Source organism: Ambystoma mexicanum, chromosome 6p (genome assembly GCF_040938575.1).
Source record: "Ambystoma mexicanum isolate Mex_15411 chromosome 6p, UKY_AmexF1_1, whole genome shotgun sequence".
Classification (NCBI taxonomy): Eukaryota; Metazoa; Chordata; class Amphibia; order Caudata; family Ambystomatidae; genus Ambystoma; species Ambystoma mexicanum.
The window spans coordinates 277,446,281-277,518,369 of record NC_090935.1 but is presented as its reverse complement, the minus strand read 5'-3'; positions in this window follow the sequence as shown (position 1 = coordinate 277,518,369).

Here is a 72,089-nt window from a genome sequence, read left to right as displayed (position 1 = left end):
AAATCCAGTGGCTAGCATTTGCCGACGATATTGTTTTCTTTGACCAAACTCCATCAGGACTGCAAACGAAGCTTTCACTATTCACGGAATATTGCTTATCTCATAACCTGCAGTTCAATGCAGCCAAATCAAACATCTTTTTATTTAACAATTTAAAGAAACAGATCTGTTCAAGGATCTGGACTATTGGCTCAATTTCTATTTCACGGACCTCCACAATTCGCTACTTAGGTTATTTAATATCTGATTCAAACGCAATATCAATGTGGAAGAATACATTAAACCTAAAAGCAAAAACTTTATCAACACAAATGCGCATGATTCTAGTTAAGTGCTTCCATTACGTAAATTCTACATACTTAAAGTATAGGCAATCTTACTTTTCACGCTTGACATGTGCTTGGCTAACATAAATCCCTTCCTGGACCAATTACAGGGCCGCATTTGGAAGGGTGTGCCACGATTAGCTAATTCACTACCAAATGCGGTTTTAAGACAGGAATTGGGACTGATATCATTGTCTACTCGTTACAACTGGCGACAGCTTTCAAACTTTGCAAAAATGCTTTATCCATGCCAAAATTCACTATATGAAGACCTGGGGAGGATGAACACTAACCTTAATCCTCCTTCCATTGAAAAATATCATAGAAAAATGGAAGCTCTTTTGGATGAGATAGAAGTAATGCCTTCCGATCTTGAATTTCGCCTAGCATATGTTAAGATCTGTCTATTCGCCCACGATTGGTGTAAAACCCTAAATGCTATGGAAAAATTCAAGTCCTACAAGGAAGCTGCTAAATTTGTTACTTTTCGATTTCCTTGCAAACAATATCTTCAGCAATTCCCTTGCCCTATAGCCAGGGACTAAGGTTCAAACTCAATCAATTGCCAACTCTAGAGAAGACAATAAACTGGAGAAAATCAAATGAAATCGAATTTGGGGATACTAGCAGATTCTGCAAAATACCTGATTCCCATGAAACACTCAAGCATTTGACCATTTATTGTACTTACTTTGAAGTGCAACGTAATGAAATATTCAAGACCAACATGTGAATTAATCTGTCGAAAGTAGGGAATGGTTATGGTTGGCTTGTATGTGGGGCTCTACAACTAAAGCTATTTTAAGGCTCACGCGCTTTCTAACTTTAGTGAACGCCGAATTAGAAAAATATACAGCAATACAAGTCAGTGATTAAATGTCTATTCGGAAGGGAAATATTTGAAGAGCATTTGATGCTAGTACTCCAACGGCAAAAATCCCAATCTACTGTGAAACTGAAAATTAACAATGTGCTCAAATGTATGGGGCTTCCTTGGAAAATCAAAACCGAAGGGGCAAGAATGGGGAACAGTCATAGTATATTGTATATATTTTTATATACTGGGATGTATTTAAAGTGTCCTTTTTATTTTTTACTGTACAGTATCAGAATAATTGAAGTCTATTTTTAATATTGAAATCATTTGCATGTAAAATCACATGAAAATTGAAAAGGAAACATGTGTATTGTAAAAGTATGTTGTAAATGTTTGCTCAACAAACTATAAACAACGGTTTGAATAAAAAAAAAAAAAGAAAAGGTGAACGTGAGAAGCTGAATTATCCCTCATCAAGGTACAAGGAAAGAACACCATGAGTGCCAAGTTTATTAAATCAAGACAATTAAATGCTATAAAATGGGCCGAATAGTGGTCTCCTGTCACGTAAACTGAGGGTGAGAATAAAGTTGGGCACGCAGTTTGGAACTCTGATAAGCATGTGCCCATACTCCCTTATATTCCCAGAGACAAGAATACTTTGCAAGGCCAAGTTCATAGACAGTCTGCATGGTGAGAGATGGTGGGCTAAATGGAGGGGGAGATACGGTCCAGTCTATCCCATGGTACCTGGATCTGAGCTCACATGCTGCTAAGTGAACTGAATGTTCCAGAAGGGCACAAGCGTGCCAACCAATTGTAGAGGGCCATATAACGAAAGGCCTTATAGTTTGTGAACCAATAGAGTACCATGTTTCTAGTAACTAAAAAGATGACTTGCACTAGGGGTGGGCATGGGTTGTCCACCTGACTGTAGAGACCCAATAACAATCCCAGTCCCTATAAAAGTATACTTATATATTCCATTTGAGCCAATCACAATCCCTCATAGGTTTTTGCTTATTTGCCACAAAGTATGACATCACGTATAAATAGTTTTTACAATAAAAGTGAAATTTTTTAGGAAATGCTTTAAGAGAATGCTGTGCGCTGTCCGTTGATGTCTGTTGTAACTCCCTGTTAAGATAATTGATATTAAAACAGTCACAAGACTTTGCCTTCTTCCTGAGTTGGTCTGATTATTGGAGTACATAATTATTCACCTGTATGACACGCTATCTAAATTAAGGCCCATATGGTCACTTGGTAGCAGTGGTAGGATGGTTCAGACCCATCAACCTGTTGGCTCTAGATTTTTGTACTATCGGACATCCTCCACCATCTAGTCGGAACACTGCAGGGTTTCCTGTGGAGAGCAGCCGAATAGAAAACTTGCAAGAAAATCGATACGGTTGGTAGGGTCCCTCTTTGATGAAATCCCTACTTGGTTTGCACAGGCGCTTTGCGGACAGAAGGTGAAAGTCGTTGGTTGGAGGAGGAGACGATACCGAGGGCCTCGAGCCAAATGACCAAATTAAGGGGAAGGGATTGTGGTGATTTAAAAGTACCGGGAAATACTGAGCAGAGATAGAGAAAAAAAAGTGTCCAGAAACCTGACCCAAGGGGTTCTAGAAGAGGTTGTCTCACACTCCAGTCGAAGTCCCTAGGCTGCGTGTAAACAGGTTTACATAAGGAGACAAGCTAAATCATGTGACAGGATATTGATTAGGGGCGAGGAGGAAAAAAGTGAGTATTTTTTAGTAAATGTGGAAATTCAGCTATTCTGTCTGTATTTCTGTTGCGTTAAGGTGTTGAAAAGAGGTATATGTTGAGTGGCAATTTTTGGAGCGTGCTCACATTTGTTGTTTTAAGAATATTAAAAGCAGTGAGAATATTTTATAAAACCTGGTAAGTATTGACAGTCAATTGAGACTCGTCAAAATGGGAGATATTCCTCTGATGCATTTATGTAAAACATTGCCAAAGCACATGCCCAAGCTCAAACAGTTTAGTGTGGAATGGGTGAAAGGCACTGCAACATGTTCATGCCATGGCCACAAGGGGAATAATTGTCAAAAGCTGCATGGCAACACATGACCACATGCTTGCACGCTGCGTACAAAGGGAAAATATTTGAGAAAAGGTTAGCTATTTTAGAGCTTTGGAAGATGTACCGGGAAGGAAAGGACTATCCACCACCTGAGGAGTGGATGCTTTATCAGTGTAAGGAGGAAGGTGTTTAGCCCGCAGATCCCCTTGCCTCGTCTGAAGTGAAAGGCACTAATACGGAAAAAGTAGGGTTGTATCTTCTAAAGGAACTGAAAGCAGTGACGGGGTATAGAACCGCCTGCTTATAGCAGTGATGATAGTCCAGATGAGAGTAAGAGGAAAGAAGAAATCTTTACGATCATACACGGTAAAGAAGACAAGAGTGAGCAGTAGAACATAACGACATAAATAGAAAGAGAGATTAAGAGATTGAAAAGGGAAAAGGACAAAGCTGATGAGGTAACACTTGTGAATACCAAATGGATGGGAGGAGAGATATTACTCAAGCTAGATGGGAAAAGCATCAAGGAAGTAAGACAAAGGGAAGATAAGGACGAACAAGTTAGAAAAGACAGAGAACAAGAGCAAAGAATGAAAGAAGATGAGCACAAAAGAAAGAGTAAGGAATGTTGAGAACAGTTGTATCAGGCAGAGGAATAGGAAAAAACAGGAACGGGCAGAGGAGCAAAGAAAGTATGATAATAGGCAGAAATTCTGATAGAAGATAGGGATAGAAATGAAAGGAGAGAGAGGAGGAGGAGCACAGAAATTACGAGATAAAAGGACACAAAGACGAAGAGAAGAAGAGGAAAGAATTAGAAGGGAAATGAGAAAACTAAGAGAATTAGAGGAAGAGTTAGAACGAAGAAGGAGACATCAGGACTTTGAGATTAGCCTTGTTCGTAAGGAACAAGTAGAGTCAAGCCCAGCAATTCAATGGGACAGAATAGAAGAGTTTATTCGATTAAAGGGAGCAATGTCAGGGGCATCTGGAGTAGCATTAGAAGAGAATTTTGATATAGGAAATATCAGAGATAAGATCAATAAGGCCTATCAAGATTTGAAGCAAGGTAGCAAATTTGGAACCCGAGGAAAGGGAGATCATTCCCTAGTATTACAATCATGAAGCAAAGAAGAAAATCCATTCAGTCTCGAGCACAGGACCTTATCCTTAAGCAGACTGGACTTAGATAAGGGTAAAGGGGATGCGAGTCACACTAGTTGGGAATTAGACATGTCAAATGAGGAAAGAGAATCCTTCCTTGGGGAAGAGGGAGGGAGCACGTGTGCCACCGAAGAAAGTGTGCAAACAGACAAGGAAGTAAGATGATCTGATCTAGACCAACCTAAGCATATGACGCCAGTTTCCATAGCATATCCAGAGGGTCCCAGAAGATGATCAAATAGTGAGAAGGGAGAATCACCGCCATATGTGAGCAGGTTAAGATCACTACCAGCGAGGAGACAGGCGGGGACGATTGATGAATAGGCAGACAGTGGGAGCTGATTGCGGGTTAGGGTTTCCTTTTATTGAAAAAAGAGGGAACAAGACCACAGTATATTCCATGGCCACAGATGAATAAGGATAATTTAAGGTGCAAACTCATGAATTAGGAAAGATGGTGGCGAGGAGGAAACACGCTGGCTATAGGGGACATTAAGGATCTCTTAGCAGCTATTCTTGGGGAACGAGCTGATGACATATGGAGGAGAGGAGGCTATTCAAGTGTGACAGCACAAAACACAGTGCATGATGGGGTGCCATTCAATAATTGTAGAGCAGATGTATGGAGGGCTCTCAGGGTGCAGGATCCTGTCACATCAGATATGGGTGCAATTATGACACGTAAAATGAAGATGATGACCCTCTTGCTTACATTCAGGATATTCAAGAGCATTAGCAACCTGAAATGCAGGAATCATGGGGAAAAACAGTGGGAGTATTTCACCACAATTTATGTCAGGGATTTCCAGAGCCAATACAGCGGCAAGTGAAGAAGCAAGTGGGAATGGAAGTGAAGTCATGGGCTGAAATACAATTGACGATAGTGCATCACTATAGTGCTGAGAAAAACAAGAAGAAATATGAGGCTAGGAAAATAGAGGAAGCCAAATTAGTTTGGAAAAATCTGTCAAAAAAATTGCCATAGAAGGGGCGGTATTGACCAGTGGAAAAGAAATGGGGATGCAGCAAGCAGTGGGTGCATCACAGGCGAATAATCAGTGCCAGATGGACCAAGGAGGGAATGAGTTCATGCCATGAGGCAGAGGTATGGGATATAGAGGAAGGGGTGGATTCCAAAACAATCAAGGTGGGTTTCCGAATGCACAGAATGAGAATCAGAATGTGCAAGGAGGATTAAACCAAGGAGGACTAGTTAGGCGGCTTCCCCCTGTATGTTGGACTTGTGGGATGACAGGACACATTGCACGCGTATGTGGGAGCCAAGGGAATGTACAGAATGGCCAATTCTCAAGAGGGGGGACAGCTTATCCTCCATCATTTACCACAGAAACTAGGGAAAGGTTTGTCCAAGATCAGACAGTGTATCAGACACAAGTGCCGTGGATGCAACAGACACAGCAACCAGAGCAAGTGCAAATGAATCCACCACAAGGGCAGTCACAACATGCTCCAATTCAGACAGAGCAGTATGCAAACATGGGACAATTACTGACACCTAGAATAGGAGGTGCTACTATGGTGGGGGGAATCCTTTCACAGGTACAGGGGTATGCATGTACCCACAATAGGACAGCTCACAGGGTGACTTGATGTGCTCAGTACTATCTGTGACACCAGATCCACAAGAGGAACCAAGGGTCGATGTGACTATAGGAAGAACATCTTTTTCTTTTCTAATAGATACTGGGGCTACTTGTTCATGTATACCAGAAGAAAAATACCCAATGTCAGGAATTGCCATGTATGCTCAAGGATTCTCTGGAGCTACGAGTCGAGTTCCTTTTACTGACGAATTACCAGTTTCTATAGGAGAATGTGACTAGTCTGTTCCATTGTTGTATTCACGACAGACACCAGTTAACATTTTGGTGAAGAGACTTAATGATGAAACTTAATATGGTGATTCCATTCACTGGCGAAGAAATAGTGTGTTCAACTCCGGGAATACACTACTTAAATGTGGGCAAATTTATACTGGCCTTCACCGGGCAAATGGCTCTGTGAGGTATTCCAGTAGAACCAGAGGTTTTACATTATGGGTTGACCATCCTACTGACATGGCTACCTGTGTTAGTGGGGAAGAATGTGACAATAACTGACAAATTTATGTTTAGATCTAGATAGACGAAGAGAGGGACAGACTATCCCTCTAGAATTAGAAACAGCCATAGTACGAAGAGAAAATATGATGCATGAAGGAACGGATGATGAGGGTAGACCATGGAGAACAGTAATAGCTCTCGAGGAAGGGTATAGGTTGACTGACATTACTGATGATGATATGTTTTAGCAATTGCCAGATGGAAATCAATATCCTTCTATCGGAAATGCATAGAGGAAAGTCCGAAGGGTCCCCTGTATGTGTTGAAAAAGGCTATTAAAGATCCAAAAGAAAAGCTTCTCAAGGAATGGCAAAGTATTTGCCAGTTAACAGTGACAGATTTGAATGAATCGGAAGAAACACTGTTGCGAGCACCAGGGAAGGTGAAGATAAAACTATATATTAATGACTGGAGATTTATAAATATAAACATAAAGAAGATTTCTGGTCCGGAGGACATAAATTGAATGAAACACCCAAATATTTACAAACCTTCCCGAACTGTTTCCTGAGAATGCAATACATGAGATTCCGGCTAAATATCTTATCACCATCCAGATGGTTAGAAAGAGGAAAGGATATTCAAAAAACCTGCACATGCAGACTGTGTCAACATCCGGATGAGGCTGACTCATTAAAACATTTAGTAATCAGCTGCCCTGTATTGCATAGGGAAAGAATCCAAGAAATGGGTCCCTTCATCGCAAAGCATGGATCGCGCTCAGCAAATGCATGGTGGCAGATTTTAATTGAAGTGGACAAAACTTATATTATATTGGCACTGGCAAAATTTCTCTTATTAATTGCAGCAAAATTAGAAGTGGCTGAAACTAATGATCAGGAAGGAGAATAGGACACAAAATTGTAAAAATGCAAGAAAGTGACTGTAGAGAATTGGTGCCATTTAATAATATAAGATCAGAAGAAGAGCTCTGGAGTAATTCGATCTATTCAATGGAACATTTGCTGTTGCACGTGTATGTCAATACTGATACACGTTTTAAATTGTTTTGTATTGTCAGATTCGTTTAGTTATATTAAGTTTTAATTGTTTAGCTGTGTGTAGTGTGCGTTCATTTCTGACTAAAGGTTTTCTATGTTGCAAACCATTTTAAGTCTTAATATAAAAAATAAAAAAAATTAAAAGATATGTTTAAAGAAGACCCAACAGACAATGAAGTAGTGTTCTTTATGAGCATTACATACTGGAATAGAATAGAGAAAAGGGAAATCCCACAACGAATGGCAATAATGCCGCAGTGTCCAGATTTTATTGAAGAGGACTTGGAGAAAGTACCCAGTGTCCTATGTACTACAGGCCCTTATGATGTAGGATTATTAAATAGAATAGTGGAAGTTAAAATAAAGTTGAAGCCAGGAGCAATTTTACCTCAAGCAAGACAGTACTCCATGTCTCGAGAGGCTGATGAGGGTATATTTCAGACTATTTCAGCACTGATGAAACAAGCTATTCTGGTGCCATCAGAATCATTGTGCAATAGGGCTGTGTATCCTATCAAGAAATTAAAGGGATGGTCATGGACATTCATACAAGACATGAGACTGATTAACCAGATTGTAGAAGCAGAGTTTCCTCTAGTTCCTAACCCAGCAACAATACTTTGCATTAACCTGGTGGAAGCATGATATTTCACAGTGATGGATTTGAAAAATCTGTTTTTCTCAATCCCGTTGCACAAGGACTCACAAGACTTGACTTCATTTACATTTTGCAAACTCATCTAAAACAGGGGTACTGTGAGTCTCCATTGATCTTTAACAGGGTCCTCCAGATGGACCTAGGCAATGTCAATTTGAAAAGTGTGGTGATAGAGTATGTAGATATTTTAATTTGTAGCACTACAGAAGATGAGTGCAGGGAGGACTCGATTCAATTGAAGACTATCTTAGCAGACAAAGGATACAAGGTATCCAAGGGGAAGCTACAATATTCTAAAGAAGAGGTGTTATACATAGGACAGTTGATTTCACATGAGGGAAAAAAAGGTGACACCTGAAAGATTGCGGCGACTATGAAAACTGCAAAACCGTACACAGTAAAACAAATGCAACAATTTGTGGGACTATGAAATTATGTTAGAGCCTGGGTGTTTTGACTACAGTTCATACCCAAGACCCCTTTAACAGGATTTAAAGAAAGCACAGGTGAATGAGGTTAAAATAGAATGGACCGAGGAAATGGAGGAATGATTTCAGGAATTGAAGAAAGCGATTCGTACAGCCCCAGTTTTAGGAATTCCCAATTATACTGAAGATTTCTATTTATTTTCACACACAAATGGGACAGTCATGACAGCAGTGATTACACAGAAGACTACATTGGGACACACGCTTCTAGCGTATTAAAGTGGGATTTTATATCCAGTTATGAAAGGACACTTTCCTTGCGAACAGTCATTGGCAGCCGCCATGTTCGCAATTGAGAAGTCTACAAGTATTCTTATGGGCTGCTCTATGGCTCTCTTTGTGGAGCATGCTCTGCTTCCCATTTTAGAGAAACCTAAAGGTACATTGACATCTCAGAAAGCCTCAGCTTATAAAGTAATGATTTTGAAGCCAACGATCATAATTGTCAGATGTAAAATAGTGACTCCTGCAACATTTCTTACTGAGCCAATATCTGACGGCGATCATGAGCATGAATGTGCAAATTATGTTGAATTTTATGATGGTATACCTTGTGTGAAAGAAAATGCTTTACCAGGAGGTGAAATTCTCTTTATTGATGGTTCTTCAAAAATTGATCAGACTAGTGGAGAAAGGCATTCTGGCACAGCTGTAATGAGGCACAGAGCAAATGGTCAGTTTGAAAATGTAGCAAGTGCTAGACTACTGTCTCACTTTTCAGTGCAAGCAGCAGAATTGGTAGTGCTTAATGTAACGCTCGAGAAACACGAAGGGCAGGAAGTGATGGTGTGCAGTGACTCTGCCTATATGACGTCAACCATACATAAAGGGCTGGCACGTTGGGCAGGCTTATTAAGGCACAACTCCCAGTAGCCATAGCCATCATTAAATGCGCCGCTCACACTAAACAAACACATTCTATTTCTTGCAGGAACGAAGCCACAGATGCACAAGCCAAAAGAGTTGTGTATTCCCAAGATATCTCAAGCTTTGACACTCCAAAATATCACAGAGAAAATAGTCACGATTATGGTGATACAAGAAGGGTTTAATAATTTGCCGAAAATCCAACTAATGGAGATCCAAGGTAGTGCACCACAGCAAGAGCAAGAGTTATGGAAATGAACAGGGTGTTCTTTATCCCCCAAAGAAGCATTATGGCGACAGGATAGCACTGCAAAGCCGGTGATGCCAGTAGTATTTTTAAAGGTAGCGCTTGAACAGCTGTACTATCCCACACAAATAACTAGGGAAAACCTTGCCGCAAAGATTGCAGAAGACTGGTTTGTTCCAAATTTGTTAGAACATGTTGCATTCTTTGTTGGGAATTGCATTGTGTGTCAAAAGTGTACTGCTGGGCATACACTGAGAATGATTAGAGGATTAATACTTGAACCAAATGGTCCTTTTCAGCATTTAAATATTGATTATGTTGATATGCTGCAGGTGTGTAATTTAAACAGGTATCTAATAGTGGTGTTGTGTCCATTCTCCATGTGGATCGAAGCAGGTGCGTGTACACACTTTGATGCCACTTGTGCAGAGAAATTTTTAGTACACAAAGTATTTCCAAGATGGGGTGTGAGTGAAGTGCTGATATCCGATAATGGACTACATTTTGTTGAAGTTGTTCCGGGGGAGAGGAATTCACTGACAGGCCCATAGGTCAGCGCTCACCCTCTAGAACTTGTAAGACAAGATAGCTGCACCATGTGAGGGAAGGGGTGCAGGATTCACTTACTCCAACACGACTCAATAATGAGGACTCAGTAAGTTGGCAAAGGGAAGTCCGTTTAATGACAAGTACATCAAACAGAGAAACAAATGGAAATCAGCAGCATTGCGATCACCTGTCTCGCTCCGACTTCCTTGAACTTCAGTCGAACAGTCATTGTTATAGGAAAAGCTCGTCATCACTGACGTCTAATTCTATAAAAAAAATCATCATGCAATATAATTGGTTAGGAAAGGTAACTTAAGTATAGGTGTTATATCTGTATCTGATAATAGGGCATGCGGATTGGATAACTCTGATCGGGTGGGCATCTACGCCCATTTCTCTACATCACGCGTGATAGACGTCACTACAACTACAACGTCCTATTGGTTACAGTATCCATAGGACTCCAGATAACTTGGTCCATTGTGATTGGGCAGGTTACATCCCTAGACATACATTTCCACTTTTAATTAGCAGCATGCAGAATGGACACCCCTGTGCCTGGTATCCCACGTTTCACCCTGCCTCCCTTCCATCAATCAATGTTTTAGAGTGATGTGTCAATAAGTTGGATAAGGATGGCCTCGAAACTGTAGCCTCTTATCGGGAAAGGTTATGGCATCCTAGGATCCTGGATGACATCAGGCGATGGTACTTCTTCGCGCCTGGCTAGTCACGTGTTAGTTCACCATGAATCTGCTTCCGTTTCCAGCTTTTAGTGCATTTAATTCTGTTTCAGCCTCACCACCTGCATGGGCCCCCCTTATCTTGACCTTCATGAGGCAGGCTGGAATGCCCTGAAGTTTGAGCCTTGTTAGCTGATGCTCTCCTCCCCTTCTCTGGTTGACCTCGATTTCCTAGGCATGAGCCGCTCTTTGTTGAGTTTCAATTCCGCTCCTTCTCTTGCCTTTGGCTGGGTTACGAAACTTGGCCTGTCAGGCCTCTGGCCGCATGGGTTCATTTCTGTTGTTACAACATGGAGTCGCACTTGAATAATGTGCCTTATTTAGGTAGATATATATGGTTGGCGCTTGCTGCTCTATCTTCTACTAAGCATTGCAAGCAGTATTGATTTCTTAGCATCTTGCGTTTCGACCCTATTTACACACGTTTAACAAGTCGGTTGCTTCCATCTTGTCTCGTAGCACCGTTTCTTTATGTTTTAACATTGTCTCTTCTCTGTGTCCATTACATTTATTTTTGTAATTACTCGCACTGGCGTGTTATCTTCGATAGCTGCTTTTGTTCAAGTCTGTTCAGGCCTATAAGTCATTTCCACTGCCTTCCATTAGGGCTCTTTGGATCTCTTCATGGACGGTCTGTAGGTACTCCTCGTTTCGTATCAGCGGCTGGTATGGCTGTCTGATAGGGTACCATGCTGCCCAGGGTTGTCTGGTTATGGGTGCTTCAACCAGTATGGATCTTCTGATGTATACTGGACAGAGTCCCAGTGCAGCTCTTTGTAGGTTCATTTGCTCTTCATACGTCACATACCTTGGTGTGTACGCTCCTGGTACCTCGAAATGAGGGGAAGGGGTGCAGGCCATGTCTGGGACCTCGTCTACACTACCCCCTCTGGTCGGTTCATCGACCACTTCTGCAACCTCCTTTGCATTCATTTCTTTTGATTCTTCTGTGTCATGCTCATCGTCTTCAGCATTTGTACATGATGGTGTGAATGTGTGAGCCTTTGGAGTCCATATTTTTATCACTCCTTTCAAACTCCCTGCAGTTTTCACATGTTCGTCTTTGTTCCATGTCATTAACTGACATTGTCCATTTGGGCTGCAGTAGATCCATTTTCCTTCATACCTTCTTCGTTTCTTAGAGTATGTGAATCTTGTTCCCTCTGGTGCAAATTTGCTGGATTTCACAAAGTCTTTTATTTCTTTATCAGTCAGATCTCTGGGTTTCCACCCTGGCTCGACATCAACTATTATTGTCATCCCTATGGCTTTCTTCGCAGTTTTCTGGCACTGTGTAATGATTATCTTGAAAACACAGAATCCTAGCAATACCATTGCTAGTAGAGCTCGCAGAAACTTGAATGTATCTGCCATCCATTGTGGGACCCACGAGAATAGGTCTCCAAACCAGCTGTCATCGTCCACTTCATCATTTTCATCGATCATCTGGTTTTTCAGGCTTGTCAACATGCTTATGGTCTCTTTTAGGGTTCCGTTTTCTTCATCGTGTGATGGCACAAATGTGCAACATGATTCTCCGATTTATGCACAAACACCTCCATCCATTGCAGTGATCATGTCAAGCACATATCTATTTTGGAGGGTCATCAGTCTGATTGCTCTCAGCTCTTCTTTGATCGCGTTGAATCCTTGTATAGTGGTATTGATGGTCTGCAATAACTCCCATCTGGTTATCTGCAACCATTTAGCATTCACTCCAACTTGGATGTGGGGCAAGAGTAGTGTTGTGAATACTGTTGAGGTGAGGCTGAACAGCCTGTGTTCATTTCATATAGGATTGCATGGAATGTCTCTTCTGATTTCGGAGAAAAGTAATTTTCCCTCTTCATCCTGGATACCAGTCCCATAGTTCTCCTTCTTCTTAGATGAGCATCTGCTTTCGGGAAACTGTCCAACTTCGGATCATTCTTAGGGATCACTAGCACGGGAACGTGAACGTTCACTAGTGTGCATATGCCTCCCCAGTTTTTCGGCAGCCTTATGTATGTCTTGGATCCACACGCCCAGTAATGGTCCATAATAACTGCGGTTCCTTGTGTCATTCCTGGAGCTTCAAAGATTCGTCCGCAGTTTTGGTTCTCTCCCATCTTCCTTGTGCCATTGTTTCTGAAACATAGTTTCAGGCTCTCCAGTGGCACTATCTGCAGGGGTCCCCCTCTACCTTCGACCCATGTTAGTAGCTTTACTAGCTTTGGCCACAGGGGTTTGCATAACCTCTGCGAATTCTCTATTGCTTCCTTGCAGGCTCCAAGGACCATCCATGCTCGGCAGATTACTACTCCATCCTCCCATCCATCTGGGGAGACCACTGACCCCGAGATCTGCATTTGTCCTCTGTTCTTCCACAGTTGAGCCTCTTCTGCAGTCTTCCCTTGAACATTCAGTCTCGGGTTAATTTCCCATATTATCCCTGATCCTTTGATGCCAGGGTTCTCGTACCTGATCACATGATTTCTGGTGTGTGCTCGGTTTCTTGTTTTATTGTCCTGAACGAAGCCATCTTCCGGGTAATCCTTTTTGTTGGCCCATATCAACGAGGCGTCTTTTCCCATAAATTGTCCTCTGGTGTTACACATTGCTACATGTGACATACAGTGTGCTGTAGGGACATCAATTTCTACAGCCACGAAGATCTTGGATTTTCCCATGCTGTATGGTAGGAGAGCACAGACGAAGCATTCTCCTTTCGACTGCTTTTGTCCTACTTCCTTCATGTGCTGGTACCATATGTTGTTTCCGAGATGGGCTGTGCTGTCCAGGTAATCATTAAGTTCATTGTTATCTTCGTGTGGGCTTCTCTTGATTCTCAGCGTTCTTCTGTAGTTTGCTATGACTATGGGCCTCATTACGACCCAGGCGGTAAGTTACCGCCTGGGCCGTGACTTTACCACCATGGCGTAACCTACGTTTACGCCATGGTGGTTGGCGGACTTACCGCACCATTCCGACCTTGGCGGGGCGGTAAGTCCCCAATCCCCATTTACCCTTCCCCATTCCCATTTTTGCCCCATAGGGCATAATGGGAGTGGGGAAGGCGTTAATTACGCCACCGTAAATTACGGTGGCGTAATTAACTCCATGGTCCCTTAGCGCCATGGATTTTAACACCTGCTAAAAGCAGGTGTTAAGTCCGCCATGGCGCTAAGGGACCTCGTACTCAGGCGGTAAGGGTCGGCGCTGTTTACGCCGCCGTAAAACCCTTACCGCCTGAGTCGTAATGAGGCCCTATGTCTCTAAATGCGTCTGTGCTGCCTTTCCTCTCTGGGTGTCTCAGTGGAGCAGGCTGCCTCGACTGCATCGCTGTGGTAGGAGAAGAGTTTGTGTTTCCTTTCCTTCCCTTTTGTATGTTGTCATAGACTTCCTCTAACCGCCATTGGCTCCCCAGTCTCCCAACGCGTGGTCGTGTTGTAGGCCTGAGGCTTGTTCCTTGCGTTGGAGCAGGTGTGCTTGCTGTTATAGGCCCTCATTACGACCCTGGCGGAGGACCATGGTGCAATTTGCACCATGGTCCATGGCGCTAAACTGCCAACTCCGCCATGGGGGTTGGCGGACTTACCGCCCCATTCCGACCTTGGCGGGGCGGTAAGTCCCCAATCCCCATTTACCCTTCCCCATTCCCATTTTTGCCCCATAGGGTATAATGGGAGTGGGGAAGGCGTTAATTACGCCACCGTAAATTACGGTGGCGTAATTAACAACAAGTCCCGTAGCGCCATGGATTTTTCCGCCTGCAAAAAGCAGGCGTAAAAATCACCATGGCGCTACGGGAACTCGTAGTCAGGCGGAAAGGTGCGCCATGGTTTACGCTGGCGTAAACACCTTTCCGCCAGGGTCGTAATGAGGGCCATAGTCTCTATAGTCCTGCCTTTCAGCTCCTCGTGCAGTTTCTTTGCTCTGACTATGAAAGGGAACAAATAGTCTATCAGCATTTGTGTTTTCTCTGTGAATTCCTTTGTGGCTACTTCTGTTCTTTTGAGGGATTTTGCTATGCCCTCTCTCTCTAGTGGTTCACTTGGCTCCTCTTGGGTACTTCCACAGTTTTCTGGAACTGATTGTTCGGTAGGCAGTCTCCCCTTCTCTTCTGCCTTTGTTGGAGCCCTGTAGCCATTGACACTTGCCCTTGTCTGTGTGCCTCCTGTATGTGGGTGTGTGCAGTGGTCATTGCAGTGCTTTCATTCATTCCGTGCTGACCCTGTCTCCAGCTTTTCTCTTCATTTGTTACCTCAAATGTGTCTAAATCATTGCTCAATACATTTAAATTTAGTTCGCTACTTTTATCATCAGGTTTTCTTGGGACTGGGATGACTATATAGGGTCTGGGTGCTTTCGTAGGCCCCAGATGTTCATTATCTGGTGGGTGCACTGAGATTGGGACACTTCGTGCACCAATAAAGAAAGCAGTTCTGATTGTTAACGACAGAAAAACAATAATAATAACTATACATATACACATAATCGTTCGGAACAACAATTTGCAGTATTTTCTTCCAGGGAAGTGGGGGCGCCCTTCTGTTGGGGGTAAAACCAAGGTACTGTTCTGGGCCCCCATTTTGAATGAGTTCATAGTCAGTTATTTATTCCTTCTCTTGTTCTGGTCTCGTAGTTCGAGAGTTCTTACTATTAAATGATGAGTGCTTCTCCAACTGTCCCCCCTCATGTGTAGACGACGGTAGTCTCTGGGTACTCAGTACAGTTCCTGTGCTAGACTATGGAAAAGGGTTAGGCTAGCAATTTTGGTACATCACAATCATTATGCATATCGATAATAGATGAGGTCCCAATGCACGCCTCGAATTTGCCTTGGTCCTGAGGACATGCTGGAACTTGCTCAATGCGAAAGAATGAAAAGAGGGATCTGCTAAAAATCACACAAAATTAAAAAGTTGTAAAAATAAAACCAAAAAATATAAAATAAAAGTGAACATATGAAAAAATATTAAAAAATGAGAAAAATAAAGAAAAATGAAAATAAAATGGTGAAGTTCTTGTGTCCTCTCCTTTCACTCAGTCTCTCAGCGACAAGTTGAAGAACAGTGTCTCTCTCCTCGATCTGCTCCACAGCGGAAGTATGACGAAAGGGAAAATAATAAAAATAGAAGAAAAAAATAAAAATAACTAGGATCAAGATGTCGTAATCCTCGTTTCTGCTCTTCTCGATCTGTCCTCGGCGGAAAGTTTATTGGGATCTCCTCTTCACAAGGCTCTCCTCAGCAGTTGATGAACATAATTAATTCTCAGTTGCGCTATGATGGCTCTCAGGAGCTTGTTTAATTGTGCGTTCTTTACTGGGTCTCTGAAGAATGCGGGTACGTCAACATTGTTTGGTCTACCCACTAGTTCTGGAAAGTTCTCAATGAGGTGAAAGAAGACATGGTATGCATATATGCGGTCTTCTGGTGACAACGACATTCGTTCTGATTTTCTGGTCTCTAGATCATCGGCCTTTTTTGTGACGTGAACAGTCTTTACACGTTCCTGCTGCATGGATTGCGACCACGTAATTCAGTTTGTACCACACTCGGTTTAGGAATTCGTTGCTTCTTGGATCTCTGATAAAGGATAAGGTATCTGTGGTTCTCCGGACGAGTCCTGGGCATTCCTCTATGATGCGAAAGAAAAGCGTGTATGTTAGCTCATCAATGATCACTTGTGGTGGAAGCATCTGTACCCTTATCACCATACTCCGGCAGTAGAATGAAGGCTTCCGTGATGACAGTCAATAGTTGCCAGATTATTTTTTTGTTGTCCGGATCTTGAATAAAGTCTGTGACACTGGCTCCTCTCCCTATGAGTGATGGGTATGATAGCACCACGAGTTTAAAATAGGTTAACACATCCTACTTGAGACTTCTGCTAGAATGTACCATAAGTTCTGTGAACTAAGTCTCAATGCTGATTGCTTCAGGATACTGTGTTACACTCTCAGGCAATGTCTTATTTGCAGTCTATCAGAGTCTTGATTCTTTGTACTACTTGGGCATGTCGTGCTTTCAAAAGTTCATTTTATCAATGTTGTTGTGGCTTTGGATGTGCTTCTCTTTACCCTGCAACTGGAATGTACAGAGTGTTCGTTATGTCCTTATTCCCCTTTGCTTGGGGAACCTGTCCAGTTTTATGCCACAACTTGCATCCGGGTTCTTTGTTTTGGTTTTCTGCTCATGCGTCCTTATTCCTCACCATGGATCTTGTCTGCATGTGCTGAGGTTCTTCCCCGTTGTCTGTGGTTTCTTTGCAGTTGGATGCAGCAGGAGGGCTCTCTTCTATATAGGGTTTAATGTCATTTAGGAAGATCCATGCCCTTCTGCCCTGGAACTTGACGGCGGAGGGGGTGCAGTCCTCTACGATAAAAGGGCCATTAAATCTTGGCTCGTCCCGGCTTTTCCTGGTAAGGTCCTTCACAAGCACAGTGTCACCAGGGAAGACGAGGGGCGCATGTACACCTTGCTTGGTGTCTGCTTCAGCACTTCCTGCTGTGTTTCGTGCTGCGCCGTGCCCTTTTCGCCGTCGCTGCAGCTGGCCTGTAATGACAGAGGCACCGGATGTCATACAGTTAAGGTACTTTTGCATCTCTGTTCCCAGAACCTCTCTAGTCGGCCGGGCATCACAACTAGCTCTATCTCGGGGGGTAAGAGGGGTCCTCATGCTTCTGCCTGTAACTATCTCGTGCGGCGTGAGATGATGGTCGGAGCCTGGTTGGTTCCGAAGTTCATACAATGCCAATGGTAGACAGTGCAGCCATCCCTTCTTTAATGTGAGCTTCAACTTGGCTATCCTCTCATTAAGCAAGCCGTTGATCCGCTCACATATCCCATTCCCCTCAGGATGATACGCCGACGAGAACTTGTGCTTTATACCAAGCAACAAGCTAATCTGTTTGAACACTGCATTAACAAAGTGAGCCCCGTTATCTAATCTCATTACTTTGCACACCCCCCATCTAGGGAATACCCCCCTCACTAGGAACTTGGCAGCAAAGGTGGCGTCGGGGTGTGTACAGGGACCTGCTTCTATCCATCTAGAGCATGGACACACCACCACAATTAAATACCTGTACCCGTTGCACACTTGAATCATGTCGACATAATCGATATGCAAGTGCTGGAATGGTCCATTCGGTCTGGGGATGATTCCTCTCATTACTTTTAATGTGTGCCCAGCGGTGAATTGCTGGCAGATAATGCAGTTCACCATGAAAAATGCAAAATGCTCTGCTAAATTTGGTGTGAACCAGTCTTCTGCGAGCGTTGCAGCAAGATTTTCTTTTGTCATATGGATTGGGTAGTGTAGTTGTTCTAATGCTACCTTTAGAAGGGTGACAGGCATTACTGGTTTACCAGTGCTGTCTTGTGCCCACAACCTGTCAGATGTGTTTCAAGAACACCCTCAACGCCTCGACACATTTTTCTTCTCCTGAGGTGCCCCCCCCCTGGAGCTCCATTAGCTGAGTCTGCCCCATATTGCTATAGGCTTCTGGTGTGGCTCGCGCTACCAGCATCCGCTCATGGGTAAGTGCCACCTCCACGTCCATGATTTTTTAATTCTTGGATGCCATGCGCTTGGCTTCCGTGTCCGCTTCATGATTTCCACGTGACACGAAATCTGTCCCCTTGGTATGAGCGGTGCATTTCACGACCGCTATGCCCACTGGGAGCTGTAGTGCTATTATCAGCCTGTCCAATAAGGCTGCATGTTGCACTGGCGTGCCGTCTGCTCGGAGGTGGCCCCTCCTTTTGCAGCGCGCTAGACCTGCATGTACTGTGGGCACATAGGCTGAGTCACTGTAGACAGTTACTTCCTGGTCTGCATGATTCTCAATGGCGAGTATCAGTGCCAGCAGTTCTGCAGCTTGCGCAGAATAGTGAGAGGGTATTCGCGCACTGATGAGTACTCTGAACTCTCCATTCACTAGGTGTTTTACCACGGCCATGCCTGTATACCTTTGTCCGTCTTCTTGGTCGATTCTCGAAGAACCGTCAATAAAGACGATCTCTCCACTTGCCAGGGCGTTTTCCTATGCCCTGGGGATCTCATCATAGTTCACACAGTGATGTATAGGTTCTCCCTCTGTGACTGGCTCAGCTATGAACGTAGCAGGGTTTACAGTTTTACATCGCACTATTTTGATCGAGGGGTTAGAGATAATCACCTCATAGGCGGAAGCTCTCTGAGATGTTACTGTGCCCTTTGGCTTCTCTAGTATGGCGAACAGTGAATGTTCAACATACAATGTCATGGAGCACCCCATCACAATGGATGACGCCTTTTCGATAGCGAATGCGGCAGCAGCTAGATTTTGTTTGCATGGGAAGAGGCCCTTCATAACCGGGTCCAGACTCCTGCTATAATATGCTAGGGGCTTGTACCCCAGGGAGGTTCGCTGCGTGAGCACTGCCGTCATACAATTACCATCAGAGTGTGAGAACAGGTAGAATTCCTCTGCATAATTAGGAATCCAGAGAACTGGGGCCTTACAAATTGCCCCCTTAAGTTCTGCAAACCCTTTCTCCATGGCCTCAGTCCATTCAATTTCTCCTTTTGTTGCCTGGACTTTCTTCAAAGCCTGAAGAAAGGGCTTGGTATACGAGCTGTAGTCAAAGACCTATGCTCTGACATAATTGCACAGGCCTAAGAAGCTCTGCATTTGTTTTATCATGTGTGGCTTGGCCGTGTTCATGATGGCTTCAGCCCTTTCTGGGGTTACCTTTTTCCCCTCATGAGAGATCAGTTGCCCTATGTACAACATCTCCTGTTGACAGTACTGCAATTTTTCCTTATCAACTTTGTATCCCTTCTCAGCCAGTATAGTCAATAGCTGGACAGAGTCGCACCTGCATTGCTCTTCAGTGGTGCTGCAGATCAGAATATCATCTACATACTGCAAAACAACACTGTCCACCGCAATATTGCTTAGGTCCATTTGCAGGACTCTGTTGAAAATAGACGGGGCAATACCCCTGTGGCAACCTCGTACTTTTCAGGCACATTTGTCTGAAAGTGAATGACGTCAGGTCTTGAGAGTCATGGTGCAACGGGATTGAGAAAAACGCATTTTTCAAATCGATCACTGTGAAATATTTTGCCTCAGTGGGTATGTTACACAGTATTGTGGATGGATTAGGGACTAGAGGGAACTCGGCTTCAACTATATCGTTTAACGCTCCTAAATCTTGGATTAAACGCCAAGACCCTCCCTTTGATTTTTTGACAGGGTAAATCACTGTATTGCAAGGTGATTCTGACGTTACTAGGATGCCCTGCTCCATCATGGCGGAAATTGTCTTCGCAATCATTTCATCTGCTTCTCTGGACATGGGATATTTTTGCGCACGTGGTAAAATTGCTCCTGGTTTCAGTTTAATTTTCACTTCACCTGCCCCCTTCAGGAGACCTACGTCATAGGGCCCTGTAGCCCATACTGCGCCAGGCACTTGGGCCATGTCATCATCAAAGTATTCTGGACATACCAGCGCCAACATCATTCTCTGTGGCACCTCCCGTTTGATCATTTTGACCCAAAATGTGAGACTTATACTTCCACTCTTGTCTCCTCTAGGTCAGGGTGCTCTTTGAACAGATCGTCATCGGTGACGTCAGTCACTCAATACCCTTCTTCGATGGCGATAATCGCACACCATTGTCTGCCTTCGTCATCATATCCTTTCACCAATACCACTTTACCTCGCACTGCAGCAGATTGTATCATAAAGGGAAATACTTGACCCTCCTCTTTGTTCATGGGTATTCTTGGTCTGAACAGAAACTCATCAGGGGTTCTCATAGTTTTGTTTGTGAGGCCTGGCAGTCCCGCCATAAGGACCCGCACGCCATATGCAAAGACTTCTGGCTCTAACGGTACAGCTCTCATGGCTATACATCCTGAGTATGCTCTGATCATTTCGCACACATTTGAATAATGCATTCCTGGAGTGAAGCACACTATACCATTCTCAGTAAACGAGATGGTCATGTTTAATTTAGTCATCAGGTCTCAGCACAGAATATTTACTGGGGTCTGACGTGAATATAATACGGGTACATTCATTTCGCATTCTCCCACTGAGACTGGGAGGGCGTCTGTAAAGGGAACTCTACTATGAGCTCCAGTTAAACTCTGAGTATCTATTGCCTTGCCGGACAAGGAAAATTTGCCCTCTCGTATGCACGAGCGTGTTGCACCCGTGTCAACTAAGAAGGAATATTCTTTACCCCCCTATGGTGACATTCACCCTCGGTTCCCTGTTAGGGTCTGGTGTCACTGATAGCATAGAGCACATCAGAGTCCCCTGTGAGCTGTCCTATTTCATATATAAGTTCAGCCTACTGTATACTTGTTGATTTCCCCCAGCCGCAGAGTTGACTCCCCCTCCGGAGCTAGCACCCTGTTACATTTGTGGTGGTGTCTGCTGGGATTGTCCCTGTGGCAAGTTCCCCATGTTCGGTAGTTGAACCACTTGCTGTGCACCTTGCTGCACACCTGACGCCTGCGGCTGCACTGTGTAATTTTGAGCACCGCCCTGTTGCGGGACGGCAGGCTGATTCACCATGCCTGCCCCCATCCCTTGGCTGTTTTGCCACATGCCTTGGCTTCTGCACATACGCGCCACATGTCCTGATATTCCACACAGCCAACACACTGGCGATGGCCGGGCCATCTGTCCATCTGGCATAGCTGGACCGCCCATCTGCACGTTCTGAAAGCCATTTTGATTATTCTGAAATCGTCCCTGGTTACTCTGCCATCCTGATCCTCCCAAACCCCTTCCTCTTGGGTAAAATCCTGTGTTACCCTAATTATTCTGGGATGGGTTGGTCGCTTGTTGTGCGCTTGGTTCGGCTGGGCTGGTGAGCATGGCTCCCTCAAGAGCATACTTCTAGAGCTTCATTTATACCAGCTTCGCCTCCTCGCCCTTAATGAGTTGCCTCCTTTTTCTGATTCTTTTCTTGCAACAATCTACAGTAATGTGCAATTGTCAACTGTATTTTGGCCCATGGTTTTGTTTCTACTCCTACCAATTTTTTTAGCTGCTTCTGCACGGGTTCAGGCAACCACTGGCATAATATGTGGTTGAATACAGGGATAGATTTCGTCCAAGACTTATGTGTTTCGAGCACCCACGCGTCTTGAAAATTCTGGATGTAAATCAACGGTTCCTCTGACTCTTTCATTTTCCGAGTCATTATGGCCCCCATATCAGAAGTGTCTGGATATAGCTTTTGCAGCGCTTTCCACACTGCTGCCCTACATTTATTAAATGGCGCTCCGTCATGGGAGGTGTTATTTAGGGTTACCCTAGGATAGCCTGCCCGTTTCCATACTTCATCTGCTCTTTCACCAAGTATGGCAATTAGGAGGCCCTTTATGTCCCCTATAGCTAAGATGATACCCCCGTCATTTTCTCTAACTCAGGTATCCACTTTCCGGCTCCCCATGTCAGCATTGGAAGCTTATTTTTAAGGTTCTCTCGGTCCATGTATGGCCATGGAATATATTGTGGTCTTGCTCCCCCCTTTTCTAGCAACGGGAATTGGAATGCACAGTCCTCCTTCTCTTTCCCCATAGCTCTCTGGTCTATCGCTGGGGTGGCATTCCCGCCTTGCCGTCTACCTGACAATGCCCTTAGTCTGTCTGTATAGGCTGGTGCTGACGCCCCACTCTGACCGTGGGGTGTTCCTTCATGTCAGCCGGACTGCACGGCAGACTTTGGTGTCCTCCTTATGAACTCACTAGCGTCTGACCATCGTACCCCTCGGTCCCCTGGGAGCCGTTTTTCACACCGTCTCCCTTCTTCATGCACCACATCCTCCATTTCCCCACTGGAGTCAGATCCTGAATACTCCCAGTTTACACAACTCCTTGCATCTTCTTCATTCTGCCCAATCTCCATCCTGTCTAGGGACAGTCCCCTGCTCCCACTACTTCGGTTGACGACATCCTCAGTGTCATATAGCTAAGTGCTCTCTAAGCGCTCATCTTCCCTTCCCCCTTGGGAAATTAGTTCCAGCCCCATCTCGTCATAGATTTTATCGATCGTTTCCCCGATGCTTCTGGTGTCGAAGTCATCTTCAATATTTGTCCCGCTTGTACCTGGTACCGCATCGCTTGCAGGAAAGAATTCTTCTATGTCTTCCCATTCTACTACAGGATTGGGTTTAATCACTTCCTGCTCCAAATATTCAAGATCCTGTGCCCTCTGTCTGTGCTTACATTCTACTTCCTCGTCTATTCCCTTTCGCTTCTTTGCTTCTTCTCTAGCCTTATCTACTTCCCTCATCCGTTCATTTCTACGTTCTTTTGCCCTTCTACTTTCCTCATCTTCCTGCTTTTTTCCTTTCCTTTCTCACACTCTCCTTTCTTCCTCTAACCTTAACATGTTCTGCCTGTACTTTTCATAGGCTGTGTTCTGTGTGCATCTGAGCGGTATTCCTTGCTCTTCGTGATATAGTTGTTCTCGCCTTAGCCTATCTTTCTTTCTTGTCCTTTCATCCCTCACTTTTATCCCTTTCTCTCTCTCTCTCTCCTTTGTGTCTCATCAGACCTCTCCCTTGGCCTCACATCATCACTTCCTTTTCCATCCAACTTCAGTAATATTTGACCTCCCATCCATTTGTCTTTCACGAATGCTATCTCATCAACTCTACCTTCATTTCCTTTACGTTTATTGCCCTCTTTCTCCTTATCTGGAGGTGCACAACTCCGTGCCCAATCTTTCCTTTCATCTTCGCATCTCTCTTTGTCCCTTGAGACCGCGGGGACGATATTGTTTTCCTGTTCTTTTCCTTTATTATCGTCACTACTGTACGTAGGCGACTCATATGCGGGGTTGCTGTACCCCGTGGCTGCCTTTAGTTCTCTTAGTGGGTAAAGACCCTCTGACTTACTTCCTTCAATGACTGGCTCAGGTGGGGCTGGTGGTGCGGTAGACATCTCACCCCCCTCCGTACATACATTTAGTATCCAGTCTGTGGGTGGTTCTTCCACCTTCGTTTCTTCAAACATCTTCCACAATTCTAGAACAGCAAGACGTTTCTCTAACTTCTTGCCCGTATATGTGTCGTGTAGGAAGGTCATCATATGCTGTAAAACAGCCTTAGAGTGACCTGTTCTGGGGCCAAGGCATAAACATCTTATTGGCGGTACCCTTGACCCACTCCATGCTGTATTTATTTAGTTTTGGTGCATGCTTGGGTAGCTGCTTACACAAATACACAAGCGGGGTAACTTCCTCCATTTTTTATTTCGTCACTAACAGTATTTATACAGTTCTTTAACCTTTCAATGGTATGAGCGAGCACCACATATGCAAGCTCCGATCCAATCTTTTCCCGCCAAAATGTATACCAACAATTTACTAAAAACCCATCAATTCAATGGCGATTCCCTCTTAGTTACAGAATCGAGTAAAGCCAAAATGCATTTCAAACAATCATTAATACAATTATTTTACATTTGACGTACAACAAGACACATATGACAGACACTCGACAGACTAGACGAACACCAGCTGGACACACGTATACCTGCCTTCTAATCAATTCCCAGACATGGGGTGTAAACGAACCCCTTTGATGCCATCTTTAATCGTCACCGTAGCCTAATCGCCCCGCCCTCTGTGGGCTATGAGTTCACGTTTCTTCTGACCGCTTTTTTAAAGCGCAGGAATAAGGCGAATCCTTACGTTTTTATCTCAGATGTCCCCTGGTAATCCTTATGTTTTATCTCAGGTGCCCCCCTGGTAATCCTTAAGTTTTATCTCAGGTGCCCCCCTGGTATTCTTACATTTTATCTCAGGTCCCCCCCTGGTATCCTTACATTTTATCTCAGGTGCCCCCCTGGTAATCCTTACGTTTTATCTCAGGTGCCTCCCTGGTATCCTTACGTTTTATCTCAGGTGCCACCCTGGTATCCACTCTTTATTTCTTATGCTCGAGTCATTACCCCCTATATATATATATATATATATATATATATATATATATATATATATATATATATATATATATATATACAGTCTTCTCTACTTCTAACTACTTTATTTTTTCTCCGCTGCCCTCCGTTACCTTTCCCCTACTTGCTTTAATGCCTACAAGACATTTGCCAAAGTAACAAGTTTATTTTTTCACTCACAGATCACATCTTTTCCTCTCTAGAACTTCGGGATCACCGCCCCTTCCTCTTCCAGCTTTTAAGGTTTTCGTCTGATTGGCTGCCCGTGGGAATGAGAAGAGTTATGCTTGGAAAGGCGGATTCCTTCAGACCCACTGCAGATTTTTGAAATTTTACTCTATCATTGTCCACGGGGAGCTTCTCAGTCTACTCAGCCGGAATGGCGAAAGGACTCATGATCTTGCCAAAGGCCCGGAGTTACTTCGTGCCGTCGGTCTAAGGTGTCTTATTATTATATAATCAATACTTAATGGCCGAAACCGTCCTCACGCTACCAAGTGTTCCGGGGAGAGGAATTCACTGATAGGCCCATAGGTCAGCGCTCACCCTCTAGAACTTGTAAAACAAGATAGCTGCACCATGTGAGGAAGGGGGTGCAGGATTCACTTACTCCAACACGACTCAATAATGAGGACAAAGGGAAGTCAGTTTAATGACGAGTACATCAAACAGAGAAACAAATGGAAATCAGTGTTACACATCGCCGCAAGTGGTCCCTATGGGCTCGGACCCGCTTGTGCGGTGCCTTGACTACACATCCCGCTGTGCGGGAAGTTTCCTGTTCTCCTCATCCGGCTAGTAGCTGTCTAGTTGTTGCACGCTCCCTTGCCGTGCGACCAGGCGATCACGTGCGGCAGGGAGATCATGTGACCCTTTATACGGAAACCAAGCGACCGGCACTTTGCGTCGCTTCTGCCTTTGGCGCTCCGTGAGTTCGCTTCTGGATTTCTCTCTCTCTCCTAAAACTCATTTTTCTCTCAAACTAACAGTTCTGACTTACCTGTATTTACGATCCTCTGCAGAGCCGTCTCTCCGGTTTCGCTATTCCCGCTAATCCCGCTCGCAGCCGGTTCCACGGATCTCTCTCCATTGATTCCCGTCTCTGCCTTCCCTCCAGCTGAGTAAGTTTCCCAATCTTTAGGGGTTCTCGTGCCTCTACCCTAGTTTCTTATTCCCGTCTATCCCTATCTAGATTCTCCCGAAGCTCGTCTACTCCACGAAGCTCCGGATAATCACTCCCGATCCATCTTCGGATGGTGAGAAGCTTATCATTACCTCCTAATTTCTCTTCTTACCTGGCTCTCTCCTCTAAACCTTCTCCCCTGTTTTTTCCCCTTGTTCAACTCTGCAGACCATATTCCCGGGGTTCTTCTTGAGGGTTCCTGCCGGAGCCATCCAATCCACTGCCTTCTACCGGACCATCTCGAGTGGAAGTCGTCCAGGGTTTTCTTCCCATTTGAGGGTTTCCCTGGGAGTCCTGTCTCGTCACGCGGGTTACTTTACCTCGGGCGGAGGTGTCAGGATTTGTTCCGGGAAATCTTCCTATCTGCTTTGGGTCTTCCAATTGGAGTCTTCTATCGCCAAGGTGAGCGGGTATGGTTTAGTACCTCTGTGTGCCCAATCTACAACTTACACTCATTGTGAATTGACAGTAAGCGACGCCCTAAAAATATTACCAGTATCACTCTTGGCAATCGTTATTCCAAATGGAACAACAAATGCAGCAGTTAATGGCGGCCATGCAGGCCATGTCATTAGAAGTCCAATCTCTGAAACAAGATAATGCTCAACTACGTCATCAAGTAGACAGAGTGTTTTCCGATACCCCCCCGTCATCCGTGCATTCCCTTATGTACGATGGTGACCCTTACAGATTAAAAGTATTTCTTGACAGTTGTACCGTCCAATTTACATTCAAACCCCGCTTTTTTCCGACCGACAAAGATAAGGTTGGCTATCTGATTTCACGTCTTTCTGGGCCAGCCTTAGCTTGGGCAACCCCTCTAGTTACGTCCAACAATGTGATTCTCGATTCTTACGCTGCTTTTACTAACAGCCTCAAAACCATGTTTGGAAGAAAGGAGATAGCAGTTGCCACACAAGAACGCCTTCTAGATCTCAAACAAGGGAACAAAGAATTACTCTGGTACATCACTCAGTTCAAACAACTCTCCTCTGAACTAGGATGGCCGGATGAAGGACTACTTACATTATTTCGGAGAGGTCTTACAGACAAACTCAAAGATGAGGTCTCTAAAGTTCCTCGTCCTGCTAATCTGGTGGACATGATCACCCTAACCATGCAAATTGATTACCGTATGCATGAAAGGACATATGAAAAGAAGAAAGGGAAAGGAACAACACGACTTCAGTTGGATCATTCCCATTCTCTTCAAAAAATTCTGTCTTCAACTGAAGAACCCATGCAAATTGGGACCATCCGTGGACCCATTACGGCTGCTGAAAGGGAGAGGAGAAAGTTATTGAAACTGTGTACTCGCCGCCCTTCTTTCCCTAAGTCGGGAAACTCCAAAGCCTTACCGTTAGGGGAAGACCGGTAAGTGCCCAACAACATTCTTCCCCGTATGTGACCAGTATGTCTCTTGACGATTCTCTCACCAACCAGTCCATGGTGGTCGTATCTCTTTCCATCCAGTTGTCAGAAAGAACTATCCCAGGTATTCCGGCACTAATTGACTGTGGAGCAGCCGGTAATTACGTCGATGTGGAGTGGGCAAAAGTGCACAGTATCTCTCAGGTACCAAAGATGTTGATAACTCCTATACAGGGAGTTGATGGTACGCCTTTGAGTTCCGGACCTGTTAAAGAACAAACTATTCCACTTATCTGTTCTATCTCGGGTCATAAGGAAATGTTGGTTTTTGATGTCATAAGGACTGCCCACTACCCAATCATCCTTGGACTCCCTTGGCTACGATTACATAATCCGTTCATAAATTGGACTGCTGGTACTTTGTTTTTAGGATCGGACTATTGCGTCCATCACTGCCTTTCTCATGATTCAGTAGGAATCCGAATACCTTCGGATCAGACACTCAAACCCGCTGTATCCTCCATCAATCAACTTGAGATTCCTGACTGTCATCTACCCTACCGATCCGTGTTTGATAATCCGGAATTTCCTACTCTACCTCCTCATCGAAGAGATGACTGCCATATTGATCTGCTTCCCGATCAACCCATACCTTTTGGCCGTATGTATGTTCTTTCTCAAAGAGAAAAGGCCGTATTGAAGGACTACCTGCAAACCCATTTGCGGAATGGTCTTATTTCTGAGTCAGTGTCTCCTGCAGGGGCATCACTCTTCTTCATTCCCAAAAAAGATTCAGAAGAGCTCCGTCCCTGTATAGATTATCGTGGTCTCAACAAGATCACTACCGCTGACAAGTATCCAATGCCACTCATCACTGACATTGTGGAAGCCGTTAGAGGGGCTTCATGGTATACCAAGTTAGATCTTCGTGGTGCATATCATCTCATCCGTATCGCACCCGGAGACGAGTGGAAGACCGCTTTCCGCACTCCTTTCGGACATTATGAATACCACGTAATGCCATTCGGGTTAGTGAATGCTCCAGCAGTATTCCAGAGATTTATGGATCACTTATTCGCAGACGTATTATTCCGGTATGTGATCATCTATCTCGATGATATTCTCGTATACTCCAACAACCAGGACGAACACATCCATCATGTTAATACTGTACTCGAACGCCTTCAATCCAATCATCTCTACTGCAAGGCATCTAAGTGTGAATTCCACCAAAGACAGGTCACCTATTTAGGCTTTGTTCTATCGTCCCAGGGAACCGCCATGGACCCAAGAAAGATCTCTGCAGTAGTGGAATGGCCCAGTCCAACAGGAATAAAAGACATACAGAGGTTTCTGGGATTCACCAATTTTTATCGTAAATTCATTCCATCCTTCTCTGAAATCATCCTTCCCTTGACTCGCCTTCTCAAGAAAGGTGTCTCATTTGTCTGGGATGAAGCAGCCCAGAAAGCATTTGATATTCTGAAGAAGCTGTTTACATCCGAGACCGTTTTGATCAATCCGGATCAATCTAAACAATTCATAGTTGAAACAGATGCTTCCCAAAATGCATTAGGGGCTGTGCTCCTACAGTCCTCTGCGCATGGCGAGGAGAGACCAGTGGCATACCTATCCAAAACGTTTAGTTCTGCTGAAACAAATTATTCGGTACTTGAGAAGGAACTGTTGGCCATCAAACGCGCCTTTGAGGAATGGAGAAATTTGCTTTTGGGTTCCCCCTTTCCAGTCTTGGTGCGTACGGACCACCAAAACCTCAAGGTTCTTCAAAACGCTTACACCACTAACAGCAGGCAAGCGCGTTGGGCGTATTGTTTTTTACCCTATCGGATAGAGTTTGTTTACTGGCCTGGCAGACATAATCTCAGAGCTGATGCGTTATCCCGCAAGGATTCCCCGGCTTCTTCTTTTTGTCCGGAAAGGATGTTTCCCAACGCTAGTTTTATCGCAGTACTTACCGATTTCCTTCAAGAGATACGATCAGCCTCCAGACTTAATAAAACGCTCTGTGAAGACCTGGCATCCCTTCATCACCTATCCAAGGAAGCGGAGTATTACTTTCATGGTACTCAGGTTTTGATTCCTATTCCTTCATTACAACTGGAGGTGTTAAAATTTTGTCATGATTCACGCGCTGCTGGACATAGAGGAGTCCTTCCCACTTATGAGCTCATCCAGCGGCATTTCTGGTGGCCGAATTTGAGATCTGATGTCCGGGACGATGTTGCTGCCTGCAGGATTTGTGCTCATGCTAAGGCTCCTCGTTCACCCCCATTAGGGCTACTAGCGAGAATGCCTATTCTGGAACGTCCTTGGCAGATAATCTCGACTGATTTTGTTTCTGATCTGCCACCATCGGCGAAGATGACTACTATCATGGTCACGATCGATTACTTCACAAAGTTGGCGCACTTTAGCCCTTTGCGAAAGCTACCCAGTGCTTCATTCATGGCCAGGATATTTCTCTCTGAAATCTTTTCTCGCCTTGGCATACCAGAGACGATTGTGTCAGATAGAGGTCCTCAGTATACCTCTCTCTATTGGCAACGGATCTGTCACATTTTGGGGGTAAAACGGGCCCTTTCGTCTGGATTCCATCCCCAGACATATGGTCAAACAGAACGATTGAACCAGACTCTCGAGGGATACTTACGGTGCTTCATTTCTGCAGCTCAAGACAACTGGGTGGAACTACTTCCGTTTGCAGAATTCGCATACAACAATTCTCTACATTCTGCTCTCCAATCCACTCCCTTCTTTTGTACCTATGGGTATCACCCTTATTTTGCTCCATCTGTGTCTCCCTCTGGATCTGGCTGCCCAGGTATAGACTCCCTGGTTGCGGATATCCACGAAGGGCAGAAGATTGCCAGACAGTCATTACAGAAGGCTCAGGATCGAGCTAAGAAATATGCTGATCGTCATCGTCATGATATTAAGGACTTAACCGTTGGGGATTCCGTCTGGTTGTCTTCCAGATTTCTTCCCCGTCGTTTGGTCCCATCCAAATTGTCTCCCAAATACTTTGGTCCTTTTCAAGTCCTCTCCAAGATCGGATCTGCTGCTGTTCGTCTTGCCTTACCTGCTTCCTGGTCTCGGATCCATCAAGTCTTTCACCTGTCCCAGATCAAGCCAGTAGTGCAGGACCGTTTTCATCGTGATGGGGAATCCCTACCACCTCCAGTTCTCACTGACGATGGTCCAGAATATGAGGTTGCGGCTATCTGTGACTCACGAATTCATCAGGGTCGCTTACAGTTTCTTATTGACTGGAAGGGTTATTCTCCTGCTGAGAGAACTTGGGAGCTTGCCTCTGGGGTTCATGCTTCTCGTCTTGTACGGCGTTTTTTCCTATTTCATCCGGGTAAACCCGGTGCGCCCTCCCGGAGGAGGGGGCATACTGTTACACATCGCCGCAAGTGGTCCCTATGGGCTCGGACCCGCTTGTGCGGTGCCTTGACTACACATCCCGCTGTGCGGGAAGTTTCCTGTTCTCCTCATCCGGCTAGTAGCTGTCTAGTTGTTGCACGCTCCCTTGCCGTGCGAACAGGCGATCACGTGCGGCATGGAGATCATGTGACCCTTTATACGGAAACCAAGCGACCGGCACTTTGCGTCGCTTCTGCCTTTGGCGCTCCGTGAGTTCGCTTCTGGATTTCTCTCTCTCTCCTAAAACTCATTTTTCTCTCAAACTAACAGTTCTGACTTACCTGTATTTACGATCCTCTGCAGAGCCGTCTCTCCGGTTTCGCTATTCCCGCTAATCCCGCTCGCAGCCGGTTCCACGGATCTCTCTCCATTGATTCCCGTCTCTGCCTTCCCTCCAGCTGAGTAAGTTTCCCAATCTTTAGGGGTTCTCGTGCCTCTACCCTAGTTTCTTATTCCCGTCTATCCCTATCTAGATTCTCCCGAAGCTCGTCTACTCCACGAAGCTCCGGATAATCACTCCCAATCCATCTTCGGATGATGAGAAGCTTACCATTACCTCCTAATTTCTCTTCTTACCTGGCTCTCTCCTCTAAACCTTCTCCCCTGTTTTTTCCCCTTGTTCAACTCTGCAGACCAGATTCCCGGGGTTCTTCTTGAGGGTTCCTGCCGGAGCCATCCAATCCACTGCCTTCTACCGGACCATCTCAAGTGGAAGTCGTCCAGGGTTTTCTTCCCATTTGAGGGTTTCCCTGGGAGTCCTGTCTCCTCACCCGGGTTACTTTACCTCGGGCGGAGGTGTCAGGATTTGTTCCGGGAAATCTTCCTATCTGCTTTGGGTCTTCCAATTGGAGTCTTCTATCGCCAAGGTGAGCGGGTATGGTTTAGTACCTCTGTGTGCCCAATCTACAACTTACACTCATTGTGAATTGACAATCAGCAGCATTGCGATTACCTGTCTCGCTCCGACTTCCTCGACTTCAGTCGAACAGTCATTGTTATAGGCAAAGCTTGTCATCACTGACATCTAATTCTATAAAAAATCATCATGCAATATAATTGGTTAGGAAAGGTAACTTAAGTATATGTGTTATATCTGTATATGATAATAGGGCATGCGGATTGGATAACTCTTATCGGTTGGGCATCTACGCCCATCCCTCTACATCACGCGTGATACATGTCACTACAACTACGACGTTGTATTGGTTACAGTATCTATAGAACTCCAGATAACTTGGTCCATTGTGATTGGGCAGGTTAGACCCCTAGACATAAATTTCCACGTTTAATTAGCAGCATGCAGAATGGACACCCCTGTGCCTGGTGTCCCAAGTTTCACCCTGCCTTCCTTCCATCAATCAGTGTTTTAGGGCGATGTGTCAATTAGTTGGCTAAGGATGGCCTCGAAACTGTAGTCTCTTATCGGGAAAAGTTATGGCATCCTCGGGTCCTGGATGACATCAGGCGATGGTACTTATTCGCGCCTGGCTGGTCACGTGTTGGTTCACCATGAATCTGCTTCAGTTTCCAGCTTTTAGTGCATTTAATTCTGTTTCAGCCTCACCACCTGCATGGGCCCCCCTTATCTTGACCTTCATGAGGCAGGCTGGTATGCTCTGAAGTTTAAGTCTTGTTAGCTGATTCTCTCCTACCCTTCTCTGGTTGACCTCGATTTCCTAGGCATGAGCCCTCTTTGTTGAGTTTCGATTCCGCTCCTTCTCTTGCCTTTGGCTGGATTACGAATCTTGGCCTGTCAGGCCTCTGGCCGCTTGGGTACATTTCTGCTTTTACAACATGGAGTCGCACTTGTATAATGTGCCTTATTGAGGTAGATATTTATGGTTGCCGCTTGCCACTCTATCTTCTACTAAGCATTGCAAGCAGTATCGATTTCTTGGCATCTTGCGTTTTGAGCCTATTTACACACGTTTAACAGGTCGGTTGCTTCCATCTTGTCTCGTAGCACTGTTTCCTTACGTTTTAACATTGTCTCTTCTCTGTGTCCATTACATTTATTTTCGTAATTACTCGCACTGGCGTGTTATCTTCGATAGCTGCTTTTGTTCGTTCACGAGTCTTTTCAGGCCCTTAAGTCATTTCCACTGTCTTCCATTAGGGCTCTTTGGGTCTCTTCATGGACCATCTGTAGGTACTCCTCATTTCGTATCAGCGGCTGGTATGGCTGTCTGATAGGGTACCGTGCTGCCCAGGGTTGTCTGGTTATGGGTGTTTCAACCGGTATGGATCTTCTGATGTATACTGGACAGAGTCCCAGTGCAGCTCTTTGTAGGTTAATTTGTTCTTCATACGTCACATACCTTGGCGAGTACGCTCCTGGTACCTTCGAAATGAGGGGAAGAGGTGCAGGCCATGTCTGGGACCTCCTCTACAAAGTGTTCGAACAGATCAGACTATTATTGAGTATATAGCACACATTTTCTTCTGCTTATCACCCGCAAGCAAATGGAATATGTGAGAGACTCAATGGACTCCTTAAAAAAAAAATTGCCAAAATCAAGTTAACTTTGAAGACGTGATGGCGACATTACCTGCCCTTAGCTTTATATGCCCTAAGGAATCATCCTGGTTTGGACCATCACCTCACCCCACACAAACTAGTAACTGGGAGGTGAATGAGAATGTTTTACACCTCCATCAGAGCAGAAGTGATGCCCAGAGTACAGCAAAACTATTAGGTGATGAGTTACATAACTATTTGACATGTATGACCTCTAGCATCTCTCTCATTTCATATCAACTCAGGAGCCAGAGGGGTCGGTCTCAGAACACAGATAAAACCCATCCAGCAACCAGATCAACTAAACTTTTATCAGCACCTAAATGGTTTGTTGGTGACATTGTCCTAACTAAAAATGTCACCTGAAAGAGACACAAGCCACATTTTAATGGCCCCTATGTCATTGAAAACATAACCCCCTCAGCAGTGAAGGCCCAAGGCAGGCAGGCGTGCCTTCATTTAAACAACATAAAATAATTGGCACCAGTGAGACTGCCCCTCCAACACCTACTCTCTCTCCTACTGGTACCAATCCAGAAGCAAGACAAGAAGAATCTCAGCGTGTGCAAAATCGATTGATGACAAAGAAGGATGATAAATCAACAAGCTGAATGTGCATTATTGTACACTCTTTATAGATATTATAGCAGGAGTGCAACCCTTTGCAGAGAAGTCACAGGAATTTGAAAAATGAATTTTAGAGTTTTTTTGTCAAAGTTATGCCTAAACTACACCTTCTTGTTAAAAACTGGAAAAGAACACAGTATCCTGCTTCATTTCTTGGTGCATATTTATTCTAAGAATTCGAATTCCATGGTGTTGACCTATACCAATGTATATTGGCTTGTGCTTGCTATTTTTGTGTTTATTCTTCAAGCTTATCCTGCTCTTGTCCCACATTTTTACAGGATCCTAAAACTGGACCTGTGATTAGGAGGTTGTTAATTGTAATCATTGAGCATATATTGAGACACCAGGAGACAATGCAATTACAGGGGTAAAAAGTATTTCCTTTTTCATTAAATGATCTCAGTAGAAATGAGGAATGTTGAAAGTAGTACGATTCTAAGGAATTAACAAGCCCCAACAAATCTCAGACTGCCACAAATAGTGGGGGTTAATATTCTTGTTCGTAATATACGTATGTGCAACTATAGTTTATGTCTTTCTGTTTCTTCTATTTAGCATCCCCTATTATATTGATGCTCCTGTTGAGATAGAGCCCACTATGGTTTCCCCTACTGCAGGGATTACTTTTAGTCCACCCACTTCCACTAAGTCAGAGGCTCCTATGGTTCTTGCCAAAGAGAGGACTCTTTTTGATTGGCTTCATGATTATAATGCAAGTACTGACCTTGTAGAAGTAAGACACAAGAGATATATAGAAGAAGATGATGAAGGGATAAAGTACTATCTAGACCATACAGCACACCTTGGTAATAACATGTGGCATATGCACATGAAAAAGGTGGGAGAAAGAATATCTAAGGAGGGTTGCACATCTGTTTTCTCATACCCTATGCCATGGATGCAACGCAAACTTTTATTTCAAGAGAAATTGCAGAAGAGGATGCCAAATACCTTGTTCATCTTGCAGCATTCATGAACAGAGGACAATTCCAGGGAAATTGAGCCACTCTACGATGGAGATCGAAATGGCCGTTTCCTTTTCAGAATGACTACATCAAGACCATACAGATGGAAACAGAGCAAGAAGCTTTCATACCCGGTGACAGGACAGGAAGGGGTAATCGTTGCAGAAATTAAGAGACTCAACTGCCCTGATAAAACAGAATTAGCTGGATGGCCTGGAGGTTGGGAAAAAACTCAAGTTTTGATTATGATCAAGTGAAATACAAGAAGGGATGGGAAGAAGGTCTAATATATTTTACAGCTCACTTACTAAAGCCAGAATATGTACAAGAAGTACAGAGAGTGGGCTAAATATGCCAAAGGACTGACATGGGTAGAAGGTAAATCAGGTCCTATGATTGTGATCCCATTGGCGAATGTGAAATTGTGCTTCCAAAGAGAAGGAAGAATTTGTGTGGGAAATAACAAAGGCTTGAGGATCCAGAGCCTACATTAAGCTGGCCAATGACTGGGAAGGGGCTGGTTCCTTAGTGCTCATCCATGTTCCAGCGCTAGTGATTCCTCAGAGTGACCTGAACATTGGTGAATTTCTGAAAGAAGATGCTAATTTAAGAAGGAGAAGATTGCTTGAATTTCTCAATCGAACCAAGAGAGGGAATTATTTCTCAGCAAAATCAATAGAAGCCTTTGAGGATATTCCTTATGAGCACAAGTTGTTCAGCAAGACTGCTTGAGCATTCACAACTATCTTCTTGCCAGGGATTCAGACGATGGCCAATACCAGATGGTTGCAGATTACCAGATGGGAACTTCTGCAGGCCATCAACACCACCATAAAGGGGATTTAATGCTATCAGAGAAGAGATGAGAGCGGGAAAAGATTGGATCGGAGCTTGCATATGTGGTGCTCGCTCATACCATTGAAAGGTTAAACCATTGAAAGGTTAAAGAACTGTATAAATACTGTTAGTGACGAAATAAAAAATGGAGGAAGTTACCCCGCTTGTGTATTTGTGTAAGCAGCTACCCAAGCATGCACCAAAACTAAATAAATACAGCACGGAGTGGGTCAAGGGTACCGCCAATAAGATGTTTATGCCTTGGCCCCAGAACGGGTCACTCTAAAGCTGTTTTACAGCATATGATGACCTTCCTACACGCCACATATACGGGCAAGAAGTTAGAGAAACGTCTTGCTGTTCTAGAATTGTGGAAGATGTTTGAAGAAACGAAGGTGGAAGAACCACCCACAGACTGGATACTAAATGTATGTACGGAGGGGGGTGAGACGCCTACCGCACCACCAGCCCCGCTTGAGCCAGTCATTGAAGGAAGTAAGTCAGAGGGTCTTTACCCACTAAGAGAACTAAAGGCAGCCACGGGGTACAGCAACCCCGCATATGAGTCGCCTACGTACAGTAGTGACGATAATAAAGGAAAAGAACAGGAAAACAATATCGTCCCCGCGGTCTCAAGGGACAAAGAGAGATGCGAAGATGAAGGGAAAGATTGGGCACGGAGTTGTGCATCTCCAGATAAGGAGAAAGAGGGCAATAAACGTAAAGGAAATGAAGGTAGAGGTGATGAGATAGCATTCGTGAAAGACAAATGGATGGGAGGTCAAATATTACTGAAGTTGGATGGAAAAGGAAGTGATGATGTGAGGCCAAGGGAGAGGTCTGATGAGACACAAAGGAGAGAGAGAGAGAGAAAGGGATAGAAGTAAGGGATGAAAGGACAAGAAAGAAAGATAGGCTAAGGCGAGAACAACTATATCACGAAGAGCAAGGAATACCGCTCAGATGCACACAGTACACAGCCTATGAAAAGTACAGGCAGAACATGTTAAGGTTAGAGGAAGAAAGGAGAGTGTGCGAAAGGAAAGGAAAAAAGCAGGAAGATGAGGAAAGTAGAAGGGCAAAAGAACGTAGAAATGAATGGATGAGGGAAGTAGATAAGGCTAGAGAAGAAGCAAAGAAGCGAAAGGGAATAGACGAGGAAGTAGAATGTAAGCACAGACAGAGGGCACAGGATCTTGAATATTTGGAGCAGGAAGTGATTAAACCCAATCCTGTAGTAGAATGGGAAGACTTAGAAGAATTCTTTCCTGCAAGCGATGCGGTACCAGGTACAAGCGGGACAAATATTGAAGATGACTTCGACACCAGAAACATCGGGGAAACGATCGATAAAATCTATGACGAGATGGGGCTGGAACTAATTTCCCAAGGGGGAAGGGAAGATGAGCGCTTAGAGAGCACTTAGCTATATGACACTGAGGATGTCGTCACCCGAAGTAGTGGGAGCAGGGGACTGTCCCTAGACAGGCTGGAGATTGGGCAGAATGAAGAAGATGCAAGGAGTTGTGTAAACTGGGAGTATTCAGGATCTGACTCCAGTGGGGAAACGGAGGATGTGGTGCATGAAGAAGGGAGACGGTGCGAAAAACGGCTCCCAGGGGACCGAGGGGTACGATGGTCAGACGCTAGTGAGTTCATAAGGAGGACACCAAAGTCTGCCGTGCAGTCCGGCTGACATGAAGGAACACCCCACGGTCAGAGTGGGGCGTCAGCACCAGCCTATACAGACAGACTAAGGGCATTGTCAGGTAGAGGGCAAGGCGGGAATGCCACCCCAGCGATAGACCAGAGAGCTATGGGGAAAGAGAAGGAGGACTGTGCATTCCAATTCCCGTTGCTAGAAAAGGGGGGAGCAAGACCACAATATATTCCATGGCCATACATGGACCGAGAGAACCTTAAAAATAAGCTTCCAATGCTGACATGGGGAGCCGGAAAGTGGATACCTGAGTTAGAGAAAATGACGGGGGTATCATCTTAGCTATAGGGGACATAAAGGGCCTCCTAATTGCCATACTTGGTGAAAGAGCAGATGAAGTATGGAAACGGGCAGGCTATCCTAGGGTAACCCTAACTAACACCTCCCATGACGGAGCGCCATTTAATAAATGTAGGGCAGCAGTGTGGAAAGCGCTGCAAAAGCTATATCCAGACACTTCTGATATGGGGGGCCATAATGACTCGGAAAATGAAAGAATCAGAGGAACCGCTGATTTACATCCAGAATTTTCAAGACGTGTGGGTGCTCGAAACACATAAGTCTTGGACGAAATCTATCCCTGTATTCAACCACATATTATGCCAGTGGTTGCCTGAACCCGTGCAGAAGCAGCTAAAAAAATTGGTAGGAGTAGAAACAAAACCATGGGCCAAAATACAGTTGACAATTGCACATTACTGTAGATTGTTGCAAGAAAAGAATCGGAAAAAGGAGGCAACTCATTAAGGGCGAGGAGGCGAAGCTGGTATAAATGAAGCTCTAGAAGTATGCTCTTGAGGGAGCCATGCTCACCAGCCCAGCCGAACCAAGCGCACAACAAGCGACCAACCCATCCCAGAATAATTAGGGTAACACAGGATTTTACCCAAGAGGAAGGGGTTTTGGAGGATTAGGATGGCAGAGTAACCAGGGAGGATTTCAGAATAATCAAAATGGCTTTCAGAACGCACAGATGTGCGGTCCAGCTATGCCAGATTTAGTACCTCTGTGTGCCCAATCTACAACTTACACTCATTGTGAATTGACAGTAAGCGACGCCCTAAAAATATTACCAGTATCACTCTTGGCAATCGTTATTCCAAATGGAACAACAAATGCAGCAGTTAATGGCGGCCATGCAGGCCATGTCATTAGAAGTCCAATCTCTGAAACAAGATAATGCTCAACTGCGTCATCAAGTAGACAGAGTGTTTTCCGATACCCCCCCGTCATCCGTGCATTCCCTTATGTACGATGGTGACCCTTACAGATTAAAAGAATTTCTTGACAGTTGTACCGTCCAATTTACATTCAAACCCCGCTTTTTTCCGACCGACAAAGATAAGGTTGGCTATCTGATTTCACGTCTTTCTGGGCCAGCCTTAGCTTGGGCAACCCCTCTAGTTACGTCCAACAATGTGATTCTCGATTCTTACGCTGCTTTTACTAACAGCCTCAAAACCATGTTTGGAAGAAAGGAGATAGCAGTTGCCACACAAGAACGCCTTCTAGATCTCAAACAAGGGAACAAAGAATTACTCTGGTACATCACTCAGTTCAAACAACTCTCCTCTGAACTAGGATGGCCGGATGAAGGACTACTTACATTATTTCGGAGAGGTCTTACAGACGAACTCAAAGATGAGGTCTCTAAAGTTCCTTGTCCTGCTAATCTGGCGGACATGATCACCCTAACCATGCAAATTGATTACCGTATGCATGAAAGGACATATGAAAAGAAGAAAGGGAAAGGAACAACACGACTTCAGTTGGATCATTCCCATTCTCTTCAAAAAATTCTGTCTTCAACTGAAGAACCCATGCAAATTGGGACCATCCGTGGACCCATTACGGCTGCCGAAAGGGAGAGGAGAAAGTTATTGAAACTGTGTATGTATTGTGGATCTTCGGCTCATGTGTTGAAAGACTGTCATCTGGTTCCCCCTCGCCGCCCTTCTTTCCCTAAGTCGGGAAACTCCAAAGCCTTACCGTTAGGGGAAGACCGGTAAGCGCCCAACAACATTCTTCCCCGTATGTGACCAGTATGTCTCTTGACGATTCTCTCACCAACCAGTCCATGGTGGTCGTCTCTCTTTCCATCCAGTTGTCAGAAAGAACTATCCCAGGTATTCCAGCGCTAATTGACTGTGGAGCAGCCGGTAATTACGTCGATGTGGAGTGGGCAAAAGTGCACAGTATCTCTCAGGTACCAAAGACGTTGATAACTCCTATACAGGGAGTTGATGGTATGCCTTTGAGTTCCGGACCTGTTAAAGAACAAACTATTCCACTTATCTGTTCTATCTCGGGTCATAAGGAAATGTTGGTTTTTGATGTCATAAGGACTGCCCACTACCCAATCATCCTTGGACTCCCTTGGCTACGATTACATAATCCGTTCATAAATTGGACTGCTGGTACTTTGTTTTTAGGATCGGACTATTGCGTCCATCACTGCCTTTCTCATGATTCAGTAGGAATCCGAATACCTTCGGATCAGACACTCAAACCCGCTGTATCCTCCATCAATCAACTTGAGATTCCTGACTGTCATCTACCCTACCGATCCGTGTTTGATAATCTGGAATTTCCTACTCTACCTCCTCATCGAAGAGATGACTGCCATATTGATCTGCTTCCCGATCAACCCATACCTTTTGGCCGTATGTATGTTCTTTCTCAAAGAGAAAAGGCCGTATTGAAGGACTACCTGCAAACCCATTTGCGGAATGGTCTTATTTCTGAGTCAGTGTCTCCTGCAGGGGCATCACTCTTCTTCATTCCCAAAAAAGATTCAGAAGAGCTCCGTCCCTGTATAGATTATCGTGGTCTCAACAAGATTACTACCGCTGACAAGTATCCAATGCCACTCATCACTGACATTGTGGAAGCCGTTAGAGGGGCTTCATGGTATACCAAGTTAGATCTTCGTGGTGCATATCATCTCATCCGTATCGCACCCGGAGACGAGTGGAAGACCGCTTTCCGCACTCCTTTCGGACATTATGAATACCACGTAATGCCATTCGGGTTAGTGAATGCTCCAGCAGTATTCCAGAGATTTCTGGATCACTTATTCGCAGACGTATTATTCGGTATGTGATCATCTATCTCGATGATATTCTCGTATACTCCAACAACCAGGACGAACACATCCATCATGTTAATACTGTACTCGAACGCCTTCAATCCAATCATCTCTACTGCAAGGCATCTAAGTGTGAATTCCACCAAAGACAGGTCACCTATTTAGGCTTTGTTCTATCGTCCCAGGGAACCGCCATGGACCCAAGAAAGATCTCTGCAGTAGTGGAATGGCCCAGTCCAACAGGAATAAAAGACATACAGAGGTTTCTGGGATTCACCAATTTTTATCGTAAATTCATTCCCTCCTTCTCTGAAATCATCCTTCCCTTGACTCGCCTTCTCAAGAAAGGTGTCTCATTTGTCTGGGATGAAGCAGCCCAGAAAGCATTTGATATTCTGAAGAAGCTGTTTACATCCGAGACCGTTTTGATCAATCCGGATCAATCTAAACAATTCATAGTTGAAACAGATGCTTCCCAAAATGCATTAGGGGCTGTGCTCCTACAGTCCTCTGCGCATGGCGAGGAGAGACCAGTGGCATACCTATCCAAAACGTTTAGTTCTGCTGAAACAAATTATTCGGTACTTGAGAAGGAACTGTTGGCCATCAAACGCGCCTTTGAGGAATGGAGACATTTGCTTTTGGGTTCCCCCTTTCCAGTCTTGGTGCGTACGGACCACCAAAACCTCAAGGTTCTTCAAAACGCTTACACCACTAACAGCAGGCAAGCGCGTTGGGCATATTTTTTTTTACCCTATCGGATAGAGTTTGTTTACTGGCCTGGCAGACATAATCTCAGAGCTGATGCGTTATCCCGCAAGGATTCCCCGGCTTCTTCTTTTTGTCCGGAAAGGATGTTTCCCAACGCTAGTTTTATCGCAGTACTTACCGATTTCCTTCAAGAGATACGATCAGCCTCCAGACTTAATAAAACGCTCTGTGAAGACCTGGCATCCCTTCATCACCTATCCAAGGAAGCGGAGTATTACTTTCATGGTACTCAGGTTTTGATTCCTATTCCTTCATTACAACTGGAGGTGTTAAAATTTTGTCATGATTCACGCGCTGCTGGACATAGAGGAGTCCTTCCCACTTTGGAGCTCATCCAGCGGCATTTCTGGTGGCCGAATTTGAGATCTGATGTCCGGGACTATGTTGCTGCCTGCAGGATTTGTGCTCATGCTAAGGCTCCTCGTTCACCCCCATTAGGGCTACTAGCGAGAATGCCTATTCCGGAACGTCCTTGGCAGATAATCTCGACTGATTTTGTTTCTGATCTGCCACCATCGGCGAAGATGACTACTATCATGGTCACGATCGATTACTTCACAAAGTTGGCGCACTTTACCCCTTTGCGAAAGCTACCCAGTGCTTCATTCATGGCCAGGATATTTCTCTCTGAAATCTTTTCTCGCCATGGCCTACCAGAGACGATTGTGTCAGATAGAGGTCCTCAGTATACCTCTCTCTATTGGCAACGGATCTGTCACATTTTGGGGGTAAAACGGGCCCTTTCGTCTGGATTCCATCCCCAGACAAATGGTCAAACAGAACGATTGAACCAGACTCTCGAGGGATACTTACGGTGCTTCATTTCTGCAGCTCAAGACAACTGGGTGGAACTACTTCCGTTTGCAGAATTCGCATACAACAATTCTCTACATTCTGCTCTCCAATCCACTCCCTTCTTTTGTACCTATGGGTATCACCCTTCTTTTGCTCCATCTGTGTCTCCCTCTGGATCTGGCTGCCCAGGTATAGACTCCCTGGTTGCGGATATCCACGAAGGGCAGAAGATTGCCAGACAGTCATTACAGAAGGCTCAGGATCGAGCTAAGAAATATGCTGATCGTCATCGTCATGATATTAAGGACTTAACCATTGGGGATTCCGTCTGGTTGTCTTCCAGATTTCTTCCCCGTCGTTTGGTCCCATCCAAATTGTCTCCCAAATACTTTGGTCCTTTTCAAGTCCTCTCCAAGATCGGATCTGCTGCTGTTCGTCTTGCCTTACCTGCTTCCTGGTCTCGGATTCATCCAGTCTTTCACCTGTCCCAGATCAAGCCAGTAGTGCAGGACCATTTTCATCGTGATGGGGAATCCCTACCACCTCCAGTTCTCACTAACGATGGTCCAGAATATGAGGTTGCGGCTATCTGTGACTCACGAATTCATCGGGGCCGCTTACAGTTTCTTATTGACTGGAAGGGTTATTCTCCTGCTGAGAGAACTTGGGAGCTTGCCTCTGGGGTTCATGCTTCTCGTCTTGTACGGCGTTTTTTCCTACTTCATCCGGGTAAACCCGGGGCGCCCTCCCGGAGGAGGGGGCATACTGTTACACATCGCCGCAAGTGGTCCCTATGGGCTCGGACCCGCTTGTGCGGTGCCTTGACTACACATCCCGCTGTGCGGGAAATTTCCTGTTCTCCTCATCCGGCTAGTAGCTGTCTAGTTGTTGCACGCTCCCTTGCCGTGCGAACAGGCGATCACGTGCGGCATGGAGATCATGTGACCCTTTATACGGAAACCAAGCGACCGGCACTTTGCGTCGCTTCTGCCTTTGGCGCTCCGTGAGTTCGCTTCTGGATTTCTCTCTCTCTCCTAAAACTCATTTTTCTCTCAAACTAACAGTTCTGACTTACCTGTATTTACGATCCTCTGCAGAGCCGTCTCTCCGGTTTCGCTATTCCCGCTAATCCCGCTCGCAGCCGGTTCCACGGATCTCTCTCCATTGATTCCCGTCTCTGCCATCCCTCCAGCTGAGTACGTTTCCCAATCTTTAGGGGTTCTCGTGCCTCTACCCTAGTTTCTTATTCCCGTCTATCCCTATCTAGATTCTCCCGAAGCTCGTCTACTCCACGAAGCTCCGGATAATCACTCCCGATCCATCTTCGGATGATGAGAAGCTTACCATTACCTCCTAATTTCTCTTCTCACCTGGCTCTCTCCTCTAAACCTTCTCCCCTGTTTTTTCCCCTTGTTCAACTCTGCAGACCAGATTCCCGGGGTTCTTCTTGAGGGTTCCTGCCGGAGCCATCCAATCCACTGCCTTCTACCGGACCATCTCAAGTGGAAGTCGTCCAGGGTTTTCTTCCCATTTGAGGGTTTCCCTGGGAGTCCTGTCTCCTCACCCGGGTTACTTTACCTCGGGCGGAGGTGTCAGGATTTGTTCCGGGAAATCTTCCTATCTGCTTTGGGTCTTCCAATTGGAGTCTTCTATCGCCAAGGTGAGCGGGTATGGTTTAGTACCTCTGTGTGCCCAATCTACAACTTACACTCATTGTGAATTGACAATCAGCAGCATTGCGATTACCTGTCTCGCTCCGACTTCCTCGACTTCAGTCGAACAGTCATTGTTATAGGCAAAGCTCGTCATCACTGACATCTAATTCTATAAAAAATCATCATGCAATATAATTGGTTAGGAAAGGTAACTTAAGTATATGTGTTATATCTGTATATGATAATAGGGCATGCGGATTGGATAACTCTTATCGGTTGGGCATCTACGCCCATCCCTCTACATCACGCGTGATACATGTCACTACAACTACGACGTTGTATTGGTTACAGTATCTATAGAACTCCAGATAACTTGGTCCATTGTGATTGGGCAGGTTAGACCCCTAGACATACATTTCCACTTTTAATTAGCAGCATGCAGAATGGACACCCCTGTGCCTGGTGTCCCAAGTTTCACCCTGCCTTCCTTCCATCAATCAGTGTTTTAGGGCGATGTGTCAATTAGTTGGCTAAGGATGGCCTCGAAACTGTAGTCTCTTATCGGGAAAAGTTATGGCATCCTCGGGTCCTGGATGACATCAGGCGATGGTACTTCTTCGCGCCTGGCTGGTCACGTGTTAGTTCACCATGAATCTGCTTCAGTTTCCAGCTTTTAGTGCATTTAATTCTGTTTCAGCCTCACCACCTGCATGGGCCCCCCTTATCTTGACCTTCATGAGGCAGGCTGGTATGCTCTGAAGTTTGAGTCTTGTTAGCTGATTCTCTCCTACCCTTCTCTGGTTGACCTCGATTTCCTAGGCATGAGCCCTCTTTGTTGAGTTTCGATTCCGCTCCTTCTCTTGCCTTTGGCTGGATTACGAATCTTGGCCTGTCAGGCCTCTGGCCGCTTGGGTACATTTCTGCTTTTACAACATGGAGTCGCACTTGTATAATGTGCCTTATTGAGGTAGATATTTATGGTTGCCGCTTGCCACTCTATCTTCTACTAAGCATTGCAAGCAGTATCGATTTCTTGGCATCTTGCGTTTTGAGCCTATTTACACACGTTTAACAGGTCGGTTGCTTCCATCTTGTCTCGTAGCACTGTTTCCTTACGTTTTAACATTGTCTCTTCTCTGTGTCCATTACATTTATTTTCGTAATTACTCGCACTGGCGTGTTATCTTCGATAGCTGATTTTGTTCGTTCACGAGTCTTTTCAGGCCCTTAAGTCATTTCCACTGTCTTCCATTAGGGCTCTTTGGGTCTCTTCATGGACCATCTGTAGGTACTCCTCATTTCGTATCAGCGGCTGGTATGGCTGTCTGATAGGGTACCGTGCTGCCCAGGGTTGTCTGGTTATGGGTGTTTCAACCGGTATGGATCTTCTGATGTATACTGGACAGAGTCCCAGTGCAGCTCTTTGTAGGTTAATTTGTTCTTCATACGTCACATACCTTGGCGAGTACGCTCCTGGTACCTTCGAAATGAGGGGAAGAGGTGCAGGCCATGTCTGGGACCTCCTCTACAAAGTGTTCGAACAGATCAGACTATTATTGAGTATATAGCACACATTTTCTTCTGCTTATCACCCGCAAGCAAATGGAATATGTGAGAGACTCAATGGACTCCTTAAAAAAAAAATTGCCAAAATCAAGTTAACTTTGAAGACGTGATGGCGACATTACCTGCCCTTAGCTTTATATGCCCTAAGGAATCATCCTGGTTTGGACCATCACCTCACCCCACACAAACTAGTAACTGGGAGGTGAATGAGAATGTTTTACACCTCCATCAGAGCAGAAGTGATGCCCAGAGTACAGCAAAACTATTAGGTGATGAGTTACATAACTATTTGACATGTATGACCTCTAGCATCTCTCTCATTTCATATCAACTCAGGAGCCAGAGGGGTCGGTCTCAGAACACAGATAAAACCCATCCAGCAACCAGATCAACTAAACTTTTATCAGCACCTAAATGGTTTGTTGGTGACATTGTCCTAACTAAAAATGTCACCTGAAAGAGACACAAGCCACATTTTAATGGCCCCTATGTCATTGAAAACATAACCCCCTCAGCAGTGAAGGCCCAAGGCAGGCAGGCGTGCCTTCATTTAAACAACATAAAATAATTGTGCACCAGTGAGACTGCCCCTCCAACACCTACTCTCTCTCCTACTGGTACCAATCCAGAAGCAAGACAAGAAGAATCTCAGCGTGTGCAAAATCGATTGATGACAAAGAAGGATGCCAAATACCTTGTTCATCTTGCAGCATTCATGAACAGAGGACAATTCCAGGGAAATTGAGCCACTCTACGATGGAGATCGAAATGGCCGTTTCCTTTTCAGGATGACTACATCAAGACCATACAGATGGAAACAGAGCAAGATGCTTTCATACCCGGTGACAGGACAGGAAGGGGTAATCGTTGCAGAAATTAAGAGACTCAACTGCCCTGATAAAACAGAATTAGCTAGATGGCCTGGAGGTTGGGAAAAAACTCAAGTTTTGATTATGATCAAGTGAAATACAAGAAGGGATGGGAAGAAGGTCTAATATATTTTACAGCTCACTTACTAAAGGCAGAATATGTACAAGAAGTACAGAGAGTGGGCTAAATATGCCAAAGGACTGACATGGGTAGAAGGTAAATCAGGTCCTATGATTGTGATCCCATTGGCGAATGTGAAATTGTGCTTCCAAAGAGAAGGAAGAATTTGTGTGGGAAATAACAAAGGCTTGAGGATCCAGAGCCTACATTAAGCTGGCCAATGACTGGGAAGGGGCTGGTTCCTTAGTGCTCATCCATGTTCCAGCGCTAGTGATTCCTCAGAGTGACCTGAACATTGGTGAATTTCTGAAAGAAGATGCTAATCTAAGAAGGAGAAGATTGCTTGAATTTCTCAATCGAACCAAGAGAGGGAATTATTTCTCAGCAAAATCAATAGAAGCCTTTGAGGATATTCCTTATGAGCACAAGTTGTTCAGCAAGACTGCTTGAGCATTCACAACTATCTTCATGCCAGGGATTCAGACGATGGCCAATACCAGATGGTTGCAGATTACCAGATGGGAACTTCTGCAGGCCATCAACACCACCATAAAGGGGATTTAATGCTATCAGAGAAGAGATGAGAGCCATATGACTAATGACCCTACAGAACAGATATGTCCTCGACATGATCACAGCAATGGCAGGAGTACTTTGCACCAAAATTGGTCCATCACGTTGCACGTTCGTACATTCTCATGATGACGAGAATGGGACCTTGACAGAGGCCATAACGTTGCTGACAAATCTGCATAACAAGATGGAAGACGAGACAGAAGACTTCATAGATGATGTATGGTTTGCATCCATTTTCTCATTGGTCCCACATTGGATGGCGAACATCTTCAGGTTTCTTGGAGCAACATTGGTGATGTTGATGTCTGGATTCTGAGTGATCAGGATATTAATTGCACAGTGTAAGAAGACAGCAAAGAAGGCAGAAGGAATGAATATCATGATGAATGTTGAATCAGGGTTGAGACTCAAGAAGTTGACAGATGAAGATATCAGAAAGTACATAGAGGCAAGCATCGTAGCACCTGAGAGAACGAAGTTCCTGTATCTGAAGAATCACAAGATGTAGGTGGTACAATGGATATATTGTAATCCAAATGGAGGATGCAGTCACATGACCTGAAGTGTTGACGAACATGTAAAATCAGCAAGATCCCTGAAAGGAGTGATGAAGATCTGGCCTTCAAGGAAGCACTTCTTTAAGAGAAGAAATCAAGATATGGAGATCAATGAAGATGTGGTTGATGAATCAACCAGAGGGGGGAGTGTAGAGGAGGAGCCAACTGCCTCTTCAGGAAGTCCCGTCCCCCTAGTACCAGTACACTGGAAGCATGAAATAGTGCTATGTTTGACATCAACAGTTGTGACTATTCCACGTCGAATCTTCGAGAAAGGGTATCCGTTAGGAAAACCCTATCAGATGTATTCCCGGAGAAATGTTAATCTCTTGGAGGAGATCCCCAAAGGAATAAGAGAAAGAGAAGTTGGTGACATCAAAAGATAAAAGCATGACGCACTGAGAAGACTGGCTGACAAAGAGAATGCATGGCCTTTTATAGAAACTGATGACAAAGTAACGAATCAAGTAAAACGTTCATGTGCGAAACAAAGATTGCATGTCTGAAAAGCACTAAAGAAAATGAAAGCCATTTAATAAATGTACAGATGCAGCAACACAAGTAGACTAAGTGCTTATAGAATCTGGCTATACGTAGTGAATAGACTGCAGGTGAAGCCGCCATTATGTAGAAGCTGGACATCGGTGTCACAATTTTAGTAAGTTCAGACCATGAAGAGAAGGGCTGAAAACTGTGTCACAGCAAAGAATTAGCTGAGAGCATGGAAGAAGGAGAAGGGCTGTCTGGCCTGGGGTCAAGACTGAAGGCAGCCAAGAACTGGTTATCTATACTCAAGAAACAGTGAACGTGAGAAGCTGAATTATCCCTCGTTAAGGTGCAGGGAAAGAATAACATGAGTGCCAAGTTTATTAAACCAAGACAATTAAATGCTATAAAATGGCCCAAATTGTGGTCTCCTGTCACGTGAACTAAGGATAAGAATAAAGTTGGGCACTCTGTCCGGGACTCTGATAAGCCTGTGCCCGTAATCCCTTATATTCCCAGAGACAAGAAACATTGCAAGGCCAAGTTCAAAGACAGTCTGCATGGCAGAAGGCATGGGTGATGAGAGATAATGGGCTAATTGGACAGTGGGGTACAGTACAGTCTACCCCCTGCACCTGGATCTGATGCTCACAGGCTGCTGTTTGAACCATATTTTCCAAAAGGGCACAAGCATGCCAACCAATTGTAGAGGCCCATATAACAAAGGGCATAAAGTCTGAGAGCCAATAGAGTACTGTGTTTCTAATAACTAATAATGATGACTTGCACTAGGGGTGGCCATAAGTTGTCCACCTTAATATAGAGACCCAATCACAATCCCAGTGCCTATAGAAAGTATATAAGATGTTCCCTTTGAGCCAACCACAATCCCTCATAGGTTTTTGCTTATTTCCACGTAGTATAATGCCACATACGAGTTAACGAAATGCTTCGAGAGAATGCTGTGCGACCTCCGTTGATGTCTGTTGTAACTCCCTGTTTTAAATAATTGATATTAAAACAGTCACAAGACTCTTCCTGAGTCGGTCTGATTATTGGATTACAGAGTTATTCTGTTCCCATCACCTGAATGACACGCTACCTAAATTAAGGCCCATATGGTGATTTGCATGTGTTAACAATGACTTGCTCTTCTGCCAAAGTAGTAGCTCTCAAAGGGAAATGTGGCAAGGGGGATCCTCTACTCGTGATCCTTTGTGGCATGGCATGTGAGTGAGGATGGTTTGTTACCATCTGCATAAGCCATGGAAGGTGGTCATTTGAATGAGTTGCACTTACCAGTATTCCTGTGTGTGTTGCGCTGGGGAATATGGGGAGAACGGTATTATGATATCAGCAACGTAATCAGTCCAGACTAAGAGACAGTAATTTCCTTTGCTTAGGCACTTGAGGGGAAGAAGATGTTTTCTGGGGCTGTGTACATGTGAATGATGAACAAGGTTGTGGAGGAGATGATCCACTGGCATTGTTCTTTGGGGGTAAGGGTGTGGAAGGGGAGAGTAATTCTTCCTCTAGTGCTTGCCCCACATGCATGCATTTAAGTGTGGAACACATGCCTCTTTTCCATAGTGTATTTTAGGTGAAGTTAAGTTAAGTTTCTTAGACTGCAAATGGCAGTTCTGGCTACATATTAATTCTCTATCCACTTCATCGATGAGCAGGGGGGAGTGACGCTGTCTGCAGGTGTCAGATGTTTTAGAAGACTCTGAAAATCAAACCTGCTGTAGAGGAAGCACTCACATATGCCCTAGTACCATTAACGTCTGAATTCATCTGCAAAACGTTCAGTCACCTGCTCATTCTCCCACTTGTTGTTCACTGGCTTTTAGTGTAATGCCTTCTCTGGGGTATTTTTAACATGTATTTGCAAAACTGCAAGTGGCACCCAAGGGGAAGGCACTTCCGAAAACAAACATTAAGTACAGTATGGCCATAGTGTGACTGTTACACAGGGAAAGTGAGACATGCGAGAGTCCGAGAAAAAAGGGAAGAGACATTCAGTGCTACAGCAACTGACAGCAACTAACCTTCTTGGCCTTTAGGGGGTTTCTCATTCACCCATCTATTGTTTTTTAAGAAAGGTACTTCACACCTCAAGTCTATGCATGAACTTCAACTGTTTGTGTTGAATGATCGCCATCACCCGATCAAATGTTAGAAAACGCTATGCTCAGACCTGCACCTGCAGCAATGGTCCTAAGTACGAATCTCTCCATTATTATGCGCTGCAAGGTGCATTGTAACTTCAGTTGACTTTCTAGCAGGCTAATTCTTTTATTCCCTGCTGACTGCATGCTGTTACATGGCCACAATAATGCTCAGTCAGTAAGTCCATAAAAGGTGTATACTAACACATTGCAGAGAAGGGCTGCAATTCCACTAAATGAATGCTCAAATTAGCCTTGTGAACATCAGGAAAACAATAGGAGAACATTGGGGAAAGCATATTACTGTGTAGTATGTCCCTGCAGGGATCAAGAGGATAATTCATAAAAAATAAAACAAAAGTGCACAGATTTTAAGCCATTTACTGAATTTTGGTTAACTTGTGAAATGTTAATAAGCAGCTTTCGTTGTAAACCGGCATAAACGAAAGCTGCATGATTTCCATGGGATGTCCCGTCGCAAATGCAGGCACTAGGAGGCCTTGAATATCCCAGCCCGCAGAGCAGCCTCGCAGTGTTTCAGGAAGATAAGCATTCACTGCTCAGGGTGGGTGCTGTCTGGTAGCTGCTACGTGGCATCCATGCCTGAGGAACACCTGCCATGAGTCTGCAGTGGTGCAAGGCTGTTGCTAATTTAGAAAAGGGAGGGGGCATTTCTTTTAAACCTTTTACCCACATTGATGGGGGAGCACATATCTGGTATGTTGCAGAAATTGCCTTTTGTGTGGGGATGACACAGATGAGCAGTGCCTATCCACACTTTTGCCACTGAGAACAGGTATTGGAAATACTCAGAACTAAGTACAGGGTGACCCCGGATTTAAAAAAAAGACACAGAAATCCCACAGAACTCTGTCAGTATGAATATAGCTTCAGGTAAGTGGGGACCGTGGACACAGCATGTGTGTGAAAATAAGTTGCTTCTGTTAACAAAGATAAAATAAAAATACTACTGCAAAATGTGGGGACTAGTCCTTTCAGAAACAATGGCTGGATACTTATCTAATAATTGGTGTTGAGTGATAATGACTTCATTATTAAAACAATGCTTATAATGTTAGGAGATTCTTGGAAGGGAGGAACTAACCCACAGCTCTTTGGGCTGCTCATTTCCCAGGTGAGTTTCATGTCCTCTGTTCCGCCAATGCTCAGGCTATGAGGTGTGGTGAGAGCACATGGGCAACTACAACAACAGGGCCCTCATGGACATGTGGTCTATGATTGTGCCTGTGATTTAATGCTCATTATCAGGAAAGATGCATAGCCACACAGGAGCTCATTTTATGTATTCATTTATTTTATTGTATTTAGTTCTAACAAGAACTTTTACAATCAACATTATTTCATTCAAATATGCCATGCATATTAAATATATAATAAATACACGGTTTTACAATTTACCCACAATTTCCACAATTTAGCATACCTGATTTAAATCAATCGATAATTCAGTTCTTTCCTCAACACATAACATATATCTACGTAGCATACATAGTATATAATTTCCCCATACCATTTCATTAATGCTGCAATACTCATTTAATCATTGAGATATTTAACAACCTTTCTCCAAACCCTATATAATGCCAAGTGGGTCATATTTGAATCAGTGTTTAGGCAAAAGGTCCAGAATGCTTCAGGTTTTATTGAGTCAAGCTCATGGACCAACTGCCCCAACATAACCATGTATAACAGACCCATGCGAGGACATTGCATAAGGATGGGTCTTGCAGACAGTCTTAATTCTGAACATTCTACAGCATCGTTCCTCTTTCTGGAGCTTCAATTTAGCGCCTTCCACAGCCCGGACAGGTAGCTGATTTGTGCGCAATTTCAAATGGAAATTACGCACTGCCGGGTCGGGCCAGAGTAGTAGGTAAAATTCCGGTTTCATGTATCAGTGTACCTCCCGTGCCACACACTCAACACCATTCAATTTAAAGAGGTGGGCATAGTTGCACTGCCAGTCCCATATTGCTAAGAGTCTGCCAAACACTCCTTCAATGTTAAATAATCTTAACAGCTCTTCTGATCGTGGGCTCAATCAGACTCAGCACACAATTCCTTAAACAACTTTACAAATGGGTCTGAGGATCCCCAGGACAATCCTGGTCCATAGGTCCCACCGAACATACCCATTAGTGGGCAGCTAGGACCTGTGATAGCCTTTACAATCAATGCATCCCTACGGCTCAACAATTAAAACTGTAATGAAAGAATCCCTAATTCCAGAGATACACACTCAATGGAAGTTGTCCTGGGAAACTCCAACACATTTCTCCAAAAATAGGCCTTGATAACATCAAGCCATTTTAAATCCTTCACCACCAGTGCCTCTAGCCGGTACAAGACTGAAGGGCAAAACCATTGCCTATTCATATCCGGGACAGCACTGACTGAAAAACCAGCATGTTCCTTTGCAAGGTTTTTTGTCAGGCAAATAATTTGTCTTGCCCTCCTTGTTTTACTCTCAATAATGTCCCCATAGCCCCCAACAATTGACATTTCCAGACCCAGATATTGATAGGTATCCGTATAATCCACAGGGCCTATGTTAGTAACAATACTACATCTATTCTTCTTCCTGGCGGACACTAGCATTATCTTAGTTTTATTCAGATTCAATGAAAGCTGGTTCTCCCTTGCATATTCTCACAATTCATTTAATACAGACTTCAGGTCTGACAGCAGGTGATCAAAAATGTCCATGTCGTCAGCGTAAAACATAGCCCAGATCTGAAAACCCCCAATCTTGTGAGGGCACCCTGCTCTACACTTCATACTGGCCAATCAATCTGCTATGTAAATATGGAACAGCAGGGGGCATACATAAAATCCTCCCTCACCCCTCTAGTAAATCTCATTAGTCTAGACACGTGGCCGTCGTCACACAAACAAATCTGGGCTGTGGTTTCTTCATGCAAGGCTATAAGTACCTCCAGCAACCAGCTCGGACAACCCCACCGTCGCATCTTCATCCAAAGTGCCCTACGGTCCACCTGATCAAACGCTGATCGAAAGTCCACAAAAGCTATGAAAACAGAAGGACATTGATGTTTTTGTGCTTAGGACATTATAGTGTCCAACGCTCGGGTGTTATGGATAGTACTCGAACCAGGGACAAAAACACATTTGAAAGGGGTGCACAATATTCTCTTAACCCACCCAGGACCTGAGATGTTCCAGTACATAAGAAGCAAATGCTTTTCCTATTATATATGATGATGATAATAAACTATAGTTATGAGGGGATTATCTGCCCCCAGCTTTGTAAACTGGTACCAAAATAGTGTTTTCTAATAATCTGGAATCACCCCAGTCACGCAAACTCTTTCATACAGAGGACATAAGATGCCTGCCCACAACTCCACATCGCCTTCAGGGTTGCTGCAGACAGGCCATTAGAACGCAGGCCCTGAAATCTTTCAATTTTGTCAAATGCATACACAGGTTGTCCACAGTAAACTTAACTGGGGATTCAAAGCTGGATGAGCCACCCATGTCTACCGCATTCCCTACATGGAACATTCTCTCTTCAATGTGGGATACCCAAACTTTCTCCATAATAGAACTTAAAATCAACAACTCTGGCGGTCTCCTGGCCAATGACAGTACCTTCCAAAAACTCCTAGTTTTCCCACTCTTCAGGACCTTAAACATGTGCTGCCAAATTTGAAGTTTGACCCCCCCAATCCCCATGTCTCCTAAAAAGCCAATTCCTAAACTGTTTTTTCAGCTTACGTGCGTTTTTCCCCAGGGAATAAGCAGTGAGGGAGGATTTTTTTAAATCTCTAAGTTGTTTCCTAAGTCTCGTTTTGGCCATATTTATCGCATGATCATAAGCATGACTAGTCTTATTGGTCACCCCTAAGATAAAATTGCCCCGCAATTTACCAGTACTATTGGGCAGCTGAAAAAGCCATTGCTCAATTTTATTTGGAGTCTGCAATTTTAGGTTGGAGGTTCCGCCTTGCAATTCTGACCTCAACATGTTACAAGCCCTCTCCACATTTCTCTCAGTCCACCTTACCCTATTGCCCGCATGGGACGGAACCAAATCCACAGGGCCACCCAAACTAGGGCCATGCAGGTCCCATTCTCAATGGAGCTCAGCGCACAGTGATCACTGGTCATCATAGTGTGGATCTTTAAGCCACTAATTTGGGCAGACAATGCGTTGTTACTGCAGAGGTAACCCAGAGGGGTGCTTCTGGTCCCCTCCTGCCAGGTCGGCCGCCCCAGAACATCACCCTTCGTACACCCATTCAATAAAAGCTGTTCCCACTCCCATAGAAATCTCAACCAGATGTTTCCCCTCACATTGGGCTCTTTCAACAGATATGGGTGATTTTACCGAAAATAAGTGATCGAAATTGCAAAGTGTTCTAAAATGACTATTGATAAGGTGATAATTTCCAAATTACCCATAATGCGGACAACATTAATGTATACTTTTTTTTAAAATACATAAATAATAAATTCAGGAAAAATGCTACACGCAATGCTATACCAAGACAATAATCATGTGTTTCTATTATGCGCTGATAAACACTGTTAACAGAGTAATGACATGGTAGATGCATTCGGTATCTTATGCAGAAACCGGTTTTGGACAGTCAGCACACGGGTTTGCGATTAGCTCCCTGTTCAGCGTGAGGGAGGGTGGTGGGTGAAGCCCTCTGGAAGGGATTGTGGTGTTGTGCCTTCTCCCCGCTATCACGCTCGGTCGGATTTGCCATTAGTGCCCCTCGGTGCATTTAATTGGTCCCAACTACTCACAGAACACAGTCCAATCTCACCAGAAATTGAAAACGCAGCACTGATGCTCTTTTAAAGTTGATTTGTTTAAGCTGTTGGCCACTTATTTACATAACTTTCTATTTGCTTTTATGTACGTGCCTCTTGAAACAACCCCACAATGGCGAACAGCTAAACATTCGAATTGAACGGGTGCACTGGAAGAAGAACCAGTTTTTTAAACGATGTGACCTGGATTTTATAATAATGAACTGTAAAATAACAAACAACAGTGGATCATCGAGAACATAAAGCGTTTCTGGGTAAGATGTATTCCACTGCCGGGTTTGGACATGCAAGAAGCAGAAGTGAACATATCACAGACTTGGAATAGAAGGTCAGGTGAATATTCGAAAACATTGTATATTTCAAATACATTGTGTTCGAGAAAAAAGAGGAATTTGGTCAAATTGCATTCGGTATCTTATATGGAAACGTCCTTTAACACTATTTGACACTCCTCAGCTAAAGATCGAAATTTGCTGAGGTTAATATGATCTCCACATCTGGCATTTAGGTCCCCCCAAGCAAGATCCCATCCTCACCTGGGTTTTGCACCCAGTTTGTAATCAACTCATCTACATAGGCAAATATAAAATCAGTCCCAACACCTCCCGGAGGATTGTATATATGAATCAACAATAAACGTTTCAAGTTCATAGCTCCCCTAGCAATATTTCCGCCGCCAATACATTGCCATCCGGATCAGTGGAATACACTATGCTGGAAGGTAGCTCATGTTTTACCCCAATTAGAAGACCACCAAAAGGGCGACCCACTGGCCTGATGGACACTAAAACCATCCAGGTAAAGAGGAGCTGTCAGCCAGGATTCTTGTAATATAAAAAAAACATGTTTTGAGAGAAAATCAATTGAAGGCCCCTCTTTGTAACAGGTGGGAATGGCATCTGGTGTTCCATGAGGCCAGATCAAATGTATTTATCTAACTCTTTACTCGCCACACACATACTCCTCGGCCACTTCCAACCTAGGGCATTATGAAGAGGACCGCTGTGTGGAACACTCTTCGCCTTTGTCACCACCCCCCTATGCTTCAGAGGATGGGAACAGTGGTCACAACAGGTAGTCAAATCTGGCAGTGAGGATACTTTATTCATTTCAAACCTGAGGAATTCAATTGACTCCACCTGAGTTCTAAACAATGCTGCAGTTTCCGGCAGACAGCAATGCATCTCATGAACTTCCCCCACTCCCCGCTCGTATTGGTTCAACAAAGATGAAATCACAAGAGTTTGTATTTGACTACACCGTCTTGATAAGGCACTTCTGTTGATGTGATGTACACCACATGCCCCCAATGCTGTGATTGAAAATGTTTTGATGTCCAAAGACTGGACATTTGGTTGAGGGGATGGAGCAATCAACACTGGTACCACAGGACTAACCGCACTTGGACCATCTGCCCTCTGCTGAACCACGACATTCTGGAGGGGGCATGATCACTTCCGAGCTTCCTACTCTGCAAGAAGGTGAAGGCAAGGGGGAGCCCACCACCTCATTATATTTTTAGAGCCAGCTCGTCAGAGTCCCTGTGCTGAATTGAAGATGCTTCTTTTTACGAGCCGCCCTTTTCCTGGCTTGTTTAGTCAATTTGGGTTGACTTGACGTTGTCACGATAGTTGAGTTGAGGGGTTGGTTTTGCTCTTTGCTGGAAATCACCTCCAAAGCTACATGCTTGTTGGCAATCCTGTTTTGTTTCTCCCTCCAACAAATTTGTTTATGGGTTGAATATGAAAATGGGTACTGTCAAGGGTTTTGACCCATGTTGAACCAATAGACTGGGTAGATGTGGGGATGAGCTGTCGCCGCCCATCATTCCATCCCAGAGTCCAGGAGAACTGCGCAGTTGTGCGCACATCAAAATAATCGGCTGACCTGCCACCCACCAGTGCGAGCGTGCTGGGTCAGAAGAGCCATGGGTGAAATGGGGTGCCAAAGAGAAAAACAGCAGTGCCTGTTAGCTAAAAATCACTTTAAAAATCACCCTTTGTTTCTCTGAATGCAAGCTCAAAATGCCCATTTCAAACATTGCGAGATATCCAAAAATCTCACTGAACACCAGCAGACATGTGGCAGAATGAATTCTTGCGTTCATACTAAATCTGGAAAGATGAAGAGCCCAAAACAATGTTTATAACAAAACTGGCTGAGCTGTGGATGTCAGCAGCTTAATTGAAATTGGATTTAAAACCACTAAAATCGAAATGTTTAAATTAAATGAGGGACCTACTTTTGAGTGTCACATAGTTTGCAACTGTTAAATGTCATGGTTTTGAACTTAGAATCAGCATTCTAGCTGCATGTGTAAAAATTGTAAGTTTGATTTAAACTGGGAACAAACAGGACCTTTAGCTGAAGCTTGGCTTAAAGAAATTGAATTCTGCCTGACAACTACCCCTGACAGGAGTTGAACTGGCTCAAAAACTCTTCCCAGGCCTGGCTGCATCCTGCTGCCCCCACCAAAAGTAGATCACACCTCTCTGATTGCAGGAAATTGAACAAAGCCCTGTCCTGGACTCAGGCAAATGTTATATTGGGGGGGTCGTAAATGGCTTCCTCTTGGGAGAAACTGGGAGGGGCAGTGCCTGTGAGAGAAAACTGAGCTTGGGGGAAGTGGACAAACCAGAAACTCCACCATGTGCTTGTGGGAAACCACACCCCTTTGGGCCGGAGCATAATTTTAAAAAAAGATGTCTAATTCATAGTACGGACTTGTCAGAATTATGTCAGAATTATATAAGTAATATCATTATTCTTGTGATTTTTCTGTGCACGTTTTAAGAGGTGTTAGGACCCTGTGGTGTATTCTGGGGGTTTTCTAGCGGAAAATAGGGTCTTGCTCCAAATATCTGCATGTTAAAAATCTGACACTTCATCAATTAATGTCCATACTCCTTGCGCACATTTGTGTAATTTTTGGTAAATGTCCGATATTGGTAAACCGACCAAAAAGTGCAAAATGTTGTCATTTCTGAATGCCAGCTCGCAGGAAAATGGGGCTTGAACAGAGACCTGTCTTAATTCATCTGTAATATGTACATGTAATGTCAACCACTTGTGGATCTGGGAAATATGTATTTGAATGAAATATAGATTTGTGGGCAAATTGACCTGGGGAGGATCCTCTGATCCATAAACAGACCTCATCATGATGACAATCCATTTCCTTCCCCCAATCATGGGAGAGGGGAAAATTGGGCCAATGACAAATAGAGAGGGGCAGGCTCAGTTATGCCACGCACACACCCACTTTCTAAACACATAAAAGCAGACAGTGCAGGACAGGTGGGAACATTCACTTTCCACTTTCTTGCGGGACGCTTTGCCGGGAGACTTCAGACTTCACATCCAGAGATCCAGACTTCAAATCCATCAATCTCCAGAGACCAGAAATTAACTCCAGAATTTGTAGCTGAGAGGCCTGAATCCACAAGCTGAATCCTCGTCAGCAGGCCTCAAAACCAACCAAACTATTCAACAGCCGGGCGAGCTGTTTGAATTATTTGCCAAGAACTTTTGCAAGAACCTGTAGCAGTATCCAGAAGGCAGTGCTGTATCCGGAAGCAGAGAGAACCACAAACCAGACCGTTGTGAGCAGAACCGGTGCTTGACAGACCCAGAGAGCGGAGCTGACCCAGATAGTCCCGTCCAACCTGACCAGACCTTGACGGCTTATGTCAAAATTATGGTGTGAGTACTCCCTGTGCAAAACCAATCTCTTAGTTTAAAATAATCTAATCCAAACTATTTTAGCCTATTAGAACTGCCTCCTAGAATCGTGTCATTCTGTCATCTTTAAAACAGAAAACTGTCACCTGTCATTCTGAGCTTTAAAATTTCAAATCCGAAAAACTACCTTGACTAAATCGGCCGTATCTCCGGAACCGTTTGTGCTAGGAGCTACTCCTTATAGGGCCTCCGTAATTACGCTCGACGCACGCGATTAAATTTGCCGCAATTTGACATTTTGCACAATTTGCACAATTTGCACAATTTCAGCCACGTGTAAAAATCAGCAGCTCCTTGCTTTCCTTTGCTAAAATTCGTTTTAACCTGCTAGTTACTCATAGAGCATTGCTAAAGTGAGCCTGAACTAATATAAACTAGATATCACCCACCCTGAACCCCCTATAGGGAATTAAAAGCCTTTTTAGCATATTTGTCACTTAATTGCAACCACATCAAAGTATCTTGCCTGTGTTAAAACTCATCCCTGTTTTCCTCTAAGGTTGCTAGGGGGGAACTGAATTATATTTGATTGCATTCCTGAGAACTGTGTGTCTTCTTTCCATCTCCTTATATTGCATAAAGGGGGGGGGAGTGAATTGTCAAGGAAAAGTGATTACATTGTCTTTTGTTGAAACCATATCAAGTTATTTTCTGTACTGCATTTCATTCATCATTGGGTTTCCTTGAACCATATAAAGCATTCCTTCCCACCTCATTCTTCTGTTCCTATTCAGAAGTAACCAAGAACTGTGCTACTGTAGGATTACCTCTTGCTGATTACTGCTCATATTCACAAGTGTACTATCCATTATCAATTTATTTATAGAAGTGTGATATATATATATATATTGTTTAATTTTTCAAATAAACCTTTTACATTTGCAAAACAAGCCTACTTCTTGGCTCAGTGGGGTCAAGGGGTATTCTAAGAGAGGGGTGTTATACAAGGGTTCATCATCCAGATTATAACTTGCCATAAAAATACATAAATACGGGCTTCCCTTGGGCATCCCAGACAAGGCACTGACTTAGTGGGATTGCTTGATTGGAGTCACTTACAGGACTCTGCAGATGTATCCAATTTTGCACCACTGATTTCTGCAGCTTGAGAGGGGATCACAATGCGTGAAGTGGCCAGAGAACTATCAGGCATATTTAGCATATTCTGACGCCCAATATCAGTTACTGTGCCCTCACCTTGACCCAAATCCTTACGACACAGCTTGCAACTCACTAACTGTGTTAGCTGTTCGTTTTGTTTTACTACTTCAACATCGATGTGCCCACATAGATTCAATACCATTTTTATAGCAAAGTTTAACACATTCAGGGAAGTACCCTGGTCCAAATCTCCAGAGTGGTATCCTTAGGGAAAATGAGGGTTCCTCAACAGGAAGACAGCACCCCCCCCCGTTTTAATCATAGTCTTCATCATAGTCTGCCTCCACCATAGCCCCCTGCACAGACAACAGATAGAGAGGGAAAGTAATCAACCGAAGGCACACCCACCACCCCCAGATTCACCCCCGGACACATCCCAGACATATTCACATTGCAGGAGGGTGGAGCTCCCAAGAGGTCAGAAAAACGACTGCTATTGCACAACGAATAACAACGTTGTAACAAGGAGTTATTATCAATGCAACCAAACGTGGCATTCGAAATGGCACCCAGCCACAACGCCCTCATTGATTAATTCAGGAACTCATCCAAGGCAGCTGCCCGCTTAGGGGCTCGAGGGAACAATGTTACTGTTAGATTGCACATATTTAGTGATTTGGCCCGTCTCTGCAGCAACCTGGGGCAGCCCATGTACCTCCTGGGCACGGACTACTACAGGCACAGCCGGAACTGCCACAGCAGCACCGCGCTTATATCCATTTGTTTTACCAGCAGATTTAGATTTACTTTTGCGCAAATTGGAAGTTCGCTGTTTCATGGGGGCCTTACTATGGCTGAAATATGCAAATATGGTCTCGCACCACACAGCAACTTCTCCAGGTGGGAATACAATCGGACAAAAACACAAGCCTCCTCTTCTCATCTTTTTAGACAATCTGCAGACCTGCAAGTAACATTCATGCACAGAGCCTGAAAAACCCCAAAAGCACCAGAAACACCAGCAACAATCTATGTCACACTCTGCGACACGCTCCACGTGGGGCGATGTCTTTTCAGAGTGTCTCAGCTGCAAAAGAACAGAAAGCAAAAGCAGACCACCAACAGGCAGCTCCACCAGCAACCCTCTATGCCACACTCCACAAACTAATTTTATACAAAAGCGTAATTTGGTAGTAGGGACCTGTTACATATAGACGTTCTCATAAGCAGGTACCTGCCACCAGATATTCATAACAAGCATCTATGCCGCCTTTTGCCCTTCACATTTGCACTCCGCAGTGCAAACTGAGTAAACGCTGCCTGTCATGCTGGCATGACAGGCAGCATTTAATTTTCATTGTGAGCGTTGCTTGCCATGCTCTCATGGCAAACGGCACTCACAATTACAATTAAACCCTCTCCAACATAAAATCATGTCGGGGTGGTTTAATTTCAGCTGTGAACACTGCTTATCATGAGCGCACGTCATGAGTGGGGCATAAAATTGGCTCGGGCACCAGTGAAAAAGTGCACCAGAACTGCACATTTTAATTCATCCTTTTGTGGCAGCCCATTTGGGTAATATGCAAGGGGAAGGTTTTTGATCAAATGTTATGTGAATTGGGCATTATAAAGAATTTTTATTCAGTATCACTGGTCAAAACGACTAGCTAAATGGTCAAGTAACTTATCAAACTAACCCACATGGGCCAAAAAACAGGCCTCCTTTGACCAAAAAGACGGTCCCTCACTAGCATTTTGTGTTTTCAGTTTAGGCTTATAGGACAGACAGAGCCTGGCACGTGGTAACCAGTGTTGACAAATACAATTAAACCCTTGTCAGGGAGGCCAAAGTGGTAATATCACCATACTCAAAATGAGGCCTTAAGAATTTGTTTATTTTTAATCAATTTATGCATGAAATACTCTGATCACTAGTGGAATAACTCTCATGGTACACCCTCAAACAATCCATTGTCATAAAAGGGTAATGACAATCACAAGAAACAAATTTAAATTGTGCTCCCTTAGGGGAAGAACTTGCCATGTGAGAAATCTAGCATCGGACTGCAGCCAACATTTATTATTTTAATTTCAATCAATGTGACATTGCGGGTGTGCAGAAATGTTACCTACGTCCCGAAGGAAGGAAGGAAGGAAAGAAAGAAAGAAAGAAAGAAAGAAAGAAAGAAAGAAAGAAAGAAAGAAAGAAAGAAAGAAAGAAAGAAAGAAAGAAAGAAAGAAAGAAAGAAAGAAACGAGGGAGGGAGGAAGGAAGGAAGGAAAGAAGGAAGGGAGGAAAGAAGGGAGGAAGGAAGGAAGGAAGGAAGGAAGGAAGGAAGGAAGGAAGGAAGGAAGGAAGGAAGGAAGGAAGGAAGGAAGGAAGGAAGGAAGGAAGGAAGGAAGGAAGGAAGGAAGGAAGGAAGGAAGGAAGGAAGGAAGGAAGGAAGGAAGGAAGGAAGGAAGGAAGGAAGGATGTTTAGCTTGATATTGGAAGATATATAAGTTGAGATGAAACGTGACTGTCCAGCTTCTCATCTCCCAGCTCCTGTGGTTATCAACGGTCCTCTTCTTGCATTGGAATCATGATACAATTAGTGCCTTGCATTATATCCAAATGTAGATACTTTATGTCACGTGTCTGTTGCCTCTGTGGAAGCAAATGTTATTAGCTCCTAATTAGACTCTTGGGAGTGTTCTTTCAAGAATATAAGCAAGTCACGTTAGCTTGAGATTCCAATGTGACGACATACATGCCTGATGAGAGATGCTGAAATAATGTGATTGACCGAATGACTGAAGGACCCACACCTTCATGTAAGTTCCTTGAGCACAGCACTGAGCAACTAAATCAGCTCACAACCCCATTAGTGACTAGGAATGGCTTAGCCCATGTATCCACTGCCTTCAATTCTCTTTGCCCCCAAGCTTGATATTGTTGATGGTGGTGCCACCAGTCAGGAATATGATTCCATACCTGGCACATCATATGATGGCACCCAGCACCTGTGTGAGAATGCTGAATAAATGCTGATTTGGAGATACCAGCAGCGTTCCCTGCACACCCTAGCACACAAATGCAAGATACTTATTGCCTTCAGTATTGGTAAACATTGATCTGCTCCTCCAGATCTGCAACTATGACACCTGTCACTTTCATGTTGGTCGATTGGTCAAGTCTGTACATGCAAAGTGTGCGCTCTGTTGACATCATCTGGAGACATGGCCTGGGAAGATAAATACAGGTTATTTGCACCAACTGTTATTGGTCTTATAAGAGGGGCAATGTGTGTCAATATTCAGTGTTATGTGTGCACACGTATGTACTTTTAATACTTCTAGATCACACACCATGGACTTGTGTTTCCCAGATTACAGCAATGAAAATGAAACAGGAATCGTGGCATCTAGATAATACTAAGATCTAAAAAGTAAAAAATATCAGATACCTGGGTGTTCAAATAGACAACTCACGAACGGACATGGCGATGCAAGGCTTACTCTGGGATAAAGCTAAAAGATTAACATCGCAAATGAAAACTGTGGCTAGGAAGTTCGGTAAATTCTCACTAAGGCCTGCAATCAACTTCTACAAGACAAAAGTAGTACCGGCGCTGGCGTATGGAATGGAGGCCTCTCTCTTCATCCCCCAGACGGTATGGAACAAGTTGGAAGGTCTGGTCTGGAAAGCCGTTCTCAGCCTACTGAAGTCGACTTCAATGGCGGCCATTCGAAGAGAACTGGGTTTAGTTTCTCTAGCCTCGATAGTTGACCAAAGTGCCTTGAGACTTTATAGAATAATAATCCTGGCAGACCCGCCTACACCATCATCAAAGAAGAACTGGAAAACGGTAAATGTAAAGCACTCAAAAAGTGGGTCAAAATCAGAAAAGAAAGGTTCTCCGAAATAGTATGCACAGAATCAGATCTAAAAGAAAACCCGGGCAGAATCATACAGAAAATCGAAGAAATTGATTGGATCAGCACGATACAGAAAGCAGTACAAAACAAACTTTTAATCCACCTTCCGCCAACGTTTAACAAAGTGAAAAAGCCACTGAACTATGCTGATAAAAACCCAGATAAAAGGAAAAGAATCCTGTTTATGAAAGCAAGACTAAATGTACTCCTAACACAAGAAATTCTAACAATCCGAGGTGTCATAGGCAATCAGGGTTGTCGGCTATGCAAAAAAACGGAAGTGGTGGAAACACTAAAACATCTGGTCGTAAACTGCCCCAACACCAAACAAAACAGATCTACCTACCTTTTACCTCTGATTTCGAATCCGTGGATGTTTCGAGAAGATGATCTATGGAATAGACTGATATCTGGAGAAACCACCAGGTGGACGGTGGCCATGGCAAACTTAATCGAACTGGCATTCCGACAGATCAACGAGGTAGCCTCCACCCTTTTTACTGCCATTTAGAGGCTCCCACGGACCCGGCATTGCTGAGAAAACTGGGCGAGCTCTGTCCAGCGCAGAGGTTTAGGTAAATCTGTAGGATGCTGTTTTTCTGAAACCTGACAGCGGGAGGTTTGAACTGAAACAGAAACTTTGGTAAAAATTCAGGTATTCCCTGAATATATGTCAGTAAAATAAAAAAATACAAATAAAAAAATTACAGAAATATGGCCATGCAATACCTGCAGCAAATGGACAGTTGGGGATGTGTGTTGGTTACCCTGCAGCTCTGCATGAGACATGCCCGATTTCCTGTGCCTCCAGCCCACTCCATGGACACATGCGACCCACACATCCAATATACTTTGCAAGAATCACCCTATGTGTGGCGCGGCAAGCAGTGGCAGCTGATGGATTTTTAACTGGTGGGGCGTAAATATGTCTCCCCAATATGCCTTTGCGAGCGAGCGCTCCGAGTGAACCCGGAACCTAGAGAGTTTTTGGGGGTCTCCTCACCCCAAGAATATTTTGATAAAAGGGTTACAATTATGCATTTTACAGTACCGTTTTCAAACAAAAAGACTAAAAATGTATTGTTTTTACAGGCAGGTTTTAAGAAAAAGTATGACGTATTCCAGTACTCTTCCTTTGTAAAATTCCACTAGCAATGACAAACATGCCTTTATGTCACACGAAGAACCACAACCACATTGTTTTTCTTACCTGTAAAGTAAGTCTGGCTCCATTCTGTGGGCCTCATTACGACCCTGGCGGAACGGGTTAAACAGTGCCGTAAAAGGCTGCGGCGCCGTTCAACCCGTTCCGCCACATTACAATGTCCCCTCGCGGGACACGTTAAGCACGCCTGGGAAAAGCAGGCGTGCATACCGGGTCTCGCGAGGGGAAGAGGGAGCAAACAACGGGCCATCTCGTAATGGCCCGTTGTTTACTCCCTCTCCCATTCCCATTCAGCCCTATGGGGGCTGAAATGGGAATGGGGATGAACCGTGTCCTCGAGTGAGGAATTACTGGGCCATCCGAACTCGGAATGGTCCGGTAAGTCCTCATTCCGAGGACACGGACACGGATGCGGTTTTGCCGGCAGCCATGCCGCCAATAGCAGTATGGCTACCAGCATACCTCGCAATGAGGCCCTGTGTCAACTGATGCAAATAAATCCTGAGGTCATTGTATGTCTGAAAAAATACTGAACATGCATGTTCTGGAAGCTAACATTGAATGTCAGCACTGGTCTAATTATCTCATGAAATAACACCTTAGTATTAAGTCAGAAATGTTTAGCTATGGTAAACAATTCATCCTTTTTATTGTGATATAAAAATGCATCATGTATGTGTAAACAAAAGACACACACACCCAAATTAAAAAGAGAGAACAATAATCAAGTGGCCCTAAGTCCCTAACTAACATGTAAATGTGGCCCTCTTAAGTGCTACCCTCATAGGTCCTGTACATTTAAACTAAAATATAATTGAAACATATTTTACTTCAAACTCCCTGTGGTTCGGTATATTGACTACCCAACCAAAGACAGGTTCTCTTCAGGGCAGTGTTGGAATCTGCATGTATGTCGTACGTTGGCTTGATTGAATTCCCGCGGTCGCAGCAAAGATCCCGATGAGGCCGCTTCAGTGCAGAACTCTAGGTAGAGGGAAGTGAGGAAAATGTCAAATCACATCATGTTTTGGCACTAGATGACTAGAGGCAAATGACAGTCTTTTTCTTGCCCGATTACAATAATCTATTTCTACCAGTGCGATCACAATCGGAGCGGTCAAGTGTTCTACTGAAGAACACTGCTCTCCCATTTGCAAACAGATGAGCGCACCTTAATACTGCTTCTTATGGTTACTCTCACCTTAACTAAACTGTTAACAAAGCGATGCTTGTAAGACAGCTCAGACGACTGATGCATCCTCTGCAAAGGTCTCTTTCCCTGGAATCATCTCTGCAAAGCTAAACAGTCTTTTTGATTGTAGTCTGCACTCAAAAAGACTGTTTAGCTTTTATTTGCAAGTGGGACACCCCAAGAAACAGAGAAAAACGGGTCACACAACTTGCTGATTTACAGAGATGGAATACATCATTGGTACGCCGTGCTACTAGTCTGTTTGCTTTTAACAGAGCATACATTTAATTGAAAGGCTCAAGAAACGTGTCTTTGACGCTTTTTCTTTCTCCCGTCCCGACCCAAATATATAATTGGCTCAGGCCGGTCATTCAAGCACCGCCAGATTCCCAAGTCACATTAGACGCTCTGTGTGTGTCTGTCTGTCTGTCTAGCAGTCACAGCTAGGCACACACGCACCCCACACACACCCACACACATTCAGACACAGAGCTCCAGGGTCCAGGCCATAAAGAAACAAACCCAACAAAAGAAGAGAGTCTCGAGAGAGACATACTTACCTGGAGCGTCTCTCGTCTCCTTCAGTAGTCACTCGAGTGAAAGACTCTTCCAGAAGCTGTCTCGTGCTGATGGCCCTGCCCTCTAGCATTGCCTCTCACATGCTGTGGTGGGATCAGCAGCTCCTGACTCGACCCCAGCTAATGACTGGAAGGATAGACGGCGGGACATGACTCCCAAGGCTGTGTTCATTGCATTGGGACTCCGAAGGCCTCGCCCCGCTATGACGTGATTTCGCACGTCGCCCCGGGCCTTCTGATTTGTGCATGTGGGGTTGGGGGGGCTGCTCTGAAAAGTGCCCTTCCAACCCCACATGCACAGTCAGAAACTAATTGGAGGGCATTGCTCCTCACGCTGGCGTTTGGCATGTACTGCACAACAGTGGTGGTTTGTTATTAAAGCGAGAGGATGAAAGGAGGGGCTCCGCCTCACAGGGTCGCACTGGGACAAGAAATAGAACCGGTCACACAAAAAAAAGTGGTCCACCCCTCGCCTCAAAAGAGTGGCCCACCCCTTGCCTCTCGACCCTTGACCTCTGATTACATCACCGGAAGTGATGTCATTTGACCCCACCCCAAAGTGACATCCCGGGAAGTGATGAAACATGACCTTTTACCCCTTCACAAAACAGGAAGTGGCATCAAATAGCATTGTTCCTAATACACTAAATTACTGTGAAGCCAAGCAGACGTCCAAGGCCAAATGATAATATGTTATTGTATAGCAGTTATGCTTAAGCTAATTTTTATAGAACAAATATGCATATAATATCACCCAACCTTTGTTGGTACTCATTTATCGACCTAAGAAGAATGAAAAGCTTTTTGAAAAAAATAAAATGTGAAAAAAAAACTATTTTGTTTTTCAATTTATATTTCTTCCAAACTGGCCCAGGTATGGCCAGAAACTGGCCCCCACTCCCCAGGGACTGTTTTGGGCCAGCCACGGGCAGAAAGACCGAGGTGCCAATCCAACCCTGCTCACAGACCCTCAATAATGAGCTGTTACTGGCAGCATGTTCTTCAAGTTCTAACTTCAGATCCCCCTCTCCATTTAGTGGTGCTATTTTCACTGCTCTGAGGCGTAGACAGGGTAGGGCATGAGCGGGCATGGACCACCCAAAATCTGTAAATGCCCACTCAGCAGCACTGTATGGGTATTTACAGATGTTAATGTCACTGCAGTGGGCCCAAATACATTAGCTTCAGGACGCACTTGTTAGACAATCCTGGCTATTCCTCTGGCGCTGCTTGCCTTGCTCGCTGTCATCTGTGCTGATGTCTGGCCTATAATGGTAATGTTTGCCAATATTTTGCCGAATTAAATTACTATGTGGTAATAAAGAATGTGGCAATTTACTTGGACAAAATTACTTAGATGGGGCAATTATATATGTATTTTAAGGATTATGGGGTATAAATGGGGTACGGGTTAAATACAATTCGAAAATAAACTCCATCAAAGTAATGTTGTCGAAGTAAATTGCCACGTAGTATTTTTCTTCGGCAACATAATACCAATGGCAGGTGTGCCTTTGCAATTGCCATCTTGCTCAGATGCATGGCATTAAACATTAAACATTAAACATTGGACCTCATTACAAGTATGGTGGTAAGCAGTAAAATTGTTGGTAACAGAGTTACCAACAATTTTACCGGTACGCTAAAATTATTAGATCGGCCCACTCACTGCTGGAAAAATTGGCAGAATTACTGTGGCAGAAATTCTGCTGCGGTAATTCTGCCAGAAAAGGCACACTGAGTCCAATGGACTAAAAAAGAATGGGGGATTACACCTCCACTCGTAATCCCGGCGATAATTCCACGGGTCCAAGTGGTGTTAACAGTAATTCAGGTGGGCCGTATTCCGACACGTTTACCTCCAGAATACCGCCAAACTCATAATGAGGCCGATGGAATATTTGAAGATTTTATGGCCTACTGTCCACTCTTTTTTCAGTGGTTTCATAAATGCTGACAGATTGCTTTGCAGTCGCAAACTCACTATTGCTGGAAACATAGTATCGCTACTTTTCCGGCCTTTTTTCAACAGGCTCGAAACATGAATGTTATAATCGCCAAACTCTGAGCTCTTTACTGTGATGTCATATTCCCTCCCATCGCCCAGGAGAAAGACTGCGCATAAACTTATCCAAGTCAAGTCATTAAATCTAAAATATGGCCCTCCCAATCACTTCCCGGTACGTGTAGTCTGGTGTCGTCCAGGGCCCACATGTTGCACGCACAGCACCACGTGCTCAAGAGAGCCCGGCTCTGCAAACTTCTCCTTGCAGTTAGGTCAATACTTTCAAAATACTGTGCACTTGAAATGATCGCATGTATTTTCTGTTATGTATTGGTTTAGTAAGGTTTAGATTAACACACGACATCCCCATCCTACAATTGTGGAGATTGATTTTCAGTTGTCAAGTATTATGCTTGCTTTATATGGAAGCATCCATCAAAGGGCCCAGAAGAGTTCACAACTTTTCAAACAGTGAATGTTTTCATCTGTGTTTTATGGAGATATGCTGCCATCGTGCGGGTAATTAGAGTACAGCAGCATGTATGCTCCATTTTTACGGACTATAATCATATCGTGTCTTCTGGGCAGTGTAACCTATGTTTTTCTTACGACTGCATATTAAAGGCAAAGGGATTTCTTCTTAGTATGGAAAAAGACGAACTTCTCCCTGCTCTAGGTTTGAGGACTCAAAGTTCATATAAAATCGTAAGTGACCCTAAACCATAATATATATATTTGCGCAACTGAACCTCAAATAATCGGTCATACAAATAGTTCAATGTGATTAAAATGAAACTGAAACCTGGCTTACATGTAAACACTTCATGTATTCAGATGGCAAGCATTTTCAGAAAAGGAACATTAACATGTTGCGAAATAATGGTTGGATGGTGCTCTGGTCTACGAGAGGAATGTTTCCCTCTTTGCAGCACGAGGAGTCTTAATTCTGTCCATACATATTGGTGTTTGTCAGATGACTTAAGAATATCACCGCTCATTTTTAAATAGTTTTTCGGTGTAAAGTGTTTGCGGGCACTACATTGCACCAGTATCCAACTTCTAAGACTACACTTCAAGGATAATGAAAGAAAACTACCCATTCAACATCATTGTCCAGTTCTGTTTTTGTTTCGTGTTACATTAGTGTTGTGTATCACAGATGCCTCATTATAATAGCGTATTATCTGAATGAGTGAGTAAGCGAATGAATACATGAGAGTGAGTGAGTGAGAGCGAGTGCGTAGCTGAGTGAATAAGAGAATGAGTGAATGTTAAGCGAGTGAGTTAGTGAGGGAGTAGCTGAGTGCCTGAGTCAGTGAATGACTGCTGTCTAGGTGGATGACGAAGTGGCTTAGTGAGAGTGGGAAAGCGAGTGTGTGCGTGAGTGAGTGAATGGGGGAGTGCTGGTTGAGTGACTGTGTGAGACTGAGCAAGTGTGTGTCTGTGTGTGCGTGCGTGTGTGTGCGTGTGTCTTTATGAGTGTGTGACTGCGTGACTAAGTGAGTAAAAGATGTATCTTGGGGAAAAAGACGGTCTCGGTGCGAGTGCTGGCTTTCTACTTAGCAGGCCCAGAGAGTACTATGTTTTTCAATCGGTTTTCAGTTGATAAGGCCTGCAGATGTGATTCAAAGCCTCCTGCTGATTATACATTCCATTAACTTTTGTTAGCAGCTGCTGATTGATGCTAGAGCAAATTAAGGCCAAAATAACGATTGGCAATCATTGCACGCTCCACAGGAGTAACCACCTCCCTTTTAAGAAGGCTGTAAAGAGACTGGGGTGCCATCAGCATTGCAGCGCACTGACCCTAGTAGGCATTGCACGCTCCACAGGAGTAACCCCCTCCCTTTTAAGAAGGCTGCAAAGAGACTGCTGTGCCCTCAGCATTGCAGCGCACTGACCCTAGGCAGGCATTGCACACTCCACAGGAGTGACCACTTCCCTTTTAAGAAGGCTGCAAAGAGACTGCTGTGCCCTCAGCATTGCAGCGCACTGACCCTAGGCAGGTATTGCACTCTCCACAGGAGTAATCACCTCCTTTTTAAGAAGGCTGCAAAGAGACTGCTGTGCCCTCAGCATTGCAGCACAATGAGCCTAGACAGGCCCAGCACGCTCCGCAGTAGTAACCACCTCCCTTTCAAGAAGGCTGCAAAGAGACTGCTGTGCCCTCAGCATTGCAGCACAAAAAGCCTAGACAGGCCCTGCACGCTCCGCAGTAGTAACCACCTCCATTTCAAGAAGGCTGCAAAGAGACTGCTGTGCCCTCAGCATTGCAGCACAATGACCCTAAACAGGCCCTGCACGCTCCACAGTAGTAACCACCTCCCTTTCAAGAAGGCTGCAAAGAGACTGCTGTGCCCTCAGCATTGCAGCGCACTGAGCCTAGGCAGGCATTGCACACTCCACAGTAGTAACCACCTCCCTTTCAAGAAGGCTGCAAAGAGACTGCTGTGCCCTCAGCATTGCAGCGCACTGACCCTAGGCAGGCATTGCACGCTCCACAGTAGTAACCACCTCCCTTTTAAGGAGGGTGCAAAGAGCCTGCTGTGCCCCCAGCATTGCAGCGCACTGACCCTAAGCAGGCATTGCACGCTCCACAGAAATAATCACCTCCATTTTAAGAAGGCTGCAAAGAGACTGCTGTGCCCTCAGCATTGCAGCACACTGAGCCTAGGCAGGCCCTGCACGCTACGTAGTAGTAACCACCTCCCTTTCAAGAAGGCTGCAAAGAGACTGCTGTGCCCTCAGCATTGCAGCACAATGAGCCGAGACAGGCCCTGCACGCTCCGCAGTAGTAACCACCTCCCTTTCAAGAAGGCAGCAAAGAGACTGCCGTGCCCTCAGCATTGCAGCGCATTGACCCTAAGCAGGCGTTGCACGCTCCACAGTAATAACCACCTCTCTTTTAAGGGGGGTGCAAAGAGCCTGCTGTGCCCCCAGCATTACAACACACTGAGCCTAGGCAGGCACTGCACGCTCCACTGTAGTAACCACCTCCCTTTCAAGAAGGCTGCAAAGAGACTGCTGTGCCCTCAGCATTGCAGCACACTGAGCCTAGACAGGCCCTGCATGCTTCACAGTAGTAACCACTTCCCTTTCAAGAAGTCTGCAAAGAGACTGCTGTGCCCTCAGCATTGCAGCGCACTGACCCTAGGCAAGCCCTGCACGCTCCGCAGGAGTATTCACCTCCCTTTTAAGAAGGCTGCAAAGAGACTGCTGTGCCCTCAGCATTGCAGCGCAA